This window comes from Sciurus carolinensis, chromosome X (assembly GCF_902686445.1).
Source record: "Sciurus carolinensis chromosome X, mSciCar1.2, whole genome shotgun sequence".
NCBI classification, from domain to species: domain Eukaryota; kingdom Metazoa; phylum Chordata; class Mammalia; order Rodentia; family Sciuridae; genus Sciurus; species Sciurus carolinensis.
In genome coordinates, this window is record NC_062232.1 from 34,182,065 (window position 1) to 34,254,153 (window position 72,089).

The 72,089-nt window shown below is 43.0% G+C and overlaps 1 protein-coding gene across 2 annotated transcripts; it reads left to right on the forward strand.

Moving 5' to 3' along the window:
• The first annotated feature begins 37,495 nt into the window (after positions 1 to 37,495).
• Positions 37,496 to 52,314, forward strand: Ddx3x (DEAD-box helicase 3 X-linked). 2 transcript variants are annotated; one of them, XM_047535727.1, is made up of 17 exons: positions 37,496 to 37,648; positions 40,223 to 40,280; positions 41,983 to 42,030; positions 44,044 to 44,176; positions 45,072 to 45,230; positions 45,315 to 45,414; positions 45,760 to 45,895; positions 46,283 to 46,368; positions 46,648 to 46,746; positions 46,851 to 47,011; positions 47,635 to 47,779; positions 47,862 to 48,006; positions 48,203 to 48,384; positions 48,475 to 48,592; positions 48,903 to 49,056; positions 49,342 to 49,478; positions 49,661 to 52,314. In XM_047535727.1, exons 1-17 carry the CDS (start codon positions 37,604 to 37,606, stop codon positions 49,738 to 49,740), a joined length of 1,986 nt encoding a protein of 661 aa, XP_047391683.1. In that variant the 5' UTR covers positions 37,496 to 37,603; the 3' UTR covers positions 49,741 to 52,314. The 2 variants fall into 2 exon arrangements, with proteins under 2 accessions (XP_047391683.1, XP_047391682.1); XM_047535726.1 differs by having other exon boundaries at positions 49,339 to 49,478; positions 49,661 to 52,249.
• The last annotated feature ends 19,775 nt before the right edge of the window (positions 52,315 to 72,089 follow it).

Consider the following 72,089-nt stretch of genomic DNA (forward strand, 5'->3'; position numbering starts at 1 on the left):
TACAAACATGCTGCATTTAGGTTGCATGTATATAAATTTCAGAAACAGGAAAAGTACTCTATGTTGTTAGGAGTCTGGATACAAATTACGCTCAGGGAGATGGTGTGCTGAAGGGTGTAGGAGATGCTCGGTTGATCACATTCTCTTGAGCTGGGCTCACTTTGTGAAAATGTATCCAGCTGTGCATGTATGACGTGTATCTTTTTCATGTGCATGTTACATGGCTATCACATGTACTTTAAAATTAAAATACAGGGTGCTGGTGGTGTAGCTCAGTGGTACAGCCCTTGCCTAGCATGCACAAGGCCTGGGGTTCCGCCCCCAGCACGACAAAACAAAACAGAACAAGATGCCAAAAAACAAAAACCACACACCAAAAAGAAAAAAAAAATTTATGCCAAGCAGCAATTTCCATTTTGCATGCACGTTTATGAAATTATGGATGTACAGTCGGTCTTTTGTATCTGTGGCTTTTTTTTTTTTTTTTTGGACTGGGAATTGAAGCCAGAGGTGCTTAACCTCTGAACCACATCCCCAGCCCTTTTTATTTTTTTATTTTGAGACAGGGTTTCACTAAGTTGCTCAGGGCCTCGCTAAGTTGCTGAGGCTGGCTTTGAACTAGCGATCCTCCTGCCTCAGCCTCCTGAGCTGCTGGGATTACAGGTGTGCACCACTGCGCCCAGCATGTAGCCATGCATTCCGCACCCATTGATTCAACTCATCACAGATTGAAAATATTCTTTCTTTTCTTTTTGATAGTAGGGATTGAACCCCAGGGGCACTTTACTACCGAGCTACATCTCCAGTCCTTTTTAAAAATGTTTAATTTTGAGATAGGGTCTTGCTAAATTGCTGAGGATCTCACTAAATTGCCAAGGCAGGCCTTGAACTTGTGATCCTCTTGTCTCAACCTCTTGAGTAACTGGGTTATAGGCATGTGCCACCATGTCTGGCTGCAGATTGGAAATATTCTGACAAAAAAAATGGCCTCCAGCCTGGGTGGTGCACACATATAATCCCAGTCTTGGCAGGCTGAGACTGGAAGATCAAATTTTAGGCCAGGCTTAGTATCTTGGACCCTCAGCAATTTAGCAAGACACTATCTCAAAATAAAATTTAAAAAGCTCTGTGGTTCATTGGTAGAGCCCTTGCCTAGCATGCAAGATGCCCTGAATTTAATCCCCAGTCTCTCTCTCTCTCTCTGTCTGTCTCTCTCTGTCTCACACACACACACACACACACACACACACACACACACACACTCACACAAGCACGCATGCGCACACAAAAGATTGTCTGTGGGGAGGGAGAGTAGAAGAGGGCAATAAAAATATTATGAAACACACAAAAGATAGACCTTATCATGTGGATCAATGTTAATATGCCACTGAGGAGTATAGATGTGTCTTGCACCTGAGGTTAAAACCAAAGGAAGCCGGGCCCAGTGTCACCCTCCTATAATCCCAGCTGCTCGGAGGCTGAGGCAGGAGGATCATAGATCAAAGCCAGCCTCAGCAACTTAGTGAGGCCCTAAGTAACTCAGTGAGATCCTGTCTCTAAATAAAATACAAAATATGGGCTGGGGAGATAGCTCAGCTGGTAGAGTGCTTGCCTTGCAAGCATAAGGCCCTGAGTTCGATCCCCAGTACCGCCAAAAAAAATACAAAATAGGCCTGGGGAGGTGGCTCAGTGGTTAAATACTTCTGGGTTCAATCCCCTGTACCAAAAAAAAAAAAAAAAATCTGTCTCCAGCTGGGCACTGTGGTGTGCACCTGTAATCCCAGCTACTGGGGAGGCTGAGACAAGAGGATTCTAAGTTTGAGGTCAGCCTAGGCGACTGAATGAGGCCCTGTCTCAAAATAAAAAATAAAGGGTTGGGGTTATAGCTCAGTGGTATAGCACTTATCTAGTAAGGCACTAGATATCTAGAGGCACTGAGTTTGATCCTCAGCACTACATAAAAATAAATAAAATTATTAAAAAAATTTTTAAAGGCTAGTGATGTAACTCAGTGGTAAAGTGCCCTGGGTTCAATCCCCAGTACCCATCCCCACCCCTGCCACCATAAAAGAGGCTCTGTCTCCAGCCAGGCGTGGTGGCATACATCAGACTCAGGAGGCTGAGGCAGGAGGATCTCAAGTTCAAGGTCAGTCTGGGCAATTTAGGAAGACCCTCTCTCAAAGTAAAAAATAAAAGGGCTGGGGATGTAGTGGTAAATCACCCCCACTTGCCAAAAAAAAAGAGTCTGTCTTTAACTGTGGGATTAGCGACTCCCTTCTCATGGTCTCTGAGTCCCCTAGAAGTACTGAGTTCCATTCGGGCCTCAGAGACCCAAGTTCCCAACTGCAGAGGCTCACTCTGGTTTATGACCGCCCTCTGGTTGCGGAGGAAAGACATGCTGTAAGCAAGAACAGAAAGATACACTCTAGGGGCTGGGGAGATAGCTCAGTTGGTAGAGTGTTTGCCTAGCATGCCCAAAGCCCTGGGTTCAGTCCCCAGCACCAAAAAATACTTCCTAAGAAAAGCTTGTCAAAGCCCCGATTACCAGGCCTGACCCTGAGGGTTTCTGGTTGAGTAGGCTGGGGTGGGGCCTGAGAACTTACATTTCTTGTGTATTTATTACCAACCCAGGGCTTCACACATGCTTGGCAAGTGCTCTACCACTGAACTACACCCCCAGCTAGAATTTGCATTTTTAACATACCTCTTTGATTTGAGAACTGCCCCTTAAAAAGGACAAGCATGAAGAACGAAATTGTGGCCTTTGCTGGTAAATGGATGGAACTGGAGACTATCATGCCAAGTAAAATAAGCCAGTCCCCAAAAACCAAAGGTCGAATGTTCTTTCTGATGTGCGGATGCTAACTCACAATAAGGGGGAGAGGGCAGAATAGAAGTTCATTGGATTAGACAACGGGAATGGGAAAGGAGGGGGGATGGGAATAGGAAAGACAGTGGAATGAATGGGATGTCACTTTCCTATGTTCATATATGAATTCACAACCAGTGAAACTCCACGTCATGTACGACCACAAGAATGGGAAGTCACACTCCATGTATGGATGATATGTCAAAATCATGTATATCTAAAGAGAACAAATTAAAAAATGACAAGCACATCAGGTTGCATGCCAGATTATGGGACAGACCTTAGCCTTGACTCTCCCTAACTAGGTGGTGTGGGCTGAGAAGGGAAGCCATTGCCACCGACAATGCAGGTAACTTCTGGAAGCAGAGATATGTGGGCTTTGGGTGGTAAAACTCCGAGCCCTCAAAGCCAACTTTGGCCATCAGTTTCGACCTTCCTTCATTGCAAGAGGTGAAATCTGAGCTTTCAGCTGAGGAATCTGGGTCACAGCCAAATTCACTCAAGTGGTTGTCTCAGGGAAATGAGAGTGTGCATCCAGGAAGGGACCTCCCTCAGTAATTACATCATGACCCCACAGGAAGAGAGCATGCAACAGTAGAGAGTGGTCGCAGGGGTCTAGAGTGGGGCTCCCTAACCTTTTCACACACAGCCCATGATGATATTTGTATGATTTATTTGACAGTGTCTAGAAAAAATTGCCAAGGCTGGCCTCAAACTTGTGATTCTCCTGCCTCAGCCTCCTGAGTTGCTGGAATTACAGGCTGGGTCACCATGCCAGCTGCTACTGTTATTTTGAAAAGGAAAGTGGTTTCTGGGTGTGGTGTCATACACCTGTGATTCCAGCAAGGTCGAAGCAGGAGGATCACAAGTTCAAGGCTAGCGTCTGTAAATGAGAAGACCCTTGGCAAAGTTAGCGAGATGCTATCTCAAAATAAAAAGGACTGGGGATGTAGCTCAATGGTTAAGCATCCCTGGATTCAATCCCCAGTACTCCCACAAAAAATGTGGAGAAAGATTTCTAGAATTTATTGGGCACTAATTACATGCCTGATGCTGTTCTAAGCACTTTATACAAACCTGTTCATTTAATCTTCCTGCAGTAGGTAGAATTATTATCACTATTCCCATTTTACAGATAAGAAGACTGAGGTCCTTTGAAATTCACTTACCCAAGGACACTGACAAGTTTGGGCAGTGTGACTTTGGATGCTTTGCTCTTAAATATCCCACTATGCTGTGGCATGTGGCAGTCATAGATGTGCCATTCACGATACCTCCTGTAAAAAGAGAAAATTACAACAAATCTAGTTTTGCAGACCTTAATTAACTTCATTTGCAATTCCAGAATTAGGCAGCAGTATAGTCCAAAATGGGTGCAGAATGTTCCAGCCCACCACATGTGCAGGTTATATCTATAACTGGACTAAAGGAAGTGATACATGAGTGGAAATGGGGTACAGAGCTGGTCTAAGTGGTTACAGTTTAAGTCTGTCTTATCTGAATGTGACTCGAATAGTTGGTTGCCTGTGATTGGCTGAGGCTCAGCCACTCATTACGAGAGTGGGTTACGTGGGCTGGGGGTGTAGCTCAGTGGAACAGCACAGGTCAACCATGCCTGAGACCCTGGGTTCCATCCCCTGCATCACAATAGAAAGAGTATTTGCGGTCTTTTTACACATGGAGTTCCGTTGCAGTTCACTGTGGACAGAGAAAGCTTTACTCTACACTTACAGAAGCAGCCTGAGGCCAAAGTTAAACTCAGTTTAACACTGCTGATGGACGCGGTAGCTAGCGCATGCCTGTAATCCCAGTGACTCGACACAGGAGGCCGACACAGGAGGATCACGAGTTCAAAGTCAGCCTCAGCAACTTAGTGAGACCCTAAGCAACTCAGTGAGACCCTGTCTTTAAATAAAAAATACAAAAAAGGGCTGGGGATGTGCTCAGTGGTTAAGTGCCCCTGGGTTCAATCTCTGGTGAGCAGAGTCCCTCTGCTTCCTGGTTGTCATATATATATATTGAGTCTTTATTAAACATGTGCAGACTTTCTTCTCATTATTCCCTAAACAATATTGTGTAACAGCTATTTATATATATATATATATATATATATATATATATATATATATATACTGTTTCAGTCAGCTTTTCCATTGCTGTGACCAAAAGGTCTAACAAGAATGATTTTAGAGGAGGGAAATTTTATTTAGGGCTCATGATTTCCAAGGTCTCAGTCCATAGATAGCCAATTCCATTGCTCTGTGCCCATATATATATATATAATTATATATATATATATATTATGGTGCTGAGGATTGAACTCTGGGTCTTGTGCATGCGAGGCAAGCACTCTACCAACTGAGCTATATTTCCTTCCCACAAATAAATTTTTAATAGAATTATCTTTTTATAATTTGTTCTGTTTAATATACATGACAGTAGGATATATTTTGACATTATACATACATGGTGTATAACTTATTTTAATTAGGATCCCATTCTTGTGGTTGAACATGACGTGGAGTTTCACTGTGGTGTATTCATATATGAACATAGGAAAGTGACGTCCCATTCATTCCACTGTCTTTCCTATTCCCATCCCCCTCCTTTCCCGTTCCCTTTGTCTAATCCAGTGAACTTCTCTTCTTCCCTCCCCCACTTATTGTGAGTTAGCATCTGCACATCAGAGAGAACATTGCCTTTGGTTTCTGGGGACTGGCTTATTTCACTTAGCATGGTACTTGGGTGGAGGCGCACCTGGGCCGGGAGGCCTGAAAGGGGAAGGCCAGGCCAGCTCAGGAGAGGAGGCAGCCTCAGTAAACTTCTCTGTAGGGGGTTGGGCTGGGGGAGAACCACGTAGCTTTGAATTTGCTGTTCGGAGGAGCAGGGAGCCTGCTGGGTCCGGTCCAAGGAAGGTCAGGCAGACAGCCTGAGCTCCTTGTCTCTAAGGAAGCCAGCGAGTGTGTTTATGGATTTTACCCTAGCAACCTGGGAGAAAAGCCGAGGAACCATTGCAGATGCCAGTTCCCTCCCAGCCTCCTGGACCACGCTGGCTTTTTCCAGAAGGTGAAGTGTCTGGATGAGATGGGCCTGTCCTCAGTGGGGTGGGAGGCCTCTGGGCCCTCCAGGTAGACACTGGCATCTCAGGGCTTGTGTGCATTTTAGCTGCTGTGCATTCAGCCACCTTGGATCCCCGGGCCAGGCTGCCGGAGCATACATGGTGGTCGGCAGTGGCGTGGAGTGGGGTGCACCTGCCCTGTTGACGGCCAGCCCCAAGTTCCCTTTGTTCACAGGAGAAAATTGCCAGAGGTTCCTGAGACTCAGCTTCTCTGGAACCCTAACTTTTCCATTGCCCCTCCTAAGTCATCCCAGGGATTTAAGGGAAAGTAGATCCCTCCGGTAAGGAAGGAAAAGCGTCCCCTGAGGTGACTCAGCCAGAACCCAAGTACTTTCCACACTAATCCATCACCTGACATCCTCCTCTGGTTTTTTTCCATTTCTAATTATCTTATGATTAAAAGATTATATGCTCATTATCAGACATTCAAATCATGTGGAAATGTACACTATAGAATATTCTGGGTGCTCCCCCCATCCAGCAATGATCACTGTTCACTCTGGTCTATGTTCCTCGGGATGTATATGTATACTCTATCTCTTTCTTTTTATTTCTTATGGACTAAGGGTTGAACCCAGGGGTGCTTTACCACTCAGCCAGGTTGCTAAGTTGCTTAGGACCTCGCTATATTGCGGAAGCTGGTCTCCAACTTGCAATCCTCCTGTCTCGGCTTCCCGAGTTACTGGGATTATAGATATGCACAACCGCACCCGGCTCTACATATACTCTTATATAGAATAAGCATGTAATCTTTAAATTTTCTTGTGTGGTAAAACGTACACAACTTAAAAATTTTATAAAATATTTTAAAAATAGGAAAAATGTAATATTTTTCCTTTTAGTCACTTTAAGTATATGGTTTAGTGCATCAAGTATATTCACACTGCTTTGTAACCATCACTGCCATCCATCTCTAGAACTTTCTCATCTTTCCAAAACTCTGTATCAATGAAACAGTTGAAACTGAGGCTGGCTATGAACTTGAGATCCTCCTGCCTCAGCCTCCTGAGTCGCTGGAATTAGAGGTGTGCGCCATCACACTGGGCCAGAATTTCCTTTCTTTTGAAGGCTGAGTAGTATTCCAATGTATGGCTATATCACATTTTGCTTATCCATTAATCCATCGGTGGACATTTGGGTTGTTGACATAAGGATGTATTGTCATGTGTAAAAATATGTTGTTGGATGCAGAGGCCACCCTGTAATCCCAGCTACTCAGCAGGGGATCGATGAGCAGCAAAAGCTGCCTCACCAAGAAACAGATGTCCTCTGCTTGAAACCCGAGTTATGGAGCGACAAGGAACGCAGCCTCCCTCTAGTCCGCCATCTTGGATCTGTCATTGCAGCTACTCAGGAGGCTGAGTCAGGAGGATCACAAGTGTGAGGTCAGCCTGGATGACCCAGCAAGACTGTGTCTCAAAATAAAACATGAAAAGGGCTGGGGATGTAGCTCAGTGGAACAGTGTCCCTGGGTTCAATCCCCAGCGCCTTAAAAAAAAAAAAAGTATTGTTATGTGAAAGACTATCAGTCAGTCAGTCAATCCCATCGGTTCCCACCCCAACCTGTTCCCCAGATGCGTTCGGTTCCTGTTCTGCACACAAGACCAGCAGGCGTGCCCCCCTCTCCTTCCATGTCTGTAATTAAGTGAGGTCTTCTCCTGGGCTGGGCCCTGCCTTTCACTTCGCAGTTTCTGTTGACTAAAACTCTACATGTGGCCCTGCTTGACCTTTTCCTTCTGAACCTTGCAACTGTTTTCTCTCCTCATCCGATTGCTCCCCGCTATTCATATCCATAGCAGGACTTTACAGATTAGCATGCGATTTACCTTGCTGGCCTTATTATGACTTCCTGACTCACCTTAGAGATCCTTTCCTTGACGGGTGTCCTTGTCCCTGGTACTCTTCCTGGATCTAGGTAAGATAGTGAACACAGGGATTTGTGTCATGGCTGTATCACATCCCACAGGACCCTGAGAGCCTGGTCAACCAATTGAGACCCAGTGCTAGGGTGACTTTTTTAAAAATCCGTGCAATTGGGGATTGAATTCAGGGTTGCTCTACCACGGAGCCACATCCCTAGCAACACCCCTGTCCCCTTTTTTTTTTGGTGTCAGGGATTGCACCCAAGGGCACTTAACCACTGAGCCACATCCCCAGTCCTTTATTATATTTCATTTAGAGACAGAGTATCATTGAGTTGCTTAGGGCCTCGCTAAGTTGCTGAGGCTGGCCTCGAACTTGAGATCCTCTTGCCTCAGCCTCCCTGAGTCACTGGGATGACAGGCATGTGCCACCCCACCCAGCGGCCCAATTCTTTTTTATGGAACTATTAGAATTCAGATATTGAAATGAGAGACGTACAATGACAGGATCAGAAAGAAATTGGCTGAACTTGTTTATGAACACAAATCCAAATGTCCTAAATTCAGCTTTAGGGAGTTGAATGAAGTGGGTGGAAGAAATACTCCATTGAAGCAGAGCAGAGCTCCCCTGGGGGTCAGGCTGAGCCTAAGCTTGGGGACCACGTCCCTGCACAACTTCTCTTTTCCTCCCGCTTCCCTTACTCCTTGGAGCTTCCCGCTAAACGCCTCCCCTCTATAAGTCACTCCTCCAGAATAAGTGTGCTGATTGACTTTACTTTGGGGGAGGTTTACCCAACACAGACGCCTTCCCCACCTCTGTGGGCATAAGCAGATGTGCCCCCAGAGGTGTGCGCTGTTCCTCTCTCCCTTATCAGACTCAGAGCACAGAAGAGTGATTATGGGTTTAATTCTCCCTAAAGCAGAGACCGAGTCTCATAAATATTTCTTCCTTCCATCCAACTTAATATGGTTGACATGAAAAGATCCTGGCTTGAGGAACCCACTGGTAAAGATTTGCAAGTGCTGAGGCTACTGGGTACAAAGGAAGCCTTTTGGCACCTTGATCTAAGCTCTGCAGGAAAAAGGAACAGAAAAAAAAGAGGACCTAGTTCCAGTGGATTGCCACACCCAAGCTAGGCCACTGGAACTCAGCTTGGAGACCCCTCTAACTGACTGTTGGAGCTGAGGATGTGAGCCTGCGTGAGACTCTGAGTTTCAACCTAGCACCAAACAAAAAGCAAAACAAAACAAAAAAGTAATCACCAGGCTGTTCTGGAAGAGGGTGTTGCATCTCTCAGCCAGGTGGGGAGAGTCATGCCTGGGATGATTCTAGCCTGTGGCCAACAAGGAGTCCATTAATTTTATGACTATGGGTTTCAGAGGGCAGAGTCCCAAACCAAGAGCCAGGAAGGCACTACCTATGTGTCAAGATGGAAGAGGATGATAGGAGACTGACTGAAGAGTGGAGGTTGGGGACAGGGTAGTCCAAGATCAGGTTCAGCAGGCCCCATAAGAAGGCCTGAGCTAGTTCTAAGAATGTAACTGGCATGTTGTCTATGTTCGACTTGTACATAATGAAGATACAACTTTATTGTCTCCTTTAAAATCCATTCAGTATAGCCAGGCACATAGCAAATGCCTGTAATTCCAGGGACTCAGAAGGCTGGGATAGTATGATCCCAAGTAGCCTAGGCAACTTGGCAAACCCTGTCTCAAAATGAAATAAGAAAATCTGGGAATGTAGCTCAGCAGTACAGCGCCCCTGGGTTCAATCTCTAGTACTGTAAAAAAATAAATGAATACACAAATTTTAAAAAAAAATCTTGGTGGGTGCAGTGTCGCACATCTGTAATCTCAGTGGTTTTGGGAGACTGAGGCGGGAGGATTGCAAGTTCGAGGCCAGCCTCAGCAAGTTAGCAAGGTCCTAAGGACTTAGCGAGACTCTGTCTCAAAATAAAAAATGAAAAGAACTGAGGATGCAGCTCATGGTAAAGTGCTCCTGGGTCAAATGCCCAGTACCTAAGAAAATAAATAATATAATTTGGTAGACATTACCTGGATGTGATAGTTATTTTTATGTGTCAACTTGACTGGGTCGTAGAGGGCCCTGGTATTTGGCCAAACATTAGTGTAGGTGTTTCTTTGAGGGTATTTTTGGAAAAGATTAATATTTATTTCAATAGACTGAGTTAAGCAGATTGTCGTTCCTCATGTGGGCGGGCATCATCCAATTGGTTGAAGGCTTGAATAGATCAAAAAGTTGACATCTGACTGGGCATGGCGACACATGCCTGTCATCCCAGCAGCTCGGGAGGCTGAGGCAGAAGGCTCACGAGTTCAAAGCCAGCCTCAGCAACTTAGCAAGGCCCTAAGCAACTCAGCGAGACCCTGTCTCTAAATAAAATTTAAAAAGGGCTGGGGAGGTGGCTCAGTGGTTAAGCACTCCTGGGTTGAATCCCCGGTACCGAAAAACTAGGTTGACATCCTCCAACTGAGAGGAAATTTCTTCCTCCTATCTTGGAACTGGGGCATTTTTTCCCCCTGTTTTCAGACGCAAACTGAAGGGTTGGCTCTTCCCCGGTCTCCAGGCTGCTGCCATTTGTACTGGCACTCCAACATTGGCTCTCCTGGGTCTCAGGCCTTTGGACTTGGACTAGAGCTGTGCCATTTACTCTCCTAGGTTTCCCTCTTAATAACGCACCCTGCAGATCTTGGCTCTTGTCAGCCTCCATAATCACCTGAGGCAATTCACACACACACACACACACACACACACACACACACACACACCCTACTGGTTCTGTTTCTCTGGAGAACCCTGACTAATACACTGGATAAATAAATCTCATTCCTAGATAAATATTCCAGTGGGCCCATGACTCTTCAGTTCAGCTCAGTCTCAGGTAAGAGAAAGGTTTTTTGCTTGTTTGTTGTTGTTTGAGTGGTGCTGGGGATGGATCCTGGAGTCTCCCACGTGCTAGGCAAGTACTCTACCGCTGAGCCACACCCCCAGTCCCAAGAGACAGCCTCAGAGACCCTCGAAGTCACAAGCGCATCCTCTTCCATAATTAGAATATCCAGTTCAAGGCATTTTTCATAACTTCTGCCTTTCCTGGCTTGGGCCTGCTTTCTGTTGGAATCCTCCAACAGGAAGTGGGTATGGCTGACTTCCTGTCTGTTTCTCAACCTGGTATCCCTCCTATCCCAGCTCCTGAGGGAGAATAGTGGGTGCAGGGAGTGTGGTAAGGACAAGGCCTCTCTGGATCTTGTTCTCTCTCTGGCCTCCTGCACATGTCTAAACCTGGTTCTCGATTCCCGACGAGTTTTCAGGAGCTCTTCAGAGATTCTCACCATTGGGATCCTCTCCCAGGTCCCAGATATAGGGACATGGGCTTGGCCTCTCTGGTCCCTGGGGATTGGGTAGTGCTTTACAGCTTCTTTATGCTGAAGTCTCATCCCCACCCACCCCTAGAAGTCTTGGGCATTCTGACAGCCCTAAGGGGTCTGTTTCCTGTGCAGGCCGAAGAAACATACAGGCAACTTTTGTCCAGATGCACTCTAGAATGATGGGCGGATCCCAGGGGAACCAGGCTGTCATGCATGCTGGGCAAGTGCTCCAACACTGAACCACACCCCAGCCCAGGCAGACACTTCTGAGACACATTCAGGGCTCCTCAGAAAGTCCCCAGTGAGATCAAGGCCCAGTTAACCTAGAGTAACGATGAGTTTAGATCAGCTTCCCCAGCTTCCGTGTCCCTCACTCCTGTTCCTTGGGACCATTCCATAAAATAAGCTAGCTGCGAGGAAGTCCTTCTCTCAGGCTCTGCTTTGGGGCCCAGGGTGGAGGTGTGTGCTAAGAAGACAGGTCCTGGCAGTTCCCTCATTAGATTTGGGGTTCAAAGTTAACACCTCTCTACACACATTTTCCCTATAGAGTCTCGCATATTCAGGACTCATGTGGGGTGTCGGACCCAGCAACTACTACCCCTTTGTCCCCAAATCTCTTTATCTTTGTCCCCTTTCCTACTCTCTGACTTTGCCTGTCTTTGATCTGATTCAGACCTGGACACCATTTCTTTCGTAAATCTGACATTCGCTGTCACTTGGTGTCTCTGTAGAGGTTTCCCTTTTCATATCCTGTGACACACAGATCATTCCACCCCCAGTTTCTTTTCTGGAAAACACTGACATCCAGGATTTTTTTTTGTAGTATCTATAACAAGATTTTGAGTTCTCCTGCCATGGTGGCCACCCCCTCTGAGCCTGTTTTGAGCTGGGTTACTAACGTCAGTCTTAAAATATGCCCACTCCCGCCGCTGCTAGTGATACTAATGAGGTGTGAATAGTAGCTGATTACCTCTGTCTAAATACTATGCAGCTCTAAATGCAGTCTAATCTTGTGTTCCTTTTAGCAACCAACGTCATCTGGCTACTTAGACAGCAGCGCCCCATCTCTATTTCCTAATGCCTGCCGGACATTTTCACCGAATGTCTTCAGGCTTCTGAGATTAACAAGGTCACGATGGCTCATTATGTCCTCCCACAGAGCTCTGCCTCACATATTTGTGGTCTCGGTGAATGCAGTCATCCAAATAGTCTCCCAGGCTAGCCACCTCAGAGACTTCCTTAAGGGCTCTGGTTTCTGCACCCTCCCCACTTGATCTGTTCCCAGATCCTGTGGGTCCTACAGCTCAAACGTGTCTCCATCTCCCTGGCCTCTGTGCTCGGGCCAGTCACTCCAGCAGTGGGTGTCCTCTCTGGCCCTCCTGTGACCTCCTGTCTCTAGTTACCCTTCTCTGAGTCAACTCAGATCTCATCATGGTTTTTGGTTTTGCTCCGGGCTGGGGATGGAACCCAGGGCCTCACGCATGCTAGGCAAGTGCTCTGCCACTGAGCCACGTCCCCAGCCCTGATCTCTTGTCACTTTTCAGTTCTCCTGCACGTATTCAGTGCCCATGACCTTGCTCTTAGGTCAATACCTTGAGTCCAGGGGGCCTACGCTTTGAAGTTCTATGTCCTCCGCTTTTACTACGAAGTTCCGAGTTCCAGTGACCAATGACCTGATGACTGTGGTTTCCCTGTCCCCAGTCATCACTTTTGTCTCTCATCACCTCACTGTACCCCTGTGTTGAGTCAGGTTTCTCAGTGATGACCGCCTGCGATTAATTTTCAAAGTCTCAAGGGTCATGCTGGCTGTGTCCAAATAAGAGCCACCTGAGTATATACACCCCCATCCCCTGGGGCACATCAAGTGACCTCGGCTCATTACAAAACTGCAGAAGTGGCCTGAACGCTCTGCTCTTAGTACCCTGGCTTTGATGATAGCATTTAAGAACACTGTGATCTCTGTTCATGCCTCTCCGTTGGTGATGCAAACCTAAGAGAATAAACTGGGGCACCTTCAAAGTACCTGCTTGGGCCCACGGATACGCTGAGGACAGGTCTTACTGTTCTTGGAGTGGCCCAGGGGTGGAGGGAAAGTTTACGGACCCCAATGACACTGGCACATGTGCAAAGAGTGGATCAAACGCCTGACGTGGAAGCCACCCAGGCTAGGCATGAAGACTTCTTAACTCAGTACAATCAAGTCCTAGGTTGTGAATCCCCAGGAGTTGGTAAAACGGGATGATACATATTTTGCACTTCTGGAGAGAAGATTTATGATGCTCGTCACATTCTCAAAGCAGTTTGTGACACACATGAGGCTCAGAAAAGAAGAGTGAAGGGGCCCTACGGAATCATTATTGTGGTGCTGATGATATAGCCCATCTCGGAGGGTGCTTGCCTAGCATCCGGAAGGACCAGGGTTCGAATCCCCAGCACCCTGGAATGGGGGGGGGGGAGACAGAATCATTATTGTGTTAGAATTTGTTTCTTCCTGATTAAAAAAGCAATACGCATTCATTGCGAAATTGGAACATAAAATGTGCACAAAGAAGATGATAAAATCAGCCCTGATTCTACCATCCAGAGATACCCGTATCAACATTTTTGTATGCATCCCTCCAATCCTCTTTCTGTGTAAACATAAACACACATTATCCCTGTAAACCTGAGAAACACACTCTTTGTGATCTGCTTCCTTCTACTTAAGATATTCTGGATATTTCCCCAGGCCATTAAATACGCTTTTTCAACTTTAATGACGTCATAGTATTTGATCATTTAAGTCCCTTATTTATTTGCCACTGCTTTCTGGGTCTCTTTTTTTTTTTGGTTTTTTTTTTTTTTTTTTTTTTTTTGGCAGTGCTGGGGATCGAACCCAGGGCCCTGTGCTTCCAAGGCAAGCACTCTACCAACTGAGTTATCTCCCCAGCCCCCTCTTTGTTATTGTAAATAACATTGGGAATAAACATTCCCTTGCATACACTTTTAAATATTTCTTTGTTTTCTTTAATATAATTTTAGAACTGAAGTTTTAACTTTTCATTTTATTTATTATTATTTTTCTTGATTTTTTATTTGTTCTTATTAGATATACAGGACAGTAGAGGGTATTTAAACATATATATATATATATATATATATATATATATATATATATGTTGTTGTCAGTTTTTATTTTATTTTATTTTATTTTTTTGGTGCTGGTGGTGCTGGTGATGGAACCCAGGGCTTTCCACTGAGCTACATCCTGAGCCTTAGAAGTGAAGTTTGTGTTTGTCTTTTTTCTTTTTATTTGGAACTCTGTTTTTGTGGCGCTGGTGATAGAACCCAGGGCCTTGTCTAGGCAAGTTCTCTTATCACTGAACTACATCCCTATCCCAGAAGTGAAGCTGTCTTATTTTTTTGTTTTTGTTTTTGGGGATTGATTCCAGGGACACTTTACCACAGAGCTACATCCCCACCCTTTTTCATTTTTCATTTTGAGACAGGAATTAAACCCCTATCCCTCACCCTGTACAAAACTCAACTTGAAATGGATCAAGGATCTAGGAACTAGACCTGAGACCCTTCACCAAACAGAAGAAAAAGTAGGCTCGAATCTCCATCACGTTGGCTTAGGACCAGACTTCCTTAACAAGACCCCCATAGCGCAAGAAATAAAAGCAAGAATCAATAAATGGGATAGATTCAAACTAAAAAGTTTTTTTTCTCAGCACAGGAAACAATCAATAATGTGAAAAGAGAGCCTACAGAGTGAAGAAAATCTTTTCCACACACACTTCAGACAGAGCACTCATCTCCAAAGTTTATAAAGAACTTAAAAAACTTTACACCCAAAATACAAAGAAACTGGTCAATAAATGGGCTAAGGAAATGGGCAGACACTTCACAGAAGAAGATATACAGGTGATCAACAAATATATGAAAAAGTGCTCATCATCCCTAGTAATTAGAGAAATGCAAATTAAAATCAACTCCAATTTGAATGGCTATTATCAAGAACACAAGCAATAATAAGTGTTGGCGTGGATGTGGGAAAAAAGGCACACTCATACATTGCTGGTGGAGTTGCAAATTGGTGCAGCCACTCTGGAAAGCAGTATGGAAATTCCTCAGAAAACTTGGAATGGACCCACCATTTGACCCAGCTATCCTACTCCTGGGTTTATACCCAAGGGACTTAAAATCAGCATACTACAGTGACACAGCCACATCAATGTTCATAGCTGCTCAATTCACAATAGCTAGATTGTGGAACCAACCTACATGTCCTTCGATTGAGGAATGGATAAAGAAACTGTGGTATATATACACAGTGGAATATTACTGAGCCATAAAGAAGAATAAAATTATGGCATTTGCTGGTAAATGGATGAAGTTGGAAAATATCATGCTAAGTGAAATAGGCCAAGCCCAAAAAACCAAAGGCCAAATGTTTTCTTTGATAAGTGGATGACAATATAATGAGGGGGGCGTGGTGGGGAGAAGAGAAGAATGAAGGAACTTTGGATGGTGTAGAGGAAAATGGGGTGGGAGGGGGTGGGGATGGAAAAACAGTAGAATGAAACAGACAGTATTACCCTATGTACATGTATGATTACATGAATGGTGTGAATCTACGTTGTGCACAACCATAGAAATGAAAAATTGTACCCCATTTGTGTACAATGAATCAAAAAGTGTCTGTAAAAATAAAAAATATTTTAATAAAAAAAATTTGAGACAGGGTCTTACTGAGTTGTTGAGGCTGGCCTCAAACTTGTAACCCTCTTGCCTGAGCCTCCCAAATTGCTGGGATTACAGGTATGTGTCACCACACTGGGCAGAATTGAAGTTTCGAATGGAAGGGTATAAACACGTTTGTTTAAGGATTATGATATCGACAAATCATTCTCGTTTGTTTGTTTTTTTCGCAATCCGGCTGTCTTGGGGACTTGAACCTGGGTCTCCAGCATGCGAGTCAGGCACTCTACGTGATGGGCTATATCGTCAGCACGACAAATCATTCTCCATAAAGGTTGATTGCAATTTATTCTTCTTGCACTTATTCCCTGTATCCCCTTTCAATCAATAATTGTTGGAGGACAGTATCTTTTGGAGGACAATAGGGGAATATTTGAAATCTAGTGGGTGAAAATATCATGTCTCAGGTTTTACTGGAACCCCGTGTAGAAGCGGTCAGTGCACATTACCTGAGACTTTCCCCCAAAGTTTTGGCACTCTCCAAAAAAGATGGTTGCTGCTAGGTGTGGTGGCACACACCTGTAACCCCAGCGACTTGGGAGGCTGAGGCAGGAGGATCACAAGTTCGAAACCAGCCTCAGCAATTTAGCGAGGCCCTAAGCAACTCAGTGAGACCCTGTCTCAAAATAAAAACTAAAGAAAAAGGGCTGGGGATGTGGCTCAGTGGTTAAGTGCCCCTGGGTTCAATCCCCAGTAACAAAAAAACAAAACAAACAAACAAAAAAAATCACCTTTTCTTTGCCTGTTTAGCAGACTTAGAGACAGGGTGATAGCTTAATTTCCAGGCAGTCATTAGTTTAGAGTCGATGAGATTGAGTGAGTAGATATTTGGTGGCTCTTTAAAAATATTCTTTCTTGGGTTCAAATCCCCAGCACCACAAAAAAAAATCTCCCCCCTTACCCCCAGCTTAAATCAAAATTTCTTTTTTTTGTATACATATATTTTTAGATGTCGATGGACATTTATGCTATTCATTTATTTATATGTGGTGCTGAGAGTCGAACCCAGTACCTCACACATGCCAGGCAAGCGCTCTACCACTGAGCCACAACCCAGCCCCTTAAATCAAAAGTTCTATGTCCTGTGAAAATTTTAAGAACTGTGGCTCATCCTGAAGCCCCCTTGGCATTCCCTAATTTTCCAGACAATTCAAGGAAAAATGAGTATATCTGAATGAAGCTTTAATTAACAGTCATTTCCATAAAGGCATGTCTTATTTTATCTAATGAACATGTTGGGGATTCCAAGAGATTACGTGTAACTGAAATCCTATTTCTCTTTCTTTCTTTCTTTCTTTCTTTCTTTCTTTCTTTCTTTCTTTCTTTCTTTCTTCTTTCTTTCTTTTCTTTCTCCTTCCTTCCTTCCTTCCTTCCTTTCTTTCTCCTTCCTTCCTCCCTCTCTCCCTTTCTTTCTTTCTTTCTTTCCTTTATCTTGGTACCAGGGACTGAACCCAGGGGCACTTAACCACAGAGCCACATCCCTAACCTCCCCACCCCTTTATTTTGAAATTTGACACAGGGTCTCACTAAGTTGCTTGGGGCCTTGCTAAGTTGCTGAGGCTGGCTTTGAACTTGTGATCCTCTTGCTTCAGCCTCTTTCTAATTTTCTATGATTACCCGCAAAAGAAGTTCCAGAAGCCAGGCATAGTGCTTGAAAGCTGTAGTCCTGACTGCTCTGGAGGCTGAGGCAAGAGGATCGCAAGTTTAAGACCAGCCTGGGCAATTTAGTGAAACCCTGTCTCTAAGAGTCCAGCAGTTATCATGGGGTGATTGAGAAGCAAATGGCAAAGTAAACAGATAGTAGGAATGTACGAGAAACCAGATATATCCAAAAACAAAGATAAAGAGAAGGACAAAGAAGAGTAAACAAAGGACAGAGGTAGGAACCATTCGGACCGAGCCAAAGGCACAAGGTGGAGTTTGTAGGCTGCTTGAGGTTACATTTAAATAACCGTTAAATGTTATATCATAAAAATTTTATAAGATTACCTGTTAGGATTGTGCCTTTCTTAATTTTTTTTTTTTGTACCAGGGTTTCTTAACCCCTGAGCCACATCCCCTGCCCTTTTTATGTTTTATTTTGAGACAGGGTCTTGCAAAGTTGCTTAGGGCCTTGCTAAATTGCTGAGGCTGGCCTCAAACTATTTTTTTAAAAAAATATTTTGTTTTAGTTGTAGGTGGACATAATACCTTTATTTTATTTTTATGTGATACTGAGGATCAAATCCATGGCCTTACACATGCTAGGTGAGCACGCTACCACTGAGCCATAACCCTAGCCCTGCCTTCAAACTTGTGATTCTCCTGTCTTCTGCCTCCCAAATCGTTGGGATTACAGGTGTCTACCACTGTGCATGGCTTAAAAATTTTACTATCGATAGTTCTATGTTTTGGGGCAGAGCTCTTTATGCCTGTGCCTATCATCCTTCTTCATACAAACTGTCCTTGGTTATGGAAGTTGAATGTTTTTTCAAGTCTTACATTGCTGTATATTCAAATATTTGTTTTTATTAATATGCAATAATGGCTTAGAAATTTTCATTTGATTCTTGAATTGGTAGATAAGATTAACTATAGAATCTTTTGACTATCTCTAGTGAATGTCCTTTAAAATGACTAATTTGAAAATAATGTGTGCCCTGTAAGTTTGTTTTAAATTGCTCTGTTTTTGTTTGTTTTGTTTTGCAGTACTGGGGATTGAAACCCAGGGGCACTTTATCTCTGAGCCACATTCCAGCCCTTTTTACTTTTTGTTTGGAGACAGAGCCTTGCTAAGTTGCTTAGGACCTCCTTAAATTGCTGAGGCTGGCTTTGAAGCTGTGATCCTCCTGCCTCAGCCTCCGGAGCCACTGGGATTATAGGTGTGTGTCACCGTGCCTGACTTAAGTTGCACTGCTTTAAAAGAACCTATGGAAGAGTAACAAAAAGTCAAGCAACTGCATAATCAGATTATAATAATAATTTGTTGTATTATTATTATTTTGACTGTATTGGGGATTGAATCCAGAGTTGCTTTATGCTGAGCTACATCCTCAATCCTTTTTAGTTTTTATTTTGAGACAGGGCCTCACTAAATTGCAGAGGCTAGCCTCGAACTTTTCATCCTCCTGCTTCAGCCATTTGAGTGGCTGGGATTATAGGTGTGTGCCACTGCACCTGGCTATAATAGTTATTTAGTTAAGCATTTTTTTTTATTAAGAATCAGAAGCCCAAGGAGTACATATGTTGCTTTAATCTGCACTCCTTGAAGGCATTTATGACTAGATGCTACAGCTTTGTAGTAGGCCGCTATTTCCATTTTTGGCTCTTTGGAAACTTGCAGGCTTAAGTTTGTACATGATCTTGTGTCTTGTTAACCTTTTTCCTGTAAAATGTAAAAATTTTAAGGGTATTTTGATCCTAAGTATGAGAAAAGACTTTGTCACTTAAACAAGAAAAGAAGGAAGAGGAGGAGAAGAAGAAAGGGGGAAAGAAAGAATGAAAAAGAAAGAGCCAGGCTCATGCCTGTAATCCCAGCAGCTCAGGAGGCTGAGGCAGGAGGATCGAAAGTTCAAAGCCAGCCTCAGCAACTTAGCGAGGCCCTAAGCAACTGAGCGAGACCCTGTCTCTAAATAAAATATAAAAAGGGCTGAGGATGTGGCTCAGTGGTTAAGTGCCCCTGGGTTCAATCCCTGATGCCAAAAAAAAAAAAAAAAAAAAAGGTTGGGGACACGGCTCAGTGGTAGAGTGCCTGCCTAGCATCGTGCATGAGGCTCATTAAAAACAAACAAACAAACAAACAAAAAACACACCAGGGTGATTCCTTTTGGAAAGGTAATGACAAGCTGTGTTGCACATCTACATTTTTGCCCATCTGGAGTGCTGGAAGTCACTTTTTCGTTTGCATAGGGTCCCTAACATTATGCTAGGGATGATGGGAGGAAGTTTTATTTTTTGTTTGGGTTCTCAGTCACTTGGGGCTTTATTGAGGAGTGTGGCAGAGTCACTGATGGCTTGTCCCTATGATGCTGGGGCTATGCACAGGTGATAAAGAGGTCACAGACTGGGCCTACTACTCTCTCTCCTTCCTGCTGGGGGTACAGTTGCATCCTCTGCCTTTGGGTACCAACTGCTGGTAGGGTGCAGCCCAGGGAAAGCAGATACACAGGACAATGACAAACGGATGTCACCACCCTGGATAGCAGTGCCCCCAAACTGGCTGGAGATGTTAACCAGTAGTTTCTGTTTATGGGGGAGATGTTGCCAAATTGTCCTCTGCTCCCTTTGGTTTATAGTGAGGCTAAAGGTTTTGACAGATGGGGACAGCATGGCCTAGCACTGAAAGATGCAGTTCTGAACCCACAGAGGAAATTCCTTAAATTCTCACGTCAACTTTGCTTTTCAATATTTCAGTGTCATGGAACAAAATCCAAGTTCATGATATAAGTCAATGAAAAGAGAGAAATGAGCAGGCAGGAGTCAGATACAAATGGTGTGTGTCCACAAAATGTCATTTTGAAGTTTGTGGTCTGGAGCTTAGAATGCTTTTTCTCTGAGAAAAACAGAACAATGTCAAAAGGGGGTTGGATTCCTAGGCTGGATCTCAAAATTTGATATAATTTATAACAGGGTTAAATTCTTATCTCTTACGAAGAAAATTTAGTAGGGAACAAAATGTCATTTTGCAATAATAATTTTAAAGAAACAAAGAAAAAACAATTTCAGGGCAGAAAGTAAGACCAATTTTATTCATCTGAAGCACTAGTGCTTGAAGAAACCAGACTGACTTAATAGAAAAGAACTTTTGGGACGATTTTGATAGGCACTTCTGGGAACTGTCAAAGTTTAGGGCTTGAAGTCATTGGTTCTTCTTTTTTTTTTTAATTTATTTTTATTGTAAACAAATGGGATACATGTTGTTTCTTCATTGGTTCTTCTTATTTCACAATTTACATCCTTTCTCTCTCTCTCTCTCTTTCTTTCTTTCTTAGTACCAGGGATTGAACTCAGGGGCACTTACCACCGAGCCACGTCCCCAACCCTTTTTTATATTTTATTTAGAGACAGGGTCTCACTGAGTTGCTTAGGGCCTTGCTAAGTTGCTGAGGCTGGCTTTGAACTCAAGATCCTCCTGCCTCAGTCTCGCCTTTCTTTTTCTTTTTTAAAAATAATCATCATTGTATTTATTTATTTATTTATTTTTATGTGGTGCTAAGGATTGAACCCAGTGTCTCACACGTGCCAGGTCAGTGCTCTGCCACTAAGCTACAGCCCTGGCCCCAGCCTTCCTTTTTTAAAGACAACCATAGCATTGACACCACTCTGGTTTAACACTGGCCATGACGAGGGGTAGGGTTTGGGCTCACAGATGAACCCAAAGGAGAAAGATTTTACCGAAGTACTTAAGCACTGCTTGGAAAAAGACTCCAGGAGGTACAGATAAGAGGTGAAAGATGATGGAGGTGGGATTACTGTGTCCCTCTGGTGAAAGGTGGCCGTGAGAAGAGTGTCGAGGGAAGGCAGCCTTGAGCCCACCAGTGCCCTTCAGAGTGGCTGTCAGGGCCTGAGAGCTTGGGCACTGTCCCTAGGTTGCTGGGAAAGGGAAGGAAGGCACTATGTATTGCCAGCCACTCAAGTTCAAGACCTGCTTTAATATCCAGCATTGGAAACTCAGGGCATGCCTGCTGTGTAGAACCAGATTATAAGAGCTAATCGCCAAAGATGGCCACCCTGCAGTGGACTGGTATTCATGCCCTTGGATCTTGGCTGACCCTGGAACTTGCATTTTGGCTAAAAGAATTCCTCAGAATGACACTACATGACTTCCACAGCTAGGTCCTAAGAAGTCTTAGGGCTCAGTCTCCTCCAGCATGGACTGTAGGGGAAGCCAGCCACCATGCTGGCCTAGGGAAGCCCAGCTACTCCAAGGCTACTGTGTAAGAAGGAAGCCTACAACTCTTTTCTAGCCTCTCAAGCCCTGGGTGCCAGACTTGTGAGAGAAGATTCAGATAAGTCCAGCCTTATTCACCATCTGACTGAGACCAAATTCAGAAGCTCACCTGAGCCTATTATCTTACCCCAAAACTATGAAGAATAGTAAACACATTGTTATTTTAAGTCACTAAGTTTTGGGATGGTTTTTACACAACAGATAACTAGAACCCAGATTAAGTCCCAAACTTGCTTTCCTACAAAACACATCAACATTTCAGTTCCAAATGACCATCTGCCCCCATCTCAACCAACTTAGTATGAAATAACTTCAAGAATCTCCAAGCATGCTCAGATTTTAGATCTGTAAGAATTTTTCCTTAAATCCCCTATATGGGCCTTCTGCTAGGTTAGAAGGCTAGATAATATAATTAAGGACAAGCAATAAGTAATAAATGACCATGAGCTCTTGAATAAGATTCATCCTGTAAAGCAGCTATTTGTAGTATATTCTGGTGGGGCAGCCTTAGTGGAACCGGAAGTAACTCCAGGCCAATGTTCCATAGTTGCCTGGATGAATATTTCCTGTTTCTACAGTTTTACTGCTGTTAGTGATTTTTCTCTCACACGTTCCTCTATAATCTCTTTCCAAGAACTGGGTGCTTCTGGAGATAGCAGTGTGGGGTTCTTTTTTTGTTTTTTTCAGAGACTGGCTTAAGGAATTGGATAAAGAAAGATCTGCCAGGCATGTTGCCTAAGATTCCCTGTGCTCTCGAAATGATTTAAGAGAGCAGTCATTTTCTTGGTGAATTTTCAGTGGGTTGATGTTTCTTCTGACAAGGCCGGTAAACTCATGGTTGAACAATGACATGAACTAAGTCAGTCACAGTGACACAGTCACCTAGCTGAACTAGACAATCCCAGGGCTTCACCAATTCCTGTATCTCTCAGAAGAATGAAGCATGCAATTATGTTAGAGGAGTTGATAAAATGCAAAGTGTTCGTCTGGGGCTCAGGTTAATGACAGGAGTTGCTTTTCTCCATGTATCTGGTACTCAAACATGTTTGCCTGATGAATGAATCCTATGACTTAGAAGTCCTGAAACTGAATAGTTTGGAGTCAGGTAACCCACAGGGATCCTATAAATAGCAAGACTGAGCCGGGTGTGGTGGCGCAGGCCTGCAATCCCAGCGGCTCTGGAGGCTGAGGCAGGAGGATGGTAAGTTTGAGGCCAGCCTTAGCAACTTAGTGAGGCCCTGAACAACTTAGCAAGACCCTGTTTCAAAATAAAAAAAATAAAAAGACTGGGGATGTGGCTCAGTGGTTAAGAACCCCTGGGTTCAATCCCTGGTACCAAAAGGAAAAAAAAAAAAAAAAAAAAAACAGGTCCATTCATGCTGTAGTTGAGTTAGATCCTAGGCAACTAGACAGGGTATCCATTCAGTCTGCAAACAGGCAAAAATGTAGAATGCTCTCAAGGACATTGTTGGGGAGAAGTATCTGCATTTCCAGACTTTATGAACACCCTGGATATTAGCATCAAACACCCCTGATCTTTTTACCAGTTGGGTCTCAGAGGTTGTAACAAATCTCTTCTGTTTTGTAAGGTTTTCTGGGAAGCTCCATATGGCCTACACTTCCAGAGCTGCTGGGAGGCCTCGAACAGGGAGGAACTCAGAAGGGAAGAAGGTGCTTCCAGCCACCCTTGTGCTGGATCATCTCCAACTGGAGGGCCTAGGAGGAATATTTGTTACTTGTCCTCGTGAGGAGGTCCAGAATAACCCAAGGAGGTTGTGATGGTTAATTTACTGCCAAGTAAGGAGATTTTCCTGCCATTAAAGGTAGGTTAATGAAAGAGCATAATTGTCCAATAAAACTTTCAGGGACACAACAGAGGAAAGTTCTCCACCTATGAAGCCAACTAGTTTACATTTCTAGATGCTCTATTTTATTCCTCCAGGATCCTTGGAAAACACTTTACCCAGACATTTGTCAAAAGGTGTTTTAGTGGTGCACACCCATGATTCCAGTGACTTGGGATGCTGAGGCAGGTGGACTTCAAGTTTGAGGCCAGCCTCAGAAATTCAGTGAGACTCTCACCAACTTAGTGAGACTCAGTCTCAAAATAAAAAATAAAAGGATTAGGGATGGAGCTCAGAGGTAAAGCATCCCAATCCCCAGAACCAAGATTTTTTTAAAAAGTGATTTTGTTTGTTTGTTAGTTTGGTGCTGGGGATTGAACTCAAAGTCTGGAATAAATTAGAAGGTTCTACCAAAGAGGAAGGAGATGACCAATTCCATGCCCAGACAGGAAAGAAGGGGACAGAAATCAACATTGGACTTTTAAAAGAAATCTACTCCCACTGTTGCCCCACAAAACAACCACAAATTTTAAAGGTATAGTGGAAGGTTCTAGATTAATTTTAAGTGCCTTGAGCTGGGCAGGTGGTGCACACCTGTAACCCTAGTGGCTCAGGAGACTGGGGTGGGAGGATTACAGGTTCCCAAGTAGGCCTCAGCAACATAGTGAGGCTATAAGTAAGCAACCTAGTAAGGCCCTGTCTCAATAATCATTGCCTCGAAGTTCCCCCAAACCATGAGGTACGAAGTTTTTAAAAGAGAGGGAGGGCATGCATCTGGGAAAATGTTGCAAGTCAGAGATGCCGACTAGTTTCATTTTTTAAAACTTTTAATTTTGAAATAATTGCAGATCCACAGGAAGTTGGGTAACTGCAGTACCAAATCAAAATCAGGAAGAGCTGGGGTTTAGCTCAGTGAGAGGGCACTTGGCTAGCATGTGCCAGGCCTGGGTTCCAGCCCCAGTACCGAAAACCAACAGGGAAGTTGATATTGGTGCAACCCACAGAACTTATTTGGGTTTCACTAATTTTACATGCATTCGCACGTGTGTGTGTGTGTGTGTGTGTGTGTGTGTGTGTGTATGTGTGTGTGTCCACCCAGTTTTTTCGCATGCAGCTGTACCACATGAAGATACTTAACTCAGCCCGGTGCCTGTAATCCCAGCAGCTCGGGAGGCTGAGGCAGGAGGATCAGGAGTTCAAAACCAGCCTTAGCAAAAGCGAGGCCCTAAGCAACTCAATGAGACTCTGTCTCTAAATAAAATACAAAATAGGGCTGGGGATGGGGCTCAGTGGTTGAGTGCTCCTGAGTTCAATCCCTGGTACCTCCCCAAAAAAGAGAGATAATTAACTCTATTGTCACTTCTAGGCTCCTTTAGGCTATTCCTTTATAGCCACACCCACTCCCTTCCCCAATTCCCAACCGCTGGCCAAACTAAGCTGCTCTCCATCTACAGAATTGTTCTTCAATGAGTTGTCACATAAATGGATACATATCCTTCTGAGATTAGCATTACCCCCCACTCAGCGTGATTCTCTGAAGATCCTCCCACGTTGTTGCATGTGTCAATAGTCCATTCCTTTTTACTGCTGAGTGGTAGTCCATGATATGGATGTACAAGGGTTTGTATAACCATTCACGCCCTGAAGGACATTTGGATGGTTTCCGGTCTTTGACTATAACAGATAAAGCTGCTATGAACATTTGTGTAGAAGTTTTCGTGTGAAAATAAGTTTTCACTTCTCTGGGATAAATGCCCAAGAATGCAAGTGCTGGGTCCTCTGGCAAGTCCATTTTTAGTTTTTAAAGGAACTGCCAAACTATTTTCTAGAGTGGCTGTATCATTTTACATTCCCACCAGCAATGTGAGGGATCCAGTTTCTCAGCAGCCTCTCCAGCATTTGACGTTGTCACTATTTTTTATTTTTGCCATTCTGATAGGAGGGTGGTAATATCTCATTGTGGTTATTTTTTGGTTTTGCTTTTGGTACTGGGGATTGAACCGAGGGCCTCATACACGCTAGGCAAGTACTCTATCACTCAGCTACACCCCCAGCCCCTCATTGTAGTCTTAATTTGCATTTCCCTAATGACATTGAACGTCTTTTCATATGCTAATTTGCCCCATGTCCTCTTCAGTGAAATATCAGTTCATGTCCTTTACCCATTTTCTAATTAGATTGTTTATTATTGTTGAGCTTTGAGAGTTCTTTTTGTTTCGGCAATAGGGATTAAACTCAAGGGGGCTTTACCACTGAGCTACATCCACAGCCCTTTTATATATTTTTTAAAAATTTGAGACAAGATCTTGCAAAGTTGCTGAGGCTGGCTTTGAACTTGTGGTCCTCCTGCCTCAGCCTCCAGAGCCTCTTGGATTACAGGCAGACATCATATGTTCCTGACATTTTTTTCTAAAAGGGTCTTTGGCAGAACAAAGTTTTAAATTTTTATACGCCTTCATCCACCTATCTATCTATTTATTTAGCCAATGTTCATTGAGTATCCACTATGTTCCAGGTTCAGTATCAGGTGCAAGTGACCTAAAAATGAATAAAATACAGTTGTCTTCCAGTGTTCACTCTAGCAGGGACAGGGACACATAAGCACATCTCTTTCCACTAGAGTGTGGTAAGGGAGATAGAGCAAGCCCCAGGAGCCCAGGATCAAGCACTGCTCTGATTGGGAAAGGTGGGGAAGGCTGCTTCCTGCTTGGTAGTTATGAATCAGTTGAAATAGTGGCATTATTCTAGGGAGATACAGGTCAAAGCATATTCTAAGAGAGGTTGTATTTGTTTTGAGTTTGTGTGGGTGTGTGTGTTTTCTATAAAAAAATATTTCCACCTCTTCATCATAATTATGACTGGTTCATTTTCTAGAAGATTCTTTCCCCACATCTTCAAACAGCTGATACCAAAACTGAGATCCTGTGAGATGAATGGAGACTCCAACCCAGAACGGATCAGTTTTTCAAAAATACAACAACACCTGTTTGTTCAACAGGTGGTCTCTGCTGTGAAGTGCTGGCATCTGGGTAAGGTGTAGATAGGTCTTGTTGCATAACAGTCCTTGGTCCTAATATAGCCACGTTCATCTGAGAAACTTAAAGGACTTGCCTCACATGACATGCTGCCTCATTTTTGCACTGGCTCTTCGAGGAAGGCAAGATGAGGTTTATTATGCAGTGGCCTATATTCCAAGTAGAGTATGATGCTCCCTACCCAGCGACGAGAAAAGTACACCCAGTGACATGTTTGGGAGGAGCCTAGAGAAATGAGGGAGTCTAAATGAGAAAAGAGGACTGGACCTTTGGTTGAGGCTACAATTCTCTTCAAAGAATTTTTAAAAGCGTAAAGCCTGACTGTCCTTATATAAGACAGATTAAGGGCCGGGGTATGGCTCAGGTACAAACAAGGAAAAAGAAAAATAAATAAATACTTGAATCTCAAAAGCTGAGGATGCTGTTTGTTCCCATGTCCAATCAGGACTTTGTCCTGTCAACTGTCCCTGGGTGGTGTCCCTTACCCCTTATATTTTCTCTTCCTTCCTATTTCTCTTCAGGTTTGGGTGCAGGACATTGGACACCCAGCGGCCCAGCCTCTGCTCTCTCTGCCCCAAGCCACCTTGTGCACAACCTGGTGAATTAATATCCGCAAGGCAACATACCCTCTTGCCGTTGCTGTTGTTTCTTGCTGCTGTTTCCAAAATCAAGTCCATGCGCTTCACTCTCTGTGACCAGCCTCAACTTATCTTTCCAACCTATCTTTTCTAATCTGCCATACTTTCCCTAAACGTTCACTTAAACACTACAGACAGAAAACAAAATGTTTAAAGAAAAGCAAACACTGTGATCAGCCAGGTGCGGTGGCAGGCTCCTGTAGTCCCAGCTACTCCAGAGGCTGAGGTAGGAGGGTTGCTTGAACACACTTTGAGGGAAGTCTAGGCTACACAGTGAGACCACCTCTTAATAAAATAAAACCAGACACAGGGGCACATACCTGTGATCCCAGTGACTTGGGAGGCTGAGGCAGGAGGATCGAGAGTTCAAAGGCAGCCTCAGCAACTTAGCGAGATCCTAAGCAACTTAGTGAGACCCTGTCTCAAAATAAAATATAAAAAGGGCTGGGGATGTGGCTTTGTGGTGGAGCACTCCTGGGTTCAATCCCCAGTATCAATAAAAATAAGAAAAAGAATAAACACAATGACCCAGAAATGGTGATCCCCAGGAAGTCAAGGACTGGTGTCTTTCTTATTCACAACCCGTGTTCTCAGCTGTTAGGACGGTACTTTGTGTGTTTCGCCAAGCAAATGAATGAACCATTCCCTGCAATCGCTGTTTCTAAAACCCGTTTCCAGAGTTCCTCGGCTATTATTACTTCCCAGACCCCCAAGTTTCTGCAGCCTGGGTGTCTCTTCCTCATTCCCATAGCCAGCGGCACCAGAAACAGTCTTTCCCCACCCCTTGGGCTAAACTCTGTCCATGCTTCCAGGTTTGACTCTCGCTCTGACTTCGAAAGCTTCCCGACCTTTCGAGCCTACTCTGCTGTCTTCCTTAGATTCTTTTGGCATGTTCGTTCATTCAGGGTACAGGCTGTGCTCTGGAGGAGCTCACAGTCTAGCTGGGATGCACCACACGCTGCCTCACGTTGTGTTCTGATGTCTGTGTGTGCGTGTATGTGTGTATCTTGTCATGCCTTCAACTTGTTTGTCTTCCTCTTAGCCCTAACTTAACTATGGTATTCAATAAACATCTGCTGAATCACTAAAATAATACTTTGAGCTAGGCACAGTGGCGCACTCCTGAAATCCCAGCTCTTTGGGAGGCTGAGACAGGAGGATTGCAAGTTCAAGGCCAGCCAGGGCAACTCAGCGAGACCCTATCTCAAAATAAAAAATAAAAAGGGCTGGGGATGTAACTTAGCGGTGGAATATTCCTGGGTTCAACTCCCAGTATCACACACACATACATGTACACATAAAAAAAAAGTCCTTTGATTTGATACACCCCCCACCATGGTGTTCTCCACCTAGAATAATTTCCAGTCACCTCCATGTGAAACTTAGGAGGCAGTCCTCATTACCTTTATTTTATAAGTGAGAAAACTCACAAGGCAAGGAATGGTGAAATAACTTGTTCCAGACTGCAAGTGAATTATGGTTGCTTTATCCAAAATATAGGTAGAAGAGCTTTAGAAATAGAGGTGACTATGTGTCCATTGTGTCAGAATTTAGGCAGCTTTCTCAGATGCTGAGGTACAAATCATGCCAAGTATACTCATTGTTTTTCTGTTGTTGTAACAAAAGACCTGAGACTGGGAAATTCATAAAAAACAGAAGTACATTCAACTCATGGTTCTGGAGGTTGGGAAATTCAAGAGCACAGTGCTGGCATCTGCTCAGCCTCTGGTGAGGGCCTTGTGCTGCATCATAACATGGCGGGCATTACATGGTGAGATAGAGCAAGCGCACTAGTTTGGGTCTCTCTCTTCTTATAAAACTACAGAGATACAGTCATATCAATGTTCATAGCTGCTCAATTCACAATAGCCAGACTGTGGAACCAACCTAGATGTCCTTCAATTGATGATTGGATAAAGAAACTGGTATATATATGGAATATGTGGAATATTACTCAGCTATAAAGAATAATAAATTTATGGCATTTTCAGGCAAATGGATGAAATTGGAGAATATCATGCTAAGTGAGATAAGCCAATCTCAAAAAACCAAAGGATGAATGATCTCGCTGATAAGCGGATGATGACACATAATGGGGGGTGGGAGGGGGGCAAGAATGGAGGAAGGAGGGACTGTATAGAGGGAAAAGAGGGGTGGGAGGGGTGGGGGGAAGGAAAAAAATAACAGAATGAATCAAACACAATTACCCTATGTAAATGTATGATTACACAAATGGTATGCCTCTACTCCATGTACAAACAGAAACAGCATGTATCCCATTTGTTTACAATAAAAATAAATTTAAAAAACCAAACTACTAATACCATCATGAGGGCCCACCCTCATGACCTCCCCTAATCCTCATTATTACATCTAAGTACCATTAACATATGAATCTGGGATAATTAGCTTTCCACCACATGAAGTTTTCGGGGACACATTTGGATCACAGCACTCACATACAGACTATTGAAATCAGGAAGAAGAACATATATGTCTTCAAGTCAGAGGCTGGTGTATGCAGAGAAATTAATATTTCTTCTTCTATTCCTGATGGAGTTGTGTGAAAGGTAACGTGGTAGATTCAAAACATTCCAGAGAGGAACGAGTGGGTGGCAGTGGGCGAGCATTTTTCCTTTTACAGAACAATTCTTGTAGAAGAAATAGCATTGCTGGCTTTTTCTATTTTCAGCAAAAGTAACACTTAACTAATCTAATTATTATTCAAGTGAAGGTGTATAGCCACAAACCTTTATTTATTCTGCAAATTTTTCAAAACAACAAATTTACATGGAGCAGAGGATGCAAATAGGTGGTCTGATGGCACAACTGAACTCACCTACACTATTCAAAAAATTTTTTTCAACTTAATTTTTGGTTGTTTGTTCTTTGTTTTGGGTGCTGGGGATTGAACCCAGGGGTACTTAACCACTAATCCACATTCCCAGTCTCTTTTTATTTTTTATTTTGAAATAGGGTCTTGCTAAGTTGCTTAGGGCCTTGCTGAATTGCTGAGGCTGGCCTCATACTTGCGATCCTCCTGCCTCAGCCTCCTGAGTCACTGGATTACAGGTGTGTTCAACTTAATTTGGAATCCATAAGAAAGGATATTTATAACAGTTCTATAAGGCAATAAAAATACAGGAAAAACAAACACATACCCATACCCTCAGCTTGAAAAACAGAACAGCACCTGTATCCCTGAAACCTTCTAGACATACACAGAAATACTGAAATAACCTGGATTACCTGCTGACAGTTAAAACTTGGGACATTTGGGCTGGGGGTGCAGCTCAGTGGTAGAACTCCTGCCTAGCATGTGTGAGGTCCTTGGTTTTTTTGTTTTTGTTTTTTTGGTGCTGGGGATTGAACCCAGAGGCACTTTACCGCTGAGCCACATCCCCAGGATTTTTTTTTTTTTTTTTTGGTACCTTATTTTGAGACAGGGTCTGGCTGAGTTGCTTAGGCCCTTGCTAAGTTGCTGAGGCTGGTTTTGAACTCAAGATCCTCCTGCCTCCACCTCACAAGCTGCTGGGATTGCAGGTGTGCCCCACCGCACCCAGTGAAGCCCTTGGTTTAATCACTGTAGCACCTGCCCCTCCCAAAAAGATACTTCACACAAAAATCTGGATTTCCAGCCTGTCTTAAGAAACCTGGCCCCACAGGGCTGTATTCCTGTAGGGAAAGACTGGGTTGGCCCTGTACTGGGCTCCCTCCAAATGCCACGTGCCATCCCAGCTCTTGGCTGCCCTTTTCCAACCATGTGGCCTAAGTGTGAACCGCCCCCCCCCCCCCCCCCAGCAAAACATGCTTCCTTCCAGGGTTGGCTCCTCCCCCAACACGGCTCAGACTCCTCATTTCTCTAGCTTTCCTGCCTCTGCTTTGGGGCATCTCCTTTCCTCGTGGAGCAGGTCTTTAAGAGGTTCCAGGCTCCATGGAGATGCGCAGAGAAGAAACTGTCTCTGTCCTTGATGGGCAAGACGGGCAAGGATGGAAGTGGAAAGATGGTGGGAGAGACTGCCTTCATCAGGGTCCGCCAGAGAAACAACCGACAGGGTGTGTGTAGACAGGTGGAAAGGTATGTATTTATTCAAGGAGGGGGCTCACACAATAGCGGGGCTGGCAAGCCCAGGAAGAGCTGATCTGACATTCTCCACTCTGAAAGGCAGTTGGGAGGCTTGTCCTTTCCCTACTTCTGTGCAGCCTGGCAAATGGTCCTTCCTTCTAGGTGGGTCATGAGGATTAGATAAACCAATCCCACGGTTCAAAGTACAGCCCCTCATCTTCCCAGAGAGTGTAGAGAAGTGTGTCATCGCCGGGCGCGGTGGCGCAGGCCTGTGATCCCAGTGACTCGGGAGGTTGAGGCAGGAGGATCCAGCGTTCAAACTCAGCCTCAGCAACTTAGCCAGGGCCTAAGCAACCCAGTAAGACCCCGTCTCAAAATAAAAAATAAAAAAAGTGCTGGGGATGTGGCTCAGGGGTAAAGTGCCTCTAGGTTCCATCCCCCTACCCTGTGTGGGTGGTGACTCTCACAGATTGTAATTAAACTGGATTTCCATGAAATATCTTCCCTGTCTTTGGATATTAGATGGCTATCAGGGAGGGAGAATTTGCAGAAGAATGTTGGGGCTCTACCTAAACACAGAGTTTTGCATTTCTTAAGAGAGAATACTAATTTGGACAAGATCCAAGATGACAAGCTATCTTTAAAAAAATCAGAAGTTAAAAGAATGAAAAAGTTTTAAGCCAAATGTGGTGGCACACTCCTGTAATCTCAGTGATAATCAGGAGGCTGAGACAGGAGGATCACAAGTTTGAGGCTAGCCTTGGCAATTTAACAAGACCCTAAGCAACCCAGCAAGACCGGTACTGGGGTTCAATTCCCAGTACCCCTCCACACTAAAAGACTGAAAAAGTTTTTTTTTTTTTGTGGTACTGGGGATCGAACTCAGGGCCTTGTGCTTGCAAGGCAAGCACTCTACCAGCTGAGCTATCTCCCCAGCCCTGAAAAAGTTTTAAAAACTTTAAAAGTGGTTAAACCAGGCATTCATCAAGGTCTGTAGGCCAATGACAGCAATAATTGCTAGGGAGGAAGATGAAGAGAAAGAGTGAATTACTTTTTTTTTTTTTTTTTTGTACCAGAAATTGAACTCAGGGGCACTTAACCCCTGAACCACATCCCCAGGCCTTTTTATATTTTATTTACAGACAGCATCTTGCTGAGTTGCTTAGGGCCTCACTAAGTCGCTGAGGCTGGGTTTTAACTTGTGATCCTCCTGCCTCAGCCTCCTGAGCCGCTGGGATTACAGGCGTGCGCCACCACAACCCACTGTGAATTACTTTTACTAAGTACTGAAAACATAATTCCAAAACAGATCTGTGATGGCCAGGCTTCAAGTTCTACATTACCTGAGAGTATCTGCTAAAAATGTCTCTATTACCTAAGCGACAGCATGGATTCCTGGGAGCATGTGACCACCTACTACCGAGTCACTCTGCATAAATACATTGGCCTTTTCTCTTTGAAAATACTTTTAGCGATGTTAGTGGTAGAGAAGATGTCCTTCAATATAATTTTGTGTTGGTCTTGTCATCTTTGTGGAAAGAAAGCAGATTCCAGGTCAGATCTTGATGTGTCAGGAACTGCCTAAAACATCTAGGTACCAGGCTTCACCCTTAAAGAAGGGCGTCATGGCAGCATACTGGAGTCCAAGATCTCTTTTTCCCCTCTAGAGCTTTCATTAGCCTCTATAGTAATAACGGTCTCCTAATTATTGCAAATTATCAGGCACACTGGAAGTTAATCTGCTTTATCTGAAGCCACAGGATTAAAAAAAAAAAAAAGAAAAAACCAAAAGCCTATTACACTTTAAAACATAAAAGAAGACTCAGTAGGGAAGTGCTTTTACCTTCACACCTATAATTATCTTTCTGATTACAGGGTCCTTTTGCCTTCTTTGAACTTTATTCCCAGTTCATGCTAAAGGAAGTGTGGGTCAGATGGACCCAAAAGGCCCCTTCTTTCAGATCTCCAGAAAAATGACTGGCGATCATGAAGTTCATTAAAGGCCCTGCTCAGGTGTCTATCTCTTGGAATCCCTTTTATTACTCTTTATCTTCTAGCTGAAGAATAGTCTATTTCTGTGCACAGGGAGGTGTGACAAGTTTCCTCTTCTATGTACTTACACACAATGGCAGTGTCATAGGTGTTACAGTGGAGGTTTGAATAGTGAGGGCTGCGGTAGCCTAGTGCACAGAACAACTCATTCTCCTGGGAACGTTGGGACAATGTGTAAGGAAAAATGCAGCTCAGCTCCGGACCGCGGTGGCTCCAGCTCTTCCGATGGAGCTGTCGCTCTATACTCCCTGTCTGAGTTGCGGTCCATGACGGACACAGGACCTCACGCAAGAGACTTTATTATGCAGACGACTAGCACGACCTACCCTACGACCCCGGGTTGGAAAAGAAGGGAAAGAGAAAGATGGCGTGGGCGCTTCTCCCACATATTGGAATCACCCGGGCTGGAAGGAACCAATAGCGGAGGAGAATACTTGCAAGCTGACTGATGAACCAATAGCTAGCTAGCATGTTCAGACTGACAAGCTAGGATGTAACGTGGGAAGCAGGAAATGGCTATAGCGTAAGCAGGAAATTCCTGCAACGTAAGGGGCGGGCAGAGCAACTTTCAGACTAGCAAGTTAGGTTGTGGTGCAACGGAAGGGGCGGGAGATCGGCTTTGTATTACACAATGGGTGATAGATGTGTCCACAGAGCTACCCTAGACCACACACTTACTCCTTGCAAACCACTATAATGCACGAGCCTTGAATTCCAAACAGTGTTTGGGGGCAGGAATCTGAGGCATTGAGATGCCAAGTGAGTTGTCCCCAGTGACACCGCTTACAAGCAGTAGAGCAGGGAATTTTTTGCTTGTTCCAGGAACTTCAGGCTCTTGTCCACTGGGCTGCCTCCAGGGATGGGTGATGGGGGTGTGTTGCACATAGTTTATTTGCTTCGATATGAGTACTTAAAAATGACTGAGAAGGGGGGCTGGAGAGATAGCTCAGTTGGTAGAGTGCCTGCCTTGTAAGCACAAGGCCCTGGGTTCGATCCCCACCACCCCCCCCCCCAAAAAAAAAAAAGACTGATGAAGGTAGGCAAGTGAGCATGCAAACAAAAAAAGTCCTTGGTGGCAGTAATTTCTAACCCTTTTAAAGTCACTTCCGATAAAATTTGTCAATGACTGCCATGTGAAGATATGCAAATGACTGCTTAATGGAAAAGTCACTTGGAGCATGGTGAAAGTTGACTCATTTAGCTGCCTCAAGTGTGCACATCATTCTTTTTAGGAATGGAAATGTTTAAAACAATGCTTTGTATGCTTCTCCGCTTCCTTTTCATTTGATATTTCAATTATAACATATCGATTAACAAAATACCCTAGTGGTTTGAACTGCATAGTGTATGAGCCCGGGGTTAATTGAAAATAGGAAACTGCTGTATATTTTAATTTTTAAAGATACTCCCAGGGCAGTTAAATACTCTGTATGCCAGTTCTACTCAAAAGTAAAACAGTCCACAACCAGGGTAGTTGGCATATCCCATGGTTGCTACATGCAATTTGAACAGCTATATATTTTAATTTTTAAAGATACTCCCAGGGCAGTTAAATACTCTGTATGCCAGTTCTACTCAAAAGTAAAACAGTCCACAACCAGGGTAGTTGGCATATCCCATGGTTGCTACATGCAATTTGAACAGCTATCAAAACTCACAGCTTTTGAATCTTGGACTCATCTATACTCTGGTCTATAGGAAAAGGAAACTGAAGCCAAATCAAGAACACACTTCACCAATGCTCTGTGAGAATTCGGGAATCTCACGGCAGGAAGGGACTCTGATGATCATTAAGCCTAGTGGTGTTCAAAGGGGGCATTGTGGAAACCTGCATGTTTTTAGTTGTCACAGTGACTGGTCAGGGCTACCGGCATTTAATCTGCAGAAGTCAGACATAGTAGATATGTTCTGCGATGCTGATCAGTACCACACAACAAAGAATTGATCCACTGGGCCCTCATGTAGGTGAAAAAGTAGTTCATCATCACCTAAGTTAGGACACTGTTCTACATATAAATACAAAGTATTTTTCTCCAGTTCCTGTGTACGCTGAATTGTTCAGGAATGCAACTATTGTATCCACTGAAAGAAGATGGTACTGCTTTGTTTCAAATGTTAACTAAGAGTTCACCATTTTGGAAAATAAGGCCATCAGAGACAGCAGCTGCTCTTGGTACTTGAGCTGTGAAAACAACGCTCCTTTCCAGTGGCTTCACTAGCAGGTATCTAAATTAATGTAGTTGCGGGAGCATTTACATGTTAAAACTTATATTGTTTTATTATCGTCATTGTTTTCATATTACGACTAGGTCATTTTTTTTTTTTTAAAGTAGGTGTAGTTAAGTTTACGTTATATTACCTACGGTTTGATACCTCAGTATGGCTACAGGGGGCATTAAAAAAATGCTTTACAGCGGAGTTGGGTCTTTTACAGGGTTATGCAGTTTAGCCGACTTCTTTCATAGATGAGAAAATTGAAACCCGAAGCCGTTAAACTGTCCCGAGATACAGCGTTGTATTATCCCCCTATCTTATTAGAATTTCAGTTTCAATTTTTAAAAACTGTAAAAAAAAGAAGTTATGTGATGAGAACAAGCAATTTGAATTTGGGGAGAAGCCTTTGTGGGGGATGGCAGAAAATCCTGCGTATTATTTGTCAGGCTGAGGGTCAGAAGAGGGTGGAAAAAGTTTATTAGAACCATGTATGTGTGGTCACTTGCCTAAAGTCGGGGAGCCACCAGTGAAAACATCCCCCCCCCCAATATAAGGGTCTACGGTACCGAAGCTGAGTCTAGGAGTGGCCGGCCGAGGAGGGGGCCACCATAAGCGGTCCCTCCGAAGGCTGAAACGCGATTCCTCCTAGTCTCAGTCCACCGCAGTGGCCTGGAGGTCACCCCAAGCCCAGCCTGGTTGCGTCCGGCACCCCCCTCCACTCCTTCAGGTCCTAGGGCAGTTCACGACCCCCAGAGTCCCTGAAGCGCCGGTGGCCACTGGCCCTGGAGACCCGGGGAAGGAGACTAGAGGCCTAAGGTGGCCCGCACGCCGGCGGGCAGCCGGGGTCCTGGGAGAGCTCTGGACCAAGATCAGCACATGATTGTTTCATTGTTTCCTCATAGCTGGGGGCGCGGGGCGGAGGGGCTTTGCGGTTTTGGGCGGCGTCCCCGCTACCTAGGCAACCACGCTGGGAAGCGTCCGGCCACCCGCGCGCGCCGCCAGCTCCCTTTCATTTCTTCCCCGACCCCACCCGGGTCACCATACCGCCCCTACTCTCTCCCATCCCCCCCTTCCCCCTTCCCCCCTCCACCTCCCCCCCTCCACTTCCCCCCTTTCCCACCTCCTCCCCTCCCCCACTCTGAACCCTCTATTCTAGTCACCGTTGTCCTGCTCCACAAAATGGCCACCGTTCTCAACACCTGCGGTCATGTGACCCGCTGCCCTCTCGGTTTCGGGCCTCTTTTTGCCTAACTCCGATTTTGGAAAGGCTGCACACGGAAGACCAAGTGCTGGTTACACCAGAAAAATCCCACGACATCTTCGTGCCCGGGGACCGAGAGAGAAGGAAGAGCGCTAGAAAGGAAGAACGAACACTGGGTGCATAGGGGAGGAAAGGGGAGTGAGGAAGCCTGGGTTAAATTTTAAGGCCTTGTTGCTGAAGGCGAGGGAAGACTACAAGTTCTCGCGAGATCTCGAGAACTCCACAAGTCAGGCTTTAACGGGGAGTAGGGCAAGTGAAGCTCCAGCAAAACAGGACAGCATTTGATGTGCCTAGCTCCAAGGCTGCACGACTAGGGGGCGACGGGATTGACTACGAAATCCCGCGAGATTAGGAACAAGAGCGCGCAGTAGCCAGGCAGAAGTCGTAGCGGCAGGGGGAGTGCGGCTGTGAGAGGGAGGGCACACGTCTTACGTGCTGACGTAGCAGTCTTTCGAGTGGGTATATTAGAACGGTGACCGCGCCGTGCGCTCCAGAGCCGCAGTTCTCCCGTGAGAGAGCCTTCGCGGTGAACCAAGCACACTCGCTCAGCAGCAGAAGACTCCGAGTTCTCGGTACTCTTCAGGGATGAGTCATGTGGCGGTGGAAAATGCGCTCGGGCTGGACCAGCAGGTGAGCTTCAAGGAGCGGACTAAGGCGGCCGCTGCATGAATTCTCCCCTGACTTAACCTGGTTTATGGCGCAGCGCTAACTGGCACCCTCAGTTTACATTTCCTGGGTTCCTTGGGATAGGGACTTTCATTGCCCGGGGCTTTAGAGGGACGGGGAGGCGGCGGAAGTGCTAGTGTTGGCTGTCTTTTGGGCCCCGGCTTGGCCCGCGGTATTGTCCCCCGGCCGAGCACAATGGCGGCTTTTGTGTGTGCGTGCGCAGGCGGGCGGAGGGGGAGGGGTGCGCGCTCTCGCAGGGACGCGCACGCGCGAACCCCGGCTGATTAGTGACCCGTGGGGTGGGGGGGGTTGCGCAGCGCGACGGCGCGCGAATGGGGACCCTTTTGGCCTCAAGGGCCTCGGCCTTCACTTCTCTCGCGGCCCGGATTCCTGTCGGGCAGACCCGGACTCGTCCGGTGTGAGCGTGCGTGTGAGCGGTTGAGAAACGCTGCCCTGGAATGTGGGAGGGGGCGACGCGGGGGGGTGGCCTTCGCTCTGGGTAATGGCGGCGGCCTCCTTTGTGTGGTGCTGGGTGGCTGGGCGGCGCTGTGGCCCACTACTGGGAGAGGCCGGGCCAGCGGGCCCACGGCCGACGAGAGCCTGGAAAAGAGGATGGAACGGGCATCTAGTTCCTCCCGGGTTTCCTTCCGCAGGCCCTTCAAGCTTCAGCCCAGTTTCCGCAGGGTCGTCGCAGGCCCGGCGCCGCGGCTGGGGAGGCCGCGTTTCCGGAGTGGAAAGTTTTGTGACGCAGAAAATTCAGGGAGGAGGGGGGAAGGGGAGGGAGTAATGGGCCGCTGCGTATGTCGTGGCGCCAGGCTCTAGAGATAGAAGTTGAACGGCGGGAAGACATCGGGGAGGTTCGGGACCTGGCGCATCTCTTAACTCCGTTTTGCCTGAGATGGTCACTGTGGCACTTTTCGCCTAGGGCTGCCCTTTGTTTTTCTTGGGGGGCGGATACCGCGGGTTGTTTTTGCGTGTCTTCATGAACATGACGTTTGATCCAGGAACTCACCAGAGGAAAAATACCCGGGATATGACTTAGGGGGAGATAAACAGTTTTGTTGTTGACTTGTTGCTATTTGCGCAGTAAAATTTGGGGAATGGGTCAGAGAGCTCTTGTCTTTTGTCTTAATCGGAATCCCTTCTAAGGTTTTCCGGGCAAAGAGGATGGATGTGTGGTCTGAGAGGATTTAACGATTTCTTTAGGGGGAGTATTTTTCCCCTGTTAATGAAACAGTTACATTAAATTCTCCATATTACTGACGCTTCCTATGTTGAATGGAGCATAGATAAAAATATCTGGTATCAAGGGCAATCAAGGCTAATCCCCAGTTCTAACATACTCCACGTAGATGGTGTCGATTTTAAGATTGTAGGCAGAAATGAATCTTAAATTTGTAATCGATTTAACCTAAAAATTACGCCTTCAGGGTCGTTAAAGTTTAGATAGGAATTTATAGCAAGCAAGTTCACTATTGAGAAAATTGCCACAATGTAATCCTATCAATTTATAGAAGCGTTTACACTTGCTTTTAGTTCATATTGCCACAGTGCAAAATAAAGAAATTATAGTGCCACAGTATAAAATTAAAAACAAAATTTATACTGTAACAAGTGCGAGAAGAAAGTTGGCACGTTCCTACTGTGCCTTAAAGTATCAGTTTATTAACTAATTGCAGAGAGTGCATGGCAGCGTTTTTGCCAGTGGAAATTCTGGAAATGAGGTCCCTAAAGTCCTCATTCTTTTTTATAATTTATTGACATAGCATCTGCTTCCAGTTTTCAGTGACTCCATTGATACTTGCAGTTTGGCAGTATCATTGAGCTTTAAACACAGAATTTATAAATGTGGTATGACATCTCTTGCAAACACACGGCAACAGTACTGGACGACTTGGTCTTCTGTGGCTTTTCTGAAAAAAGTAATTTTGTTTTTGCATTTATAGATTTTCCTCCCTTGCTGCTTGTCAGTAGTTCTTGGTTAGCCATTATAAAACGTCATGAACATAGCATGACATAACCTTTTTTTCTAGAACGTTGAGGCTTTGAACTATCAATGTAAAGGGATGGGTAGAAGTGGAGATTCAAAGGCGGTAAAATGTTCTTTAGGAGCATTGGAAGCCATTTATGATTGTCTTTGAACTTACTGTTAAAATGGGAGAATAGATAACTTTCAGAGTGGTGCTAACCTCAAGTGAGCTAATTTTTTTGTTCTTGTGGAGTATTATCCTAATTTAAAATGCTAGTGTTTTATTTGGAGGTAAAGGAATAAAAGAATAGTTAACTCAGAATGTGCCCTAACATTAAATTCGGGCCCAGTTGGTACTGGATTGCACTGCATCGTTCTGTGCTGCCTTATGTAGTGTCTATAGTGTTATTATTTTGCATTTGCTCTGAGTCTTATGTCTTCAGAGCATTCTTGGTCACATTCTCACTAAGTTCTTATTTGCTCTGTGAACTATCTGGGGGAAACTATTTGAATGCAGGATGTCAGTATGTTTTAGTACTGGGGCTGCTAACTATCTAACTCTTTTCTAGTTTGCTGGCCTAGACCTGAACTCTTCAGATAATCAGACTGGAGGAAGTACTGCCAGCAGTAAGTAATATGTTTTATGGATTTATTGAGTATTAGAGCTCAAGATCTTAATATTTTCATGAATATACTTAAAATTTAAGAATTTGTTCTTCGATTTTTACTATGTATGGAATTACGTAGATTTCGTGTTACGTAGTACTTAGTGATCAATCTAAAGCATTGTGACCTTTCTGGTAATAAAAGGGATTAGTTGGTTCTATTGAGTAACAGCAGTAATCATTAAAAAGAACTTACAGAATGCATATATTATTCTTTGAAGACTTCGATTATGCTCATTATGAATTGTGAGCCCAGTTTGGAGGTGGTGGGGATGCATTTATCCCCGTTGGAGTGAATTGACTAGAATTACACTCAGTTGAGGAAACATACATTTTCATCAGCTACAGTTATTCCTTTCTCTTGAAGAACATGGGACTTACTAATATAACAGATTATATTGAATTTTGGGGTGATGGCTAGGATTTTTAAATTTTTTTAATTTTTAAAACTGACAAAAATAGGATGCCATATAATGTTTCGATATGTATACATTGTGAACTCTGGTAAAAGATTTTTTTTTTAAAAGAGGTTATTTGGAGATTGTCAGAGGTTAGGAGATTTTGGTGGCTTATTATTTGGCAGTAGACCTGTTTCACCTCAGATCTCGTGCCACTTATAACATGAATCCTCATTTTCAGCTTAAGAGGGCCTCACTAGGCACAAGATATTTGCTTTAAAATTCATGTTATTTGCCATGCTGAGAATCTTAAGAATTGCTCATCTTAACAGAGAGCTTTTAAAAAATACTTAATTCAGTCCAGAAGTGAAAAAGACAAATTGTAGGTTTACTACTCATAAAATAAAATGAGCCTGGGTTGTAACTCAGTAGTAGAGTGCTCGCTAACATTTGTGAAGCCCTGAATTCTATCCTCAGAACTGAAAAATAAAAAGAACAATAAAAAACAAGTTAACTTACCTTTACTTGGATATATGTAGTTTGCTTTTGCTTTTCATCCATAGTCTAGGCTGTTTTCCTCCCCGCCTACAGAATAATAGTTGACTTAAACTCAGCAAGCCCCAAATTAAAAATTCCAATTTCTTAACATCTCCCCTTTGCAACTTTTTCATGTATATTTGATGTATGTTTTGGAGCTTAATGGCATAGAAACAAAAGCTTCTTAGAGGCTAGTTGTGTTGATTTATTACATAATAGTAGTCTTTTATAACAAAATCAGGTTAAATAACTTCTAGTAGCTAGTTAAATGCATTTGATTTGTGGGTTTCAGCTATTAGGTTTCAAGTCAAAGTTCTAGTTGGATGTGGTGGCACATGCCTATAATCCCAGAGGCCACTGAGGCAGGAGGATCAAAAAAGTTCAAGGCCAGCCTCAGCAACTTAGTAAGACCCTGAATCAAAATTTAAAACAAAGAGGCTGGCGAAATGGCTCAGTGGTTTAAGTGCCCTTGGGATCAATCCCTGGTATATACCCCCTACCCTGTCCCATGCCCCCACCAAAAAAAAAAAATCTTATGAAGCTGTAACCCGTTTAAAGTAAGATTCATATTTTTCCCTCGCAGTTTCCAGGCAAGTAGGCAGACCAGGAATCTAGAAAGTTTTAGGAAAAAATGTTTTTCGAGGACCATTTTTTTAAAAAATAGTAGAAATTTTGGTAAAAGCTATAATGTTAAGGTTTTTGGCATTAATTTTATATTATTTCTTTTAGAAGGGCGCTATATCCCTCCTCATTTAAGGAACAGAGAAGCTGCTAAAGGTAAGTCCTTACACCAATGTTTTAGAGTTCACTCTTTCTTCATTTAGAAATTAGTCAAAGCCTAGGGAAAATGGGGCAGCTTGGAAGTCTGTTAACATTGTGTTGTCCTGTTTCCAACAGGACTGCTTCAAATACTAGAATTTAGAAACTTTGAAAAAATCTTATTTAGCCGGCTGTGACCTCAGATGCCACCTGCTGGGGAGGATCACAAGTTTGAGGCCAGCCTGGGCAACTTAGTGTGACCCTGTTTAAAGTTAAAAAATAAAGGCTGGGGGTGTAGCTCAGAGGTAGAATGCTTGTCTAGAATGCACAAGCTCCTGGGGTCCCCCCCAGAACCCACCCCATACTCCACAAGAATAGAGAAGAAAAACCTCATTTAATATCAGATAGTGGAGAATTTTCCTGTCAGACTCTTCTAAGGCCAAGGGATATGGTTTTTGTACAGTATTCTATTTTTGCAATGATTTACAGCATGGTTTTCATTTGAAAAAGGTAAGCAGGTACTCTGCTATGTAAACCCAACTGCAAAGTGATAACAACCTAGTTTCTGTTTGCGGAGGTGCCAAAATGAAGATGGACCTATTGTAGACTAATTAATAGCATTGGTCACACTCCAGTGAATTGGGAACAATTTTCAGGTTTCATCTACTTAACTGCCTCTTTTGAAAGGTTTTGTTTAAAGTATATTACAACACCTCGTGTCTTTTCCTTTTATACGTGTGATGTAGTGATAGATAATTAATAGATGCTTCATATCGTGGGTGCTGTGTGTTGCATAAAATGGACGATAATGAAATTTTAGCGGAAAAGGAAGATCATGGAAACATTAACGGTCAAGAGGGAAGGAAGATAGATAAAGAAGGCAGGTAGCTGGAATGGACCCTCACATATATTTAGTGCTGTTTTCCCCTTTGTTGCATTGATAGGAATCAGAAGTAATATCAAAGATTTTAGAACTGGAAGAGATCTAGAAATTGAATTTAGATCTTGATTGCTAGCAAAGGGCACCTGACTGGCTAATGGTAGAGGTGGGAGGCAGAAGGAAAGTAACTTATCAGTTGTCTCAGTTTAATAAGGTATCATTTAAGATAGTTAAATTCTCTGTCTTTAAACCTTCCACCTGTCCTTTGGCTAATTTTTACCTTTGTGATACCCTCTCACGTGAATATTTATAACTGTACCCAAGGAACTTATCCACCCTGAGAATGGGTAGGAAAGAGTTCTCCTTTTCCAAGTGTTTCTGATTCACATCAAGCTTATAAATAGATGAACCATTAAAATGGTATCATTGACACTAGTGTGTTTCATGTGTACAAAACAGTTTTTGAACTTTTTACCATCAAAATCAAAAGATAATATTAAACCAAATAACCTGACATAACGAGAAGAATGTTTTGCATGAATACCACCTTTAGGAAACATTGAAACAATGGCAACTGTTTTCCTCAAACTCGTTCAGACATGACGTGAATAGAAATTAAAATGTGGTTATATTTGGCAAAACTATAATCATTGAATTAACAGGTAAAGCTATTGATAACTTCAAGGTGGTATTCAGAACATTCTTAGATTGACACTTGGTCTAGTGTACAGTATTTTCTAGTGGAGAGAATTTTTTTTTTTTAACATTTAAAATATCAAAAAACTGGTGTAACCAGTTGTAAATCTTGATTCTTTTCTAGTGACATGATAGGAATGCATCCATTGGCCCATAGAAAAAAGTCAGTGGAGGAACCTTCAGATGCATCAAGATTGCTGGGTATGGTAGTGTATGCCTGCAGTCCCAGCTACTTAGGCTGAGGCAAGAGGAACCCAAGTTTGAGGCCAGCCTTGGCAGCTTAACATGACACCTGTCTCAAATCAAAAGGTCTAGGGATGTGACTCTGGTGGAGTACCCCTGGGTTTAATCCCTAGTACCCCCTCCCCACAAAAAAAGAAAAAACAAAGATTGATAATACTTTAATGATTCTTCTAATACAGTGTTTGTACCTTTTTTTTTTTTTTTTTTTAAAGGATTCTACGATAAAGACAGTTCAGGGTGGAGTTCTAGTAAAGACAAGGATGCGTACAGCAGTTTTGGATCTCGAAGTGATTCAAGAGGGAAGTCAAGTTTCTTCAGCGATCGTGGAAGTGGATCAAGGGGAAGGTAAGTGATTTTTGTCTTCTCACCTTATGTGCATATGCAATAGAAATTTAGGAATTGATCTCTAATTTGGTAATTCCTCATCCTGACTGCCTATTTGAATGTTAAGCATTCTGTTTAATCGTTGTGTTTCTTAGCTGTAAAAAGTCTTTAATAAATTGAACTTGTTACATAGAAATTAGATAGAAATATGAATATGCTCGCTCTTTGGCATAATAAAGTCAGCTATTTTTTATTTCTCTAGTTTTATATATTTAATATAATGGCCTAATTTGATTGAGGTTTTTGTGGACTCTCTGACAATTTTTAAACACCTTATATTTTTGATTACGCAAGTGTGGTGAACTGACCCCATGCGCCTAATAGCTGTGGTTAGTCCTGTGTCCTGATTTTTCGCAAACAGGCCTAAATCCCTAAAAACATCTTAATTCAGGTAAGGATTTTTTTCTACCTTTTATCCAAAATTTGTCACACAGGTGAATTGCCCTTTAAATGACATCCTAGTATAACTTGGACAATTGATACTCGGTGTGCTATTTTCTTTTTCCTACCACTAAGTATATTTGGATCCAAGAGCACTCTATAAATGAAGGTGTGAGCTTATGTGCCAGTTTTAAACATATAAAACTTGATTTTTAATGTCAGAATGCACAAGGCATTGTTATAATCTGTATGACTTTGTAGAAAAAGTGATTTTAGAAAATATATAAATGATACGTACAATTTGACAATTAGTAAGCCTTGTCAGATAAGAAGCAAGAATTCGTCTGTCGACATCCTTGTAATTGACCATTAATGAATAATAATCACCTATCTCCAGATAGCATTCAGGAGGTAGTGGTGGAGATCTGATAATAGCTAAATGGTATGATTCTGATTAATTGCTTGTGCTGTTTAGGTTTGATGATCGTGGACGGAGTGACTATGATGGCATTGGCAGCCGTGGAGACAGAAGTGGCTTTGGCAAATTTGAACGTGGTGGCAATAGTCGCTGGTGTGACAAATCAGATGAAGATGACTGGTCAAAGCCACTCCCACCAAGTGAACGCTTGGAACAGTAAGTTTTTTAAATGTATGCTAATTTACGATGAAGCCTTATTAGCTAATACAGTAGGTAAACTTATCAGTCTTTTGATTTTAGGGAACTCTTTTCTGGAGGCAACACTGGGATTAACTTTGAGAAATATGATGACATTCCAGTTGAGGCAACAGGCAACAACTGCCCTCCACATATTGAAAGTGTAAGTATTTTTGTTTGACCTTTTGAAACAAAGGAAATTGTAACTTTTTCCACAGCACATCAGAATGAGATGGGCTTCTCATATATAGATCAAATACCTCATTGGTTTGTGGAAGGGAGAGATTATTTACTTTATACATAATTCTCTACTGGAGTAAGAAATAGGTCAAACATACGAGCCCAAAGTTTTCAATGTAGAGTAAGCGTGGGGATTGATTTTTCTCAAAGTATGACATAATTTTACTGAAAGCAATGATAAACTAAATGGTGATTTCCATTATTGTATAAAACAAAATGTCTAGATAATGTGTTTTTAGTTATTTAACCCTATTAAATTTCTTGACAGTTCAGTGATGTTGAGATGGGAGAAATTATCATGGGAAATATTGAGCTTACTCGTTATACTCGCCCAACTCCAGTGCAGAAGCATGCTATTCCTATTATCAAAGAGAAAAGAGACTTGATGGCTTGTGCCCAAACAGGTAAGGTCACTTGATAAGAGTGATATGTTTGTTAACACTTTTTCTGTAAAGAACCAAATGAGTAATTTGTGGGCTAGGCAAGTTCTCTACCACTGAGCTATGTCTACATCCTCAGCTTTTTTTTTTTCTGAAAGAGGGTCTTGCTCATTTGCCCAGGCAGGCCTGGAACTCCCAGCCTTCCGCCTCAGCCTTCTGAGTGGCTGGGATTACAGATGTATATACTACTGTGCCTGACTTGTGCATTTTTCAGTGGGTCATGTGGTTTCTGATGCAACTACCCAGCTCTGCTGTTTGTAGTATGAAAGAAGCCATAGGTGTTACATATATTACTGCATGTAGCTCTGGCCTGAATTTTGCTGATTGAATGAATATGCTTTCTCTTAATAGGATCTGGGAAAACTGCAGCGTTTCTTCTGCCCATCTTGAGTCAAATTTATTCAGATGGTCCAGGAGAGGCTTTGAGGGCCATGAAGGTAAGTATTTCTTACTTTTTTTTTTTTTTCCTGGTACTAGGGATTGAACCCAGGGCCTTGGCAATAATAGACAAGTACTAAACACTGAGCCTTACCCCAACCCAGTGTTTTCTCTATAAAGTGGAAATTTGTTGTAGGTAGAACTCGTAGCTATTGAAAAGAACTTTATGAATGATGCTAAGATTCTATGTAGTCTAACCTCACGTGTAATATGTAAGTTTCAAAAGAAAATTATGTTGTGACGAACTTTTTGAGTAATACCTTTTCTCCCCCCCTCAGGAGAATGGAAGGTATGGGCGCCGCAAGCAATACCCAATCTCCTTGGTATTGGCACCGACAAGGGAGCTGGCAGTACAGATTTATGAGGAAGCCAGAAAAGTATGTGCTTCAGTGATTGTTTTCTCACTGATTCTAATAAAACATTTATGATTGTGTGAAAATCTTGACCTTGGAATTGATAAAAAAATTTTTTTGCTTAATAGTTCTCATACCGATCAAGGGTTCGTCCTTGTGTGGTTTATGGTGGTGCTGATATCGGTCAGCAGATTCGAGACTTAGAACGTGGGTGCCACTTGTTAGTAGCTACTCCAGGACGTCTCGTGGATATGATGGAAAGAGGAAAGATCGGATTAGACTTCTGCAAGTATGTTAATGTTTAATAATTACCATAACTTTTGTGGTATTGTCTAAATTTAAATCTATTTTTTGGTACTGCAAGTTGAACCCAGGGTCTAGCACATGCTTGACAAGTGCCCTGCCACTGAGATACAGCCCTAGCCCTCTAAATTTAAAGATGAGAAGTGATTTATTTTAGTCCTTTATAAAGAAAGTTTGTGCATTGTAATTTTTTTCTTTAATTTTCTTTAGATATTGATAGACCTTTATTTTATTCATTTATTTATATGGGGTGCTGAGAATCGAACTCAGTGTCTCACATCTCACACATGCTAGGCAAGTACTCTACCACTGAGCCACAACCTCAGCCCTCGTAATTTTAATGTTGAAAAATTAGTTAACATTTTAGTAGAGAATGAGGATGACCAGATCAATAGACATTCAAGTAGTAAAAACTGATTTGGCACTGATCTTGAATGACTTAACCTAATGGAAAGAATCCTGTGCTTGTGTGTCTATATATTCCTATGCCAAATCATGCAGTGTAAGGAATTTAACTGCCTTAGTGTATAATTGTAATTACAGTGCAGCAGTACTAAAACTCTTTTGATTTCTTTACAAATTGTAAACATAAGTTTTCTTTTATGACAGATACTTGGTGTTAGATGAAGCTGATCGGATGTTGGATATGGGGTTTGAACCTCAGATCCGTAGAATAGTTGAACAAGATACTATGCCTCCAAAAGGTGTCCGCCACACTATGATGTTTAGTGCTACTTTTCCTAAGGAAATACAGGTACCAGATGATGTTGCAAATATTATTTATTTAGCAATTTATCTTGGCAGATACTAAAAAAAATGTGGTTTTATTATTTCAGATGCTAGCTCGTGATTTCTTGGATGAGTATATCTTTTTGGCCGTAGGAAGAGTGGGCTCTACTTCTGAGAATATCACACAGAAAGTAGTCTGGGTGGAAGAACCAGACAAACGGTCATTTCTGCTTGACCTCCTAAATGCAACAGGTAAAATTATGAATAATTTTAGCATCACTGTGGCTTGCTTAATGAGAATCCATCTCATTGTCTTTATTAACTTTCCTTTTGATCTAAAACATTCTGTGTTAAAGCAGTCCATTTCACTTGCCTCTTTGCATGTTCACTAAGTATAAAGAATTAAGCTGTTAATAGTGACATCAACCTTGTAATTTTTCAAATTCAGGCAAGGATTCACTGACCTTAGTGTTTGTGGAGACTAAAAAAGGTGCAGATTCTCTGGAGGATTTCTTATATCATGAAGGATATGCTTGCACCAGTATCCATGGAGACCGTTCTCAAAGAGATAGAGAAGAGGCCCTTCACCAGTTCCGCTCAGGAAAAAGCCCAATTCTGGTGGCTACGGCAGTATGTATAATACTATCATTTTCATTCAGGCTTGGCATGTTTAAATGCTTTCTTTTAAATGGGCCATATATAACAGAAGTTATTTTTCAGGTAGCAGCAAGAGGATTAGATATTTCAAATGTGAAACACGTTATCAATTTTGATTTGCCAAGTGATATTGAAGAATATGTGCATCGCATAGGCCGCACAGGACGTGTAGGAAACCTTGGTAAGTGGTTACTAGGTGGTCGATTTTTTTTTGTTGTTGTTGTTTTCCATTGTGCTGCACACAGCAAAGAACTTGATAAGATTAGAAGTATTTTATTGAGTCCCCAAGCACATTTAGACCTTATCTCAAAATAAAAAGGACTGGGGGTGTAGCTCAGTGGTAAAGCACCCAGGAGTTCTGTCCCCAGTTACCCCCACACCCCACCAAAAAGAAACAAAAGGAAAACCACCTTGGTCTACATAGAAAGTAAGACTGCTAAACTACTTTGTGGAAAACCTTTGTTTATGTCCTTTTTTTGGATCCATTCTAGGCCTTGCCACCTCATTCTTTAACGAGAGAAACATAAATATTACTAAGGATTTGTTGGATCTTCTTGTTGAAGCAAAACAAGAAGTGCCATCTTGGTTAGAAAACATGGCTTTTGAACACCACTACAAGGGTAGCAGTCGTGGACGTTCTAAGAGGTGAGGTCTGGGTGGTGCATAATGGGGGAGGTGTTCACTTCCACTTTCCAGTGTCATTTGCTCTGGGTAGGTGAACTTTTTGGTATTTAATTTTAAAAGCTTAATTTTCTTGGGTGAGACTGTTAATGTGTTAGTCCTTCACTGTGAAGGACTTCACAACCAAACCACTCTTGGGTGAAGTGTGTCTGGATGGGGAATTGTTTGAAAGGAAAACTCAAATTGTTTGGAAAGTTTGAGCAGGAGTTGAGTTACTTGAGGTTTTTTCTTTTTTTTCCTTTGTAGCAGTAGATTTAGTGGAGGGTTTGGTGCCAGAGACTATCGGCAGAGCAGTGGTGCCAGCAGTTCCAGCTTCAGCAGCAGCCGTGCAAGCAGCAGTCGCAGCGGTGGAGGTGGCCACGGCAGCAGCAGAGGATTTGGCGGAGGTAGTGTTCATTTTTAACCTGTCCTCTTTTTCCAGAGCATCTTTAAAACCCTCAGGGGAAGTTCAGCATTATACTAGAGATTGCTTTTTGTAACTTTACATTGAAATAGTTAAAGATTGGAAGGATTGTGTCTAATGATGAATGAATTAATTAATTTCTCTCTCTTTTAAATCTCTCATTAGGTGGCTATGGAGGCTTTTACAACAGTGATGGATATGGAGGAAATTATAACTCCCAGGGGGTTGACTGGTGGGGTAACTGAGCCTGCCTTGCAGTAGGTCACCCTGCCAAACAAGCTAATATGGAAACCACATGTAACTTAGCCAGACTATACCTTGTGTAGCTTCAAGAACTCGCAGTACATTACCAGCTGTGATTCTCCACTGAAATTTTTTTTTTAAGGGAGCTCAAGGTCACAAGAAGAAATGAAAGGAACAATCAGCAGCCCTGTTCGGAAGGTGGTTTGAAGACTTCATTGCTGTAGTTTGGATTAACTCCCCTCCCGCCTATCCCCATCCCAAACTGCATTTATAATTTTGTGACTGAGGATCATTTGTTTGTTAATGTACTGTGCCTTTAACTTTAGACAACTTTTTATTTTGATGTCCTGTTGGCTCAGTAATGCTCAAGATATCAATTGTTTTGACAAAATAAATTTACTGAACTTGGGCTAAAATCAAACCTTGGCACACAGGTGTGATACAACTTAACAGGAATCATCGATTCATCCATAAATATTATAAGGAAAAAACTTATGCGGTAGCCTGCATTAGGGCTTTTTGATACTTGCAGATTGGGGGAAAACAAACAACAAACGTCTTGAAGCATATCAATGGAATTAGTTTCTAATGTGGCAAACTGTATTAAGTTAAAGTTCTGATTTGCTCACTCTATCCTGGATAGGTATTTAGAACCTGATAGTCTTTAAACAAGCCATTCCAGTCATGATGAGGTGATGTATGAATACATGCATACATTCAAAGCACTGTTTTCAAAGTTAATGCAAGTAAATACAGCAATTCCTCTTTCAATGTTTAGGCAGATCATTAATTATGAGCTAGCCAAATGTGGGCATACTATTACAGGGGAAGTTTAAAGGTCTGATAACTTGAAATAGGTTTTTAGGAGAATTCATCTACTTAGACTTTTTAAATGCCTGCCATAAATGAAATTGAAATGGTAGAATGGCTGACCACAGCAATGACCAGCCCTCGTTAGGGCCCTGGATGATTTTTGGTCTAATAACGCATGCTAGTGTTGATGTTTTTTGGTCAAGAGGGTATGAACAGGAAGAATTATGCAGCAGGCTTTATTTTAAATGCCGATTCACATTACTCTGTTCAAGCTGCGTTGAGATGTTAAACTGGCTTACTATAGACTTTGTAAAAATGGCTCCAGAAGAGTAACAAACTGAAATCTTTGAGATCACACAGGTTGGAAATATGTACATAACTGCACAAGGTGTCGATTCTGCTCTACAGTGCAGTTTAGTCAGTTTTAGTTGCATAGGTTTCCATTGTATTTATAGTCTGTTTATGCTAAATCTGGCCAAAGATGAGCATTGTCCACCACTAAAATGCCTCTGCCACTTTGAATTCTGGGCTAATTTTTGTGGCCAGAATGCGGTGATCAAAACGCTCAATCTTTTTACAGTGGCATAGGAAGACGGCAAAAATTTCCTAAAGTGCAATAGATTTTCAAGTGTATTGTGCCTTGTTCTAAAACTTTTATTAAGTAGGTGCACTTGACAGTATTGAGGTCATTTGTTATGGTGCTATTTCAATTAGTCTAGGTTTAGGCCCTTGTACATTTTGCCCATAACTTTTTACAAAGTACTTCTTTTATTGCACATTCAGAGAATTTTATATATATGTCTTGTGTGCGTGTCCTTAAAACTTCCAATCTTATTTTGTCTCTTGGAGATTGTTGAACGCAGCTTGTCTAGGAAGGGGATGGGACTAGATTCTAAAATTTATTTGGGACCATGGGAATGATAGCTGGGAAGAAAACTATTTGCACACGACAGATTTCTAGATACTTTTTGCTGCTAGTTTTATGTAATATTTATTGAACATTTTGACAAATATTTATTTTTGTAAGCCTAAAAGTGATTCTTTGAAAGTTTAAAGAAACTTGACCAAAAGACAGTACAAAAACACTGGCACTTGAATGTTGAATGTCACCGTATGCGTGAAATTATATATTTCGGGGTAGTGTGAGCTTTTAATGTTAAGTCATATTAAACTCTTAAGTCAAATTGAGCAGACCCGGCATTGGCAGTGTAGCCATAACTTTCTGATGTTAGTAAAAACAAAATTGGCGACTTGAAATTAAATCATGCCAAGGTTTTGATACACTTGTCTTAAGATATTAATGAAACACTTCAAAACACTGATATGAAGTGTCCAGATTCTCAGATGTTTGTTGTGTGAGTTTTGTTTAGTTGTGTGTATTTTTTTTTTTTTTTTCAGTGAATGTCTGGCACATTGCAATCCTCAAACATGTGGTTATCTTTGTTGTATTGGCATAATCAGTGACTTGTACATTCAGCGATAGCATTTGAGCAAGTTTTATCAGCAAGCAATATTTTCAGTTAATACATTAAAGTTTTGAAAATCATGTAAGAATGGATTTAAACTTGCTGAATGTAAAGATTGAACCTCAAGTCACTGTAGCTTTAGTAATTGCTTATTGTATTAGTTTAGATGCTAGCACTGCATGTGCTGTGCATATTCTGATTTTATTAAAATAAAAAATTGAACTGCACAGTCTCCTTTGTAGTTGTCAATTGTGGTTTATTTTTAGAGGTGAAAATAAAGTTGTGCTTTTGCCTGAAGAATTGTAAAATGTGTTTTCATTATTGTCCATTGCTGTATTTTGAGATGCTTTTCGGACATGATTACTTGTAATCAAGAGTTTTTGTAATAAAAGATGAAGGTTGTGTTTCAAATAGAATGAAATCGATGGAAATCTAAATGGAGCTTCCTGATTGGTGTACTGCATTTATTGCAGACTAGTTTATACTTGAAGCAACAATACGCCCTCTTTGAAGGGCGGTTGCACAGTGTAAGAATGGATGGGGTAATAGGCAGGCTTTCTAGTAATCCAACAAGTTGATGTTCATCCATTTAGGGATCAAGGGTGTACTTGGGGGTCTGTGATAGGAGACCTATTTGACCACACAGCTGCTGCAGGCAGTCACTACTATAGATAAATGAAATTGCATGAACCATAACTGCATGGACGGTAATTTCTATGATGAAGTTAGATTGAACTAGAGGAAACTGCTGGGTGTGTTTTTGTTTTTTACATCGAGAGGAAACACTTGGTTCTGAATAGTTAACCATTTTCACAGTTGCGACCTCAAAACGGCAGGCCTAAGCGTTTTATGGTGCTGGGGATCGGACCCAGGGATTCTCTACCTCTGAGCTACAGACCTAGCCCTTTTTGAGATGGTCTCCCCAAATGGCCCTGGCTGGTCTATAACTCGAGATCCTTCCTTGGCCTCCCCAGGAAGGAGTTTAGATACCCCACCCTGTCCAACTTTGGCCCGAGTTTTTTAGGCAGAATTTTGGAGTGTAATATGCCATTTTGTTTTTGTAGAAAAATGAAAGTAGTTGAGGCCAAATAATATGGAAAGAAATACTAAGAATTGTTAAAATGAGAAACCAGTGACAGGAGGTAACTGGAATTGTAGGGATAAAGACCCTGTTCATGTAGATTATGAGAAGAGCTTGTCTGCTGTGAGCAACTGCTCAAACATCCACAATTATTTGAGATTTCTAGTGTAGCAGGTTTAGAATGATGGTAATTCAAGTTCATTGAACTGACATTTGCTTTCTAATTTTAACTTTAAATACTATTGTCACTGCTCCAGTTAATGTTTCCTGGGTTCTTATTCATCTGAGTTTCAACTTGGGCTTTTCTAATGGCTTATATAGGAACTGGGTTTTTACTTGTTTGAAAATGGCTAATGTCTTCATGCTTAAACAATATACACTTGTGTGTTTCCCTCTGCTTTAAGCGACCTGCTTGAACGGGCACAGGTTTGTTCTTTGAAGTTCACTGACTAACACATTCATGGTTGCCAATGAATGGTCTCTCCCCTTTGCTCAGGAATGCAGAGGTTTCATTCACTGCAGACGCAGAGCTTTGAAGTTTTTTTTAAAAGAATATCTTGGGAATTTTTTTTTTTTTCCCTCCCTGTTCCGTTCTGTTTTCACTGAACACAATTCTGGGTCTGTTTAAACCTGCTTTGCTTCCTATCTTGCCCTCATTTCAGTTTTTGATCTATTTTCTTAGCATGTTGTGTCTATAGAGTGGAAGAATATTCTGTGACTTGGAAAGCTGTTTATGATGGGAGAAAAAGTAAAAGATCAACAATTTAAAAGCAGGAAATGTCTCAATGAGTTAAATATAGAATTACCGTATGACTCAGTAATTCCTCTCCTAGGAGAATGCTACCCAGGAGACAAAAATGCCAGTCTATAATTTAGATTTTGAATGTGAATGTTTACAGCATTATTCATAGTAGCCAAAAAAGTGAAAACCAATGCTCATTAACTGATGAGCAGGTAAACAAGATGTAAATCCTCAAGATGGAGTACTGTTTAATACAAACTCCTTTGGGGGACCAAACCGTATATCCAATTTCTTCCCCCTCTTCAAAGGGTCATTAGGGGTGGCCTGTCAGAACTGAGACACAGCTATGCTAAAATTTTCGTGACTATCTGCTAAGTACAATAGAAATAGGAGTGAAGCATTTATTATTTAGCAGATACAGTCATGGTTTATAGTATGGGGGTGTTAGGATGTGGGAAATGCCTGTTGGAACTCCTTCATTCTACGATTCCTTTTTCACTCTTCTGTTCCCAGCAGCTCATCACCTACTGTCAGCAGATTGATTAGGGTGTGCAGAATGGGCTCAGCCTGAACTTGACCCCAGTCACCCAATAGGGTCTTTCAGTGCAAGGAGGTTAATTTAGGATCCAGTCGCTCGGCCTAACTTGGTGTCTACTTGAATACTGGCCATTGGACAAGTAGTGCTAAATTCAGATACTCCTTGCCCTCTTAGAGCCTGATTACCCTTTTGTGCTTCTCAACCACTGAGCCACTTGTTCCTAGTTTTTGACTTAAATAAAGCTGCTGTAAACATTAACTGCATATATGCGAACCTATGTACAAGTCTGTGTGGATTTGGGAGTGTAATTGTTGAATCACCGCCCCCCTTCCCACGCCAGGTGCTGGGGATTGAACCCAGGGGTGCTTCACCACTGAGCCACATCCCCTGCCCTTTTTATATTGTATTTAAAGACAGGGTCTTGCTGAGTTTTGCTTAGGGCCTCGCTAAATTGTTAGGCTGGCTTTGAACTTGCCATCTTCCTGTCTCAGCCTCCTGACTCTCTGGGATTACAGGTGCATGTCACTGCACTGGGGTTCTAGATTCTCTGTTCTCTTTTATTGATCTGTGTGTTTTCCCCTCCACCAATATTGCATTGTCTCAATTATTTTTACCTGCATAAAACTCAAGGTATGGCAAGGTGATCCCTTCTACTTTATTACTATTTTTCAAAGCTGTTTTAGCTCTTCTAAATCCTTTGCCTTTAAAATGTTTTTCTATATCTCTAAAAGATCTTGCTTGGATTTTGACAGTAATTGAACTAAACCTATAGATCAATTTGGGGAAGAATTGACGACTTGAGTCTAAAATTTAAGTTGTGAACTCAGAATTTCCAACCATCAGGAAAGATTACCTGATACTTTCTAACATGGATCCTGTTCCTTTTTTGCATATATGCTTATGGAGAGCAAGTGTCTCCATGAAATACCATATTTGGTGAAGAAAGTTCACATAGGCCTTCAGAAGTCCAGCTTCTAGTCATGGCAGCCTTAGGTTTTTAGATCTACCTTGCTAAACAACTATGAAAACTTATGAAGGCATTCCTATTCTGAGTCTGGAAGAACCTTTTGGTTTGGAAGGGTTCCTATCTGGGACGGAGACAGAGGCTTCCCAACAGTCAATTAAGTAAGTTAGTAACTGGACAGAAAATGCAATCTTCAGCTGATTGCAAACTTGGAAAAAACCCATACCTTTTTGGTCGCATCTTAAAACATCATTTTAAGAGTAATATTCTTAGTTGAATATTAATTTGCAGCAAGCATCCAACTTAATTACCATAGTGTTCCAGAATTCTAATAACATTTAAATTTTTCATGTCAATTTTCACCAAGGAGCATGTCCTTGAAAGGTATTGTTGTGACTTCCTGTAGAAGTTCTTTAACTGAAACACACTTGGGTCTACCCAAGTCTTCCTTTCCACATGGGGAACTAGCAGCTGCCATATGCAATTCTTGATCCTCTTTATAAGGATTTTGAAGAAATCTACAACATTAACAGGATTCCTCATAAAAGAGAACCTGTAAGTCCAGGGATATAGCTCCGTGGTACAGTGCTTCCTAGCATGTGAGCCCCTGAGTTCTATCCCTAGCACCTGCACCCCCAAATCTGTTGATCAAGTTTATCTTTGATATCAGTATCACACTGAGTTTTTTTTCTTTTTCTTGTTTTGCTTTTTGGTCTTTTATCTTTTTTGGAGCCGGGAATCGAGCCCAGGGCTTCGCACATGCAAAGCAAACCTTTTACCACTGAGCTACGTCCCAAGTCTCAGTGTCGCCCTGGGCATGTAAGTTTACTTTGGCTAACCCACAGGAATAAGATCTTATGGCTTTTATTAACAACACTCTTGGTTGAATCCTAGCCTATTAATTTTTTCTGACTTTTTCATCTTTTTGCATAGACATCTAAAAGTTGCCTCCAAATTTTGGAGTGAGATAAGATATAAATATATCAAATGAAACTAAAGCTATTGGCTTTTTTTTTTTTTTTAAGTGTGCTATTCTGGTTTCTTCCCAAGCAAGAAGGAATATTTTGAGACAGGAGAATTTAGATTAAACAGGGATAATAAAGAGAAAAGGAAGGAGTGTGATTCCTACCCCAAATCTGGTAGCACAGCAACTCAGGTATTTCTATTCATTTCCTGCCTTAGGGCTGGGACACAGCTCTTAGGTTGATTCAGATCTGCAGGCAAGTTGGGTTTTATCCTCTTGTATTGGTGGTTCCTATGATTGTATTCTTTACTGGGGGAGATAAAACAACTAAGGATGTGTGGTTTTTTTTTTTTTTTTGTACCAGGGATTGAACCCAGGGGCACTTAACAACTGAGCCCCAGCCCCAGCCCCTCTTTAAATTTTATTTAGAGATAGGGTCTCACTTGAGTTGCTTAGGGCCGGCCTTTCTAAATTGACTGAAGCTGGCTTTGAACTCAAGATCCTTCTGCCTCAGACTCCTGAGTGACCGGGATGACAGGCGTTCATCAGGGCTGAGCCATTGCTTTCTTTACAGTGAAGTAATAACAATAGTACTTGCCCTATACAATTAAGGGATGATCCATTTAAAGTGCCATTTGATGAATTCATGGTTCCTGTTGATAGTAGACTGTCACACCGGTCACAAAAACTCAAGTCTTTCCCCTTCCCCCAATCTTTCCACTTACTCTCCCAGGGTGGGAAGCTCAGACCCACCCTGAGAACTCCTTTTTTCACTACCTCTCTCTACTGGCCAGTTCCCTGAGGCGGCTTCGTTATTTCTGAACATTGCTCATGTCCGCTGCCTTGGCCTACACCATGGAAATGGCTGCATCTCTGCCCCCATTCTCTCCTCCCTCTCTGATGGGTCTCCATTTCCTCTTCTGCCTCCCCCCCACTTTTTTTCTTGGTACCAGGGATTGAACCCAGGGGCGCTTAACCACTGAGCTACATCCCCAGCCCTTTTTATATTTTATTTAGAGACAGGGTCTCACTGAGTTGCTCAGGGCCTCGCTAAGTTACTGAGGCTGGCCTTGAACTTGCAATCCTCCTGCCTCAGCCTCCTGAGCTGCTGGGATTACAGGCGTGCACCATGGCACCCAGCCCTCTCTGCCTTCCTAAGGGAAGCCCAATTTGGTTCACGATGGCAATGTGCCTCCCAAAGAATACTTGACTCCCCAGCTTCCCTGACATCCTGTGGGAGCTTTAGCTCCCACTTTCACTTAATGAGATCGAGCTAGGAGTCCTACGTCCGTTGTCCCTTCCCCAAAAAAACCTCATGGGAGGCTGTTGACCTGACTGTCTTTTTCTCTCCTAGGAAATGAAACATGATGCCCACAAGTACAGACATAGGTCTGCGACTACAAGGACAGAAAAAAAAAAAAAATCGCTGAGATAGGTGAAATAGAGACGTGAGTGAGCCCATCTGCCTGACACCATGGTGACATGAATAACTAGCCTGATCTGCTTCCCTCTGGATTTCTCAATACACAGGAAAAATAAACCCCTATGCATCTTGGCCTCATCCCCGAGTGCTGTCTGACAACTCCTTATTTCAGTACCTCTCTCTCCTGCAACTTTGGGGCAGGTTTAAATTCTTTAACTCCTCAGCCACATTCCCAGCCCTTTTAATATTTTATTTAGAGACAGGGTCTCATTGAGTTGCTTAGGGCCTTGCTAAATTGCTGAGGCTGGTTTTGAACTTGCGATCCTCCTGCCTCAGCCTCCCAAGCTGCTGGGATTACAAGTCTATGCTACCACGCTCGGTAGGTTGTAGGATTTTTAAACACCCAAATAGAGAAGGAATGGTGTAATTAACTTCCATAGAGCTACATGCAGTTTCAATAGTTATCAATATTGCAATACAAGTGGTTTTTTGATTTTTATCTTTATTTTTATTTGGGGATGCTGGGGATGAACCCCAGGGCCTTGAGCATGCTAGGCAAGTGCTCTACCATGGGGCTACATCCCTCCAGCCCAATGCAAAGTTTTTGTTGTTATTGTATTAGATGGAATTCAGGGTTGCTTTACCACTGAGCTACATCGCCAGCCCTTTCTTTTTTATTTTATTTTTTAGAGCTTTATGGTTATACATGCCAGTTGGGTTCATCCTGACAAACTCATACACACATGGAAATCCATTTCAGTTCATGATCTTTCCCCTTTTCTCTCTTGTCCTGCCTCCCCTCCCCCTCTCCTTCCTCTACTCTACCAGATTGTTTTGCTTGTTTATTAATTTATGTTTGATTTGTTCTTTATGTAATCTTCCCTCCCCCTTGCCTTTATTTTACTCTAGCTTCTACCTGTGAGAGCAAACATTCAACCTTTGAGTTTTTGAGTTTGGCTAATTTCACTTAGCATGATATTTTTCAGTTTCATCCATTTATCAGCAAATGCCATAATTTCTTTCTTTTTCTTGGTTGAGTAGAACTTCATTGTGCATATATACCACAATTTCTTTCTCCATTCAGCTGTCGAAGGGCATCTAGGCTGGTTCCATAGCTTAGCTATTGTGAATTGAGCTGCTATAAACATTGATGTGGCTGTGACGCTGTAGTAGGCCGATTTAGGTCTTTTGGGAAGATACACAGGAGTGGGATAGCATCCCCAGCCCTTTCTGTTTATTTTGTTTTTTACATTCAATGTTTTTTTTTTTAATTTCCTTGTTCTCTTTAGTCATACATACATAGAGTGTGTTTTGACATATCCTACATACATGGAATATAACTGTCCATTCCACATGATGTGGAGTTTCACTGATCATGCATTCATACATGAACACAGGAAAGTTATGGGTGCTGGACCTCCTCTCTGTTTTTTATTTTGGGTCTTCCTAAGTAAGATGCTGAGGCTGGCCTTGAACTTGTGATTCTCCTATCAGCCTGCTGAGTCGCTGGGATTATGGGCCTGCCCCACTGCGCCTGCTCCCATGCCGGTGTGTATTTTTTAAAAACAAAATTCATTTTCTTTTATATAACTTCACTTTATTCGTTTTTTATGCTGTGCTGAGTATCAAACCCAGTGCCTCACACATGCCACTGAGCCCCAGCCCCAGCCCCTGCCAGTGTTTTTAACAAGGTCTATACATCAGAATCTGTAGGGGTGCCTCTGTCAAACACACAGGTCCCTGACCCAGCCTTGGAGCCTCTGAGCCATAAAGTTGGCATGAGGCGTGGGAGCATGTATTTTGCAAACACTCTGGAGCACAACCCCGGGCAGAAATCACTGTTTCCATGGATTCCTGTTGCCCTTAGAAAGGGCCAGCCTGCCGACATGGCTAAGATGGCGAGGCTGCTGCTTTACTTCTTACTTCCTTTTCTTTACGGTACTGGGGTTGGAACCCAGGGCCTCACATGTACTAGGTAAGTGCTCTACAGAACTACATCCTCAGCCCCCTAACAGTGTTTTCTGAAGACCAAAATATTTTTAATTTCAATGAAGTTCTATGCACTGATTTTATCTTATATGGATCAGCTTCTGGTCTCATGTGTAAGAATTCTTCTTCTAACCCTACCTGGGTCATGAAAATTTTCTGTCTTTTTTTTTTTTTTTCCTAAAGTTTCCATAGTTTTACATTTTACATTTAGGCCTGTGATTTTTTTTTTTTTCTTTTTCTTTTGGTACCGGGGATTGAACCCAGAGGCACTTAACCATTAAGCCACATCCCCAGCCCTTTTTATATTTTATTTAGAGACAGACTCATTGAGTTGCTTAGGACCTTGCTAAGTTGCTGAGGCTGGCTTTGAACTTGCGATCTTCCTACCTCAGCCTCCCAAGCTACTGGGATTATAGGTGTGTGGTACCATACCTGGCCTGTGATGTATTTTGTTTTCTTCTTGGGAAGGTTTTTAACTATGAATTCAATTTCTTGATTACATAAAGGACTATTCCACTTATTGTTTTCTGTCATTCACAGAATGACTTTATTTCACCTACGTGGTTAAATTCCTGTACATTGAAGAGTTGTTGTAGTATACACTTATTATCTTTGTAATGTCTATGGTGTCTCTTGTGACAGCTACTATTTTATCCTGATATTGGTAATTTGTGTCTTTTGTTTGTCACTCTGGTTAGAGTTTAGCTAGGTACAGTATTGCACACCTGTCTCAGTGGCTCAGGAGGTTGAGGCAGGAGGATTGCAAGTTGGAGGCCAACCTCAGAAACTTAGTGGGACTGTCTCAAAATAAGAGATAAAAAGGCCTGGGAATGTAGCTCTGTGCTGAAACATCCCTGGGTTCAATCCCCAGTACAAAAAGAAATCTTATTTTGAGATAATGTTTCACTAAGTTGTCAAGCCTCAAACTTGTGATCCTCCTGCTTCAGCCTCCACAGCTGACGGGATTATAGGCTTGTACCACTGTACCAGCAATATTTCTTCTGTCTTTGTTTTTTAGAAGTTTGATTATGGTTTCCGAGGTGGATTTCTTTGAGTTAATTCGGTTTTGGTTTCATCAAGCTTTATAGATCTTTTTTGCTTGTTTCTCTTTTTTTAATTTCTTAAGTTTTATAGATCTCTAAGCTCAGGTGTATCATCAAATTTAGGAAGATTTAGACATTTTATCCTCAAATATTTCTTCTGCACCACACTCCTTCTTGTAGGACTTCAATTACATGACTTAGACCTTTTGGTATTATGTCACGAATACCCAAGTTCTAATTTAATTTTTTTTTTGGCGGTACTGGGGATCGAATCCAGGGGTGCTCTACTACTGAGCCACATTCCATTCCGTATCCTTTTTTACTCTTTATTTTGAGACAGGATCTGGCTAAGTTGCTGAGGCCCTCATTAAGTTACTGAGGCTAGCCTCAAACTTGTGATTCTCCTGCCTTAGCCTCTTGAGTCACTGGGTTTACAGGCAAGAGCCACCACACCTGGCTTAGGCTCAAGTTTTGACCCATCTTCTGTAGGCTGTGGTTCCAATGTCATTTTAGTTTTTGAACCCCTAATAGCACTGTTCAGGCCTGTTCCATGTGTATACCCTCTAGGGTCCAGTCTGGAACCTGGACACTGGTCTACTCTGTAGTTCAGTTATCAAAATCTTTGGCATGCTTTTTAGAGTCTGAGCCATATGTTTGGAACTTGAGGGTAAATCTAGAACTTTATACCTAATTTTATGTGATTTTTCTTGAATTCTGTTCTATTTGCAATCGCTGCACACACCCTGGCTCCACGGGGTGTCTCCATCTTGATCCAGTGGCTAGAAACCTTGGTTGGGTCTTAAGTCTCCTACTCGGCCACGTACTTCCTGGGACTGAGTTCACTTCCGGATCCAGCTGCAGAAGGATACATACAAGGAAAAAAGAAGTGGTAGGGATCCCCCACGATCTTTGTACCACAGCACCTCCGACCCTCTCGGCCACTGTTGCCACTGCCGTTGCCATGCGACTGCAGCTTAGGGACCAAGGCTTGCTTGGCGGTTTGAGAAGTAGAGAGTTTCTCCCTTTTCTCTGTTTCTCAGGGGCCCCTTCTCATTACTTGGACTAGAATGATAGCGCTTATCTTTCTGTCCCCACCTGGTGCACAATGCTGGGATTTGTCCTGCTTTAGAATTCAGGTCAGGAAAGAAAGGAAGTAAAACAAACCTGGGAATCTCATTGCTGGATTGGCGATACCTTCAGCTCCCGCATATTCCCCAGTCAGCCTGGGGAATATTATTTTATTTTATTTTGGTACTGGGGATTGAACCCAGGGGTGCTTAACCACTGAGCCACATCCTCAGCCCTTTTTATTTTATTATTATTTTTTTTGAGACAGGATCTCACTTGGTTGCTTAGGTCCTCCTGAAGTTGCTGAGGCTGGCCTCAAATTTGTGATCCTCCTGCCTCAGCCTCCCAAGTCACTGGGATTACAGGCATGTGACACCACACGTGGCTTATCTGAAGGATGCTTTGTGATTAAATTGAGGTTATGCATTTTTGGCAAAACTATCACAGAAAGGATGTGCCTTCTTATATCAGGAGTTAATCCTGATGATTTGGTCAGAGTGGTTTCTGGTGTTTGCACTTTAACATTATTATTTTTCCCTCTGTTATTAATACATATCTTGGGGAAGACACTTTGGGATTATGTGCATATCCTATTTCTCCTCAAACTTTGGCCTACTGACTTCAACATTCATTAGTAGAGTTTGCTGCTGCTGATTATTGCTATACTGTTTAGATGTCCCTCTTTCTTTTTATATTTATCTATTGGAATTCTATAAGGAAGAGCTGTTCATTCTCTCTCATTCATTTACTTAGTCATTTATTTGTTTAGGAATATCATATGAGCTCATGGATATTTATTTTATTCTATGGGTGTAAGCCAATACTGTCGCTATTTATTTCGTTGCTTGAATTGTCCTAATTTTGGTGACAGGGAGTTGCTTCAGGTTGGCTCCTGTGTTCCTTCAACCTATTCCAGTCCTTTTTTGAGCACTCATTTTTTTTGGTTTGTTTTTGAGGTGCTGGGGATCAAAATCAGGACTGTTCTCATGCTAGACAAGTGCTCTCCCACTGGGCTACATCTCCAGTTATTTTTATTTTGACAGGATCCTGATTTGGATCCCAGGAATTGAACCCAGGAGTACTTTACCACTGAGTTGCATCCCTAGCCCTTTTTATTTTGAGCCAGGGTCTGGCTGACTTTCCCAGGCTGACCTTGAACTTGGGATCCTCCTGCCTCAGCCTCCTGAGTTGCTGGGATTATAGGCCTGTGACACTACATCCCGCTTTTGGACAGGGTCCTGCTAAGTTGCCCAGACTGGCCTTGAACTTGGGATCCTCCTGCCTCAGACTCCCTAGTGTCTGGGATTACAGGTGTGAATCATACCAAGCTCTTGTTTTCTTTTTGTAGAATTTTTGGGGAGATTTTTTTAGTCAAGGTAACATATATATACATGTTAATATATATATGTGTGTATATATATATATATATATATTTTTTTTTTTTTTGCAGTGCTGGGGATGGAACGCAGGGTCTTTCACATGCTAGGTATGTATTCTACCACTTAGCTGCACCCCCAGACCTGAAGGTAACCATTTACAAAGTCATTGGGAGGGTAAGGGAATTAATAAGGGATGCTGAGGCACCCAGGAACTAGCAAGAGCAGGAAGCCAGACGTCCTATAGGTCTTACAGGGGTAAGTTGAGGAAGCGATGTTCCAGGAACCTGGCAAAGAACTATAGCCACGAGAAGGGGCCACCTGGCCAGGAAGGGTGGCCTTGGGAATTTCCACTGCCAGAACCACAGTGGACAGAAAGCCAAAGGAATAGACACTCCCACCTCTTTTTCTTCCCACTCTACAACCTCCTGCCCATCCTTCTGATTGACTCGACTCACCTGGATGGCAGAGGGACAAAGTAAGCTGGCTGGTGACTCCATTCAAGGTTAACTCTCAATGGCATGGAAAGATAGACAAGGGTCTTGGGGCAAGTGGATTCTTCCACGGAGATTCCTTTCCTGATCCCCAAATCTGGCTAAGTGACCGCAGCCTCCTGTTGGAGCACCATCAGGCTGTTTACTCGTTCACTTTTTGGTTTTTCTCCCTAGACAGTCAGCTCCATAAGAGGCAGAGTGGTGTGTCCTGTTCACCCTGTTGCCCCTGCTCAGGGGAGGCCCGTAGTAAGCACTCAGATCTCTCTGCAGGATCCATTCCAGGATGCAATCTTTATCCCTTGGGGCCTCTTACATGCTGCTCCCTCTTGGAGTATCAGCTCTGACATGTTGATAATTTTTGAAACTAGGCAATGAGAACCAAGGGCTCATTATATTAGCCTGTCTCTGTTTTTTATGTGCTTGAGATTTTCCATTAAAATAGGTTTTAAAAATAGTAGGCTAGGGATATAGTTCATGGCAGAGAGCTTGCCTAGCATGCGCAAGGCCTTGGGTTTGATTCCCCCATACCACAAAATAAATAAAAATAAAGGTCAATAAATAAAAACAGTATTTATGCCAGGTGTGGTGGTGCACGCTTGTAATCCCAGCAACTCGGGAGGATCGGAAGTTGGAGACCAGCCTCAGCAACTTAGTGAGGCCCTAAGCCACTTAGTGAGACCCTAAGCCACTTAGTGAGACCCTGTCTCTAAATAAAAAATAAAAAGGGCTGGTGATGTGGCTCAGTGGTTAAGCACCCCTGGGTTAAGTCTCCAGTCCCCAAACTAACTAAATAAATAGATAAAATATAAATAAAAATAGTATTTAGGGAGCACATACTTTGCTTATAGACCTTGTGAGGATACAGTCATGAACTAGCTGGCCTGTGATAGATTAAATCCCTCTCGGATTCATGCTGAAAGGCTAACCCAGTGGAATGGTCTTTGGAGATGAGGCTTTAAATGGTAATTGGGTTTAGATGAGGTCATGAGGGTGGATCTCTCATGATGGGATCAGTGTCCTCGTAAGAAGAGACACCACACATGCTCTCTCCCTCCATATGTGCACACCAAAGAAAGGCACGTGCGCACATCAAGAAGGTGGCTGTCTACACAACAGGAAGACAGCCCGCCCCACAATCTGACCATGATGGCGTCATGGTCTTGAACTTCCAGCCTCCAGAACCGTGAGAAAATAAATGTCTGTTGTTATCGCAGCCCTCGTAGAGTATGATGCCTCTTAAGGTGACACTGGCCCCATGCTCTGTCCCAATTCTAGGGGTTTGGCTCATCATCCTTGGCTTCAGAAGCTGCTGATGGCTCAGGGGCTCTGGGAGCCTTGGTAGAGGTGCTCCGGGTGCAGGGGTCTTACAGGAAAGGGCCCAACCCCCAGAACTGGGGAAGATGGAAAAGTTTTCATTCATGTTAAATGAGCTGTACTGGGTGTCCTTCAATTGCCGTGGTAAAGATGTAGGCCGAACAAGGAAGCCCGTGCTGCTGGCAAAAGCCCTGATATTCCAAATGTTGCTGCAGTGGGGTGCGACTGTTTTATATGTTTAATAGGAAAAGGAGCTCCTTCAGACCTCATGTATTTTATTATTGTTGCCATTATTTGCAGTGCTGCAGATCAAAGCCAGGACCTCATGCATGCTAGGCAAGACTCTGCTGCTGAGCTACATCCCCAGCCCTACTTAATTATTTTGGTAATGAGAACACTGTAGGATTATCCTTTAGAAATCAATAATATTAAAAAAATGAAGAAAAAATTCAACACGCAACCAACACTGCAGAGTGTCACTGGTTTCCCCTGGGATTGTGACACTGATCTCAAAAGAGGATTGGGAGACGATTCAAATTCAGAATTTGAGGTGTGGTTTCTACTAAGTATGTGCGACTCTCACACCATGGCAAAGTAAAAAAGTCATAAGTCAAACTATCATAAGTCAAAGACTGTATGTTTAACTAGACAAAAAATGTTCACAGCAGCACTCTTTGTAATAGCCCCAAATCAGAAACTACCCAAATGTCTGTCATCAATAGGGAATGGAGAAATAAAAGGTGTATTTATACCATGGAATATTACATAACATCGAGAATGAACAAGCTATTGATACAACATAGAAGAATCTCATAATGTTGAGTGAAAAGGCAAAGAAATGAGTTCAGACTATACGACTTCATTTATATGAAGTTCAAAACTAGGCAAAACAAAATCATGATATTAAAAGTCAGTGGTTACAGTTCAATAAACCCTTTAACATAACAACAAAAGGTATACAAGGCACGAAGTACCTCTGCATATCTGTTCTCATTTTTGTTCTTTTTGACACCAACAGTGTTAGAGTGTGCGAGAATTACAAACCACCATGCATATTGAGCCAAATTGAAAGGGAAAAAGGGTCCTTTGATGAGCATGCGAAGCAAGCAGCTGGGAGCAAAGAACTCCCAGCACCTGAATTTTGGAAGGACAGAGTTTATAAAGGCAAAAACCACAAGAACAATTGAGGCACATGTAGGTCAGAAAGACCCTGTTGAGACATATTTTGATTACATGAGAGACATGGCTTTTAAAAATTTTTTTTTAATTTTTATTTTTTATTAAAATCTTTTTTATTTTTACAGACTGCATTTTGATTCACTGTACACAAATGGGGTACAGCTTTTCATTTCTATGGTTGTGCACAATGTAGATTAACACCATTCATGTAATCACACATGTACATAGGGTAATACTGTCTGTTTCATTCTGCTATCTTCCCTTCCCCCACCCCCTCCCACCCCATTTTCCTCTACACCATCCAAAGTTCCTTCATTATTCTCTCTCAGCTCATGCCACCTCCTCTCGTTATGTATCGTCATCCACTTATCAGAGAAAACATTTAGCCTTTGGTTTTTTGGGCTTGGTCTATTTCACTTAACATATTTTCCAACTTCATCCATTTACCAGCAAATGTCATAATTTTATTCTTCTATATATATCACAGTTTCTTTATCCATTCATCAATTGAAGGGCATCTGGGTTGGTTCCACAATCTGGTTATTGTGAATTGAGCTGCTATGAACATTGATGTGGCTGCGTCACTGTAGTATGCTGATTTTAAGTCCTTTGGGTTAAAATATTTTTATTAGTTGTCGATGGACCATTATTTTTACTTATTTATAAGCAGTGCTGAGAATCGAATTCAGTGCCTCACACATGCTAGGCAAGCGCTCTACCACTGAGCCACAACCCCAGCCCCTGAGAAGTGTTTTGATCATACATTTCAAAGTCATTTTGTTATATATCAGGGCCATATACATAGCAACGTGATAAGGTCCTACCGTACTGTCAACATAGATATGACTGTCAGAAGACTGAAAAGAAAACATTATAAGCAAGCATACAATGGAGTCAGGTCAGAACAAAATGGCACTACCTGGGTTGGGGTTGTGGCTCAGTTATAGAGCACATGCCTAGCATGCCTGAGGCACTGGGTTCAATCCTCAGCACCACATAAAAATACATAAATAAAAGAAAGATATTGTGTCCATCTACACTAAAAAAATTTAAAAAAAAACCAAAAGCAAAATGGCAGTACTTTGGTTCTTTTCCAGTTCAACAGTACTTTATTAGGATTTTGTTTCCATATAACACAGTGCATAAATCTTTAGTGACCGGCTTAATGTTGCCACGTGTATACGCCCAGGTAACCTCTACATAGATCAAGCTACAGAACATTCCAACACTCCTGAGAGTTCCCTCCCATTATCTCTTCTTATCTTCACCACAACTGGGGATAGCAGAACTATCATCTGCTTCTGTCACCTCTGAGGAGCATCAGCCAGACAGGGGGAGACCTGTTGTGGTGCCAGTGCCCCTCAGGGTCAGGATGTTGCTGCCCTTGTGGCAGAAGAATGGCAGAGAGGTCCTAAGCTCCCTTTTCAGAACCCTCTGCCTGGAACTTGCCTCAGAGGCCCATGTTCTGTCTCTTGGGCAGGGAGTTGGGGAGCGGGGTGCGCTTTATTTTTTAACTCCAGTTATTTTCCAGAGCTATCTCCAGACCATTATCATTCTGGATGATGTCCTGGAGTCTAAGGGTTGTCAGTTCCAGTGAGGGATGCTACTCATGTTGGCTAGAAACTGCCCCCAGGGAGGGAGTGGCCGCCGACCTGTCAAACTGGGTTGGCAGAGCACCTGGGAGGAACAGGCATCCGCAGTCAGTCCTGGTCTGTGAAGATGTGAGGCCTGGTCCTGTTCTCAAGCCAAAGTTTCAGGAAGGCCTGTGCGGGTGGATTCAGAGGTGATTCTCTCAGCCTTCAACGGCAGCCTGGGCCTGGGTGAGGTTTGAGGGTGGCCCTGAGTAAGGCCAGAACAAATACAAGCTGCACCTTGAGCTTTCCCGTCGATTTCTCCTCCCAGTTCAAAGAACTTTTGCAAACAGGACAGGTCTTGGGGGCAGTGACAGAACTCATGTGTGGCCTTTTTCCTTTGGAGGTAACCCAGTGGGTTTATCTGGGGGCTAGAATGACTTGCTCACTATCCCTCAGAACTCTGGGAAGTTTCTAGGCCTTCTGAGGAAGTTTTCTGGTCTCTTCCCACTGTTACCAGAACCCCTCACCCTCTCCCACTGGGACTGGAACTCTCTTTGTTCTCAAAATCCCAAGGACTAGCCTGGCTTTTCCCTGGGGGCAGAGTCCTCTCTAGCCACACTCTCACTGGCTTCTGAGACAGGGAGGCTGAGGAACCGGGTGACTCATCCCAGTTCTGGAAAGAAAAGGGCAGAGGTTCAGATCCGCTTATTTACTTATGACTGAGATCTGGCTGAAAAGACATGAGAAACATAAGGGATGAACAAAATTTAGCAAGATTTGGGTAGCAGCAACCCATGAGGAAGCCATTAGTTTGTCTACTAAAAAAAAAAAAATAACCTTAATTTTAAAGCCACAAATGAACGAGCACCATCTGCCCATCTCCTGGGCCTAGAAGTATAATTCTAGGAAGCCGGAGAAGGGAGGCCTGCTGTGGCCGAGAAGTATGTGAACAACCATTGATTCTCTATAACCAGTTCCATAGAGAACCATTTTGGGGATTTGCTGTTCTTTACATAGCATAAAGGAAATAAAACCCACATTCCTAACTATGGCAATCACCCCCATCTCCTCTCTTTTGGCTGATGTCAGGGTACGCGCAAACACTGGCTCTATCTCAGTCTTCCTGGGGACACTGTGACAAGCCCAAGGACAAAGAAAAACTAGGTCTATACTCTGACCTACCCCAAAAGCAGCCTGGGTGAGTCAGGGCAAAGAAATAAGCTTCGTATATTTTTACAGGTTGAGGACGGGGTGAGCTCAAAGGACCAAGATTTCATTCAGTTAAAAAAAACAAAAAACCAAAAAACTGGGTGTGGTGGCACATGCCCATAATCCCAGCGACTCCGGAGGCCGAGGCAGGAGGATCGAGAGTTCGAGGCCAGCCTCAGCAACTTAGTGAGGTGCTAAGCAACTCAGTGAGATCCTGTCTCTAAATAAAATACAAAAAAGGGCTGGGGAGGTGGCTCAGTAGTTAAATAACCCTGGGTTCAATCCCGGGTACCCCCCACCCCCCCAAAAAAAAAGCAAAAATTGGGCTGGGGTGCAGCTTGGTGGCAGAGCCCATGGCGTGTGAAGTCCTGGGTTCCTCCCTACATGCACGCACATCTCACTCGCAGGCACACACACACAAATAAGACCCCCCAGAGTCGTCCTCCTGTTCCTGGAACTGAGCTTCTGCGAAGCATCTGTCAGCCTGGGCCCACACAAATAGCTTAGTGTTGATTGCGACAAGATCCTGGATGTTGGGCTTTGACATGAATTCTAATCTTTTGATTTCAGCACATATCCTTGAGATGTTGTATAAAAATGGGTGGTGGGGGGGAGAACGAACTGCTGCTAGACAGGAAGTTAGCCAGGCAAAAGCAAAAACAAGGAAACTTTACTGCCAGTCCACATGGAACCACGCCTTGACTTAGAACATTCCTTCCAAGAGATAAGGAACAGGGACAGCAAAAGTCTCAGCTCACAGCAAGTCCCTTGCAACCCACTGGGTGAAATGGCAACTTCCAGTTTAGTTTAGTCCCTTACAGCAGAGAGGGGTGATCAAAGGGGTCAGCTGATGCTCTCAGAAGGAATCCCAACGGCTGGATCCGGCCAGCAAATGGGGACAGTGCCGGGCCCAGCGGCCACGCCCTCCCGCTCCCACCTGCCCGCCTGAGGCCAAGAACGAGCTAATACCATAATAATACATAGGAGTTGCCCGGCGCTGGCATCGGCGGCTGTCAAGTAGCTCATTTTAACTTCACAGCATCCTTCTGGGGGCGGGATGGGGAACAGATACAATCCTCAGTCTTTTTAACAGATCGGAGCCATGGTGCGGAGGGAGGCGAAATGACGCAATCAGAGTCAAGTAGCAACTCAAAGGCTGAGTCAGGGCTGGGCTTGGTCCTCGGCCCTCCTCCTCCGCCTTCTCCCAGCTACTTCCTCCTAAATATCTCTAATCACTTGAGCACCATGACTGCCCCGATTAATACCCTGATAGTGCTTGAGCCCATAAGTATGCTATAGCCATCATCCCCACCCTGGCCTCTCTGCGGAAGACCAGATAATCCAGGGCCACCCAGCACCTCAGAGCCATCTCCAGTCATTGGCAGGATGACAGATAAGTAGAGCTTCCAAGCTCAGCACAGGGATGCCCAAACTTGGTCACACCTGTGGCATCTGGTAAAATCATAAAGACCCAGGATGCAGAGAAACTGGACTCCTAGGTCCTGGCTGGAGAGATTGTTCGATGTGGCAGCTACTTTGGAAAAATTTGCAAGTTCCTCAAAAAGTTAAACAGGGAGGCTGAGGTGGGAGGATCCCAGGTTCAAAGTCAGCCTCAGCAACTTAGCAAGGCCCTAAGCAACTTAGTGAGACCTTGTCAAAATAAAAAATAATAATAAAAAAAGATCGGGGATGTGACTTAGTGGGTAGGCATCCCTGGGTTCAACCCCTGGTGTACACACACACACACACACACACACACAAAGTTAAACAGGGTTACCATACGTCCCAGTAAGCCCATTCTTAGGTAACTACCTAAGAGAAAAGAGAATGTATGGCCGCCCAAAAACTTGTATACTAATGTTCATAGTAGCTCCAAAGCAGAAATAACCCAAATATCCATCAACCGATTAATGATAAACGAACATGGTATATCCACACAATGGAATATTATTTAGTCATTAACAGGAATGGAAGTACTGATACATGCTACAACAGGGATGAAACTTGAAAATGTTATGCTGTGTTTTCAGACACAAAAGGTCACATATTGTATACTGTATGATTCCATTTATATGAAATGTTCAGAATAAGTGCAGCCAAAGACAAAGTAGATTAGTGGTTGCCAGGGGCAAGGGAAGAGGTTATGGGAAGCAACTGCTAATGGGGTGGGATTTCTTTTGGGGGTGATAAAAATGTTTTAACACTACATAGTGTCCCTTGCTGGCTGTGAAACTGTGGGATTCACTAAAGACCAATCAATTGTGTATTTTATTTTTATTTCTACTTATTATTATTACTATTACTATTATTATTATTATTACAGTACTAGGGGTTGAGCCCAGGAGCATTCTACCTCTGAGCTACATCCCCAGGCCTTTTTTAAATTTTATTTTGAGACATGTGTGAAGCCCTGGGTTCAATACTCAGCAGGGCAAGAAAAATTTAAAAAGTGAGAGAGCAAGGTCACTGTGGGTCAAGGTACTGGCACCTGGGAGGGGCAAGGCAGCTAAATGACTTTGAGGGGATGGGATGAGATTTCCACAGACACGCCTCTAATCCCAGCAACTTGGGAGGCTGAGGCAGGAGGATCGCAAGTTCAAAGCCAGCCTCAGCAACTTAGCAAGGCCCAAAGCAACTTAGCAAGACCCTACCTCTAAATAAAATATAAGAAATGGCTGGGGATGTGGCTCAATGGTTAAGGCCCCTGGATTCAATCCCTGGTTACACCCCCTCCCCAAAATAAAAAAGATTTCCACAGATAGGAGGGACTCATTCCAGTCAGGAAGAGGTAAGTGGCAAGATTTGGAGGTAGGAGTGACTTTGGTGTATGCTGGATGTAGTCTGGAGGTAGCTCCTCCTGACCTGGAAGGTAAAATTGATTGGGGGAGTTGGCTTCGCAGGGGTGAACTGGAGTCATCTCTAGAAGCTGGCATGCATGGTGGTGGAGGATATGGAGTCAAGAGACTGTAATGATGTGCCGAAAGCAACTTGAGGGTTACTAACCTGGTGTTATATAATAATGTATCATAAGCCAGGACTGGCCATAAAAGGCTGATTGGGAAGTTGAAGGGCTGGGGACGGAGCTCAGTGGTAAAGCACTTGCTTAGCGTGTGT

Bases quoted from the DNA above. Each gene is read 5' to 3' on its own strand.
- Ddx3x (XM_047535726.1), top strand. From the start codon at position 37,604: ATGAGTCATGTGGCGGTGGAAAATGCGCTCGGGCTGGACCAGCAG. The intron at 46,747-46,850 runs GTATGTGCTTCA...TTTGCTTAATAG, and splicing joins TTTATGAGGAAGCCAGAAAA to TTCTCATACCGATCAAGGGT. The intron at 49,057-49,338 runs GTGAGGTCTGGG...TTTCCTTTGTAG, and splicing joins AGTCGTGGACGTTCTAAGAG to CAGTAGATTTAGTGGAGGGT.